This window comes from Leguminivora glycinivorella, chromosome 23 (assembly GCF_023078275.1).
Source record: "Leguminivora glycinivorella isolate SPB_JAAS2020 chromosome 23, LegGlyc_1.1, whole genome shotgun sequence".
Lineage (NCBI taxonomy): Eukaryota > Metazoa > Arthropoda > Insecta > Lepidoptera > Tortricidae > Leguminivora > Leguminivora glycinivorella.
The window spans coordinates 7,387,225-7,459,313 of record NC_062993.1 but is presented as its reverse complement, the minus strand read 5'-3'; the positions used below and the strand labels follow the sequence as shown (position 1 = coordinate 7,459,313).

Sequence of the window (72,089 nt, the reverse complement as noted above, 5' to 3'; positions counted from 1 at the left end):
GTGAGGGCGCGCGGGGCGGGATGACCCCACCAAACAGAGATCCGATTGCGAGTCATACCGACCGGACGTTAATTTGCTTTTTTAATTATCTTTTTCGCTAATTTCCCATATATGTACTCTGTATTGTGCTGTATACGTGAAATAAACAGTATAGTGCATAATTTGGCCATTTTCATTAAAAAGAACCACTTTAAACTATAACAAAGTGGTCTTCGAAGCCGGATTCTATGATTCGTACACCAAAGATGGTCAACACACGTAGTACTACAAGACGTGAAAGGGAAAGAAAAGAAGAAGAATTGAAGCAAGCTACAGTGCAGCAGCCGCAAACACCTGTAAAAGATGAAGATTCGAAGAAATTGGTAGATAAGACTATTATTTTAGAAACGGGTAGTCAGATAAAACCAGAACATTCCGGACAAACAAAGGACGCGAAACCGTTAAGTCATTGTTCGCTTAAAACTAGCTACCACGGTTCGAAAAAGTCATCTTCGTCGTCTATTGTGGCACAAAGGAAGAAGCTGGAACTGGAAGCTGCTGAAGCAAAGGCTCGCATACAAATGGACTTGATAGAAAAAAGCTACAAGTAGATCTCGCCAACCTTGAAGAAGAATACAGTCCATCTGAAGAATCTGTACCGTCAGAACAAGACCAACAGTCAGTTAAAAGTGATGTCGCCAGGTGGGTCGAGCGCAGCCAGCTGGAACTGGAGTCACAGCACGTCCCCAAGACTGGAAATAACCCGGACGCGTTGTGTTCGTCGGCAGCAGTGGTCGCCGGCACCGAGTTGCCAGTTCAGCAGTTAGCCAGCGCACTAAAGGAATTGGCCACCGTATCTGCATCCAACAATACCCAAAACGCCAGGCTGCTGAGCCGCATCAGCACCCCGAAGGAACTGCCCTTGTTCTACGGTGAACCAATGGAGTGGTTGCAATTCAAACAAGCTTTCGAAGAATCGACCAGAGTGTGTAATTTCAGCGATATTGAAAATATGTGGCGTTTAAGAAAGTGCCTACGTGGGCCCGCTAAGGAATCCGTAAACGCGCTGCTTATTAGTGGTACGTCGACTGAAACCGTTATGTCAACACTTGAGTTACAATTCGGAAATCCGGAATTAATAATATCGCGCATGTTGATGGAGATTAAAAAACTACACACTCTGCCACCGGAATACCACAAAGAAATAGTTACGTTTTCCGTGAAGATTAAAAATTACGTCACAGCTGTTCGCGCCCTAGGTCGTGGAGAGTACCTGCAAGAAATTAGCATCGTCGGCGCTATTTTATCGAAGTTACCTACGGTGTTGCTACCCAAGTGGAATGACTACAGTTACGCGCTGATTAAAGAAGGAAATAAATCTAAACTCGATATTCTCTCCGAATTTCTCCACGAAGAAGCTATGAAAGTGTCAACCTGCAGTGCTTCTCTTATGCAAGTGCGATCAGACTTTAAACGTAAAAACTATAGTGAAAATAGTGACTATAAACCGCAGACTATTTTAGTTCAAAGTGCGCACACGAACAGTACCGATAATAAGTGCCGCCTTTGTCGCGTAGGTAAACACGATTTACCGGACTGCAAAAAGTTTAAAAAATCACTACGCAAGGATCGTTGGCAGTACGTAAAACGATTCGGTTTGTGTTATAAGTGTTTATTATCGCACCATGATAGACAATCGTGCACGGCCGCCGCGTGTGACGTGGAGGGGTGTGGGCAGGCCCATCACCGGCTCCTGCATTACGTACCGGGTCAAAGTTCGCGCTCGAACCATTATAACGTTGTGGAAGTGTCGGACACTAGTGCTCAGACTGAAACTGTGACGCATATAGACGTTGACCAGCGCGAATCGTTATTAAAAGTTGTGCCGATATACCTACATGGACCTAACGGTAAAATAAAAACTACTTGTATGCTTGACGATGGCAGTGGTGTGTCGTTCATAAGTACGGAACTCGCGGAGCGCGCGGGACTGCGCGGGCGCAAACAGTGCGTTAATGTGCGCGGCGCATGGCTCAATTCAGAACAACAGTGCGAAACACAGCTGATCGACTGCTCGATATCTAGTAGTGACGGGACAAAGTTCAATTTAACCGCGCGTATTGCACCCCATCTGGACTTACCTGTGCAAAACCCCGGACTTGTTAAGTGCGGTAAATATAAGTACCTAGACCGTATAATGAACTATGTGTGTGCTGAAAATCAGAAACCTGAAATTCTCATCGGACAAGATAACTATCATTTGCATGTACCACGCGAGATCATAGAGGGCAGCGAAAATGAGCCCTACGCGACGCGTACTCCGCTGGGCTGGTGCGTGCACGGCCCGTGCCAACGTGCAGCTGTAATGAAACAACGGAAGATACACACTTCATTACATCTCAGTTATACCTATGAGCAAGATATGGCAATTGAAAACAATGAAATACTACGTGAACTGCAAGAAGATATGCGTCGATCTTTCTCCATCGATTCTATGGGCGTATCTGCTAAACCTCGGCAGAACTCGGAGGACGTACTGGCCCAGGAGCACCTGGAACAAACCTCTGAACTTATCGATGGCCAGTGGCAAGTCGGCTTACCTTGGAAGGATCCTCACTGTGTCACCGTCGACTCGTATCCAAATGCACTGTCACGACTGAAAGGAGTTGAGCTGAAAATGAAAAGGAGTGAAGAGTATGCACGAAGGTATAAAGAACGCATACAACATTTGTTAGAAAATAAATATGCTGAGAAGTTAGAAAATCAAGTCACATCTGCTAGAACATGGTACTTACCTACTCATGGCGTCGATAATCCAAATAAGAAGAGCCTTCGTCTGGTTTTCGATGGGTCAGCTAAAACAAAAGGGTTCAGTTTAAATAGCTACCTATATAAAGGCCCCGACCTACTGGTACCGTTAATAGGAATCATGTGGCGATTCCGCGAAAACAAAGTTGCGATCTCTGGCGATATCAAAGACATGTTTCTCAGAGTTAAAATAAAACCCGAGGATCAGCAAGCCCTACGCTTTCTATACCGAGATAACCCCGAAGAACCTATAGATACCTACCTGATGACGTCACTCATATTTGGAGCGAATTGCGCGCCGTTCATAGCGCAATTCATTAAAAATAAAAATGTGAGACGTTTCGAGTCTACATATCCAGAGGCGGCTAACGCTATATACACGCAACACTACGTCGACGACTACATTGACAGCTTACCTGATGACCAATCTGCAATTAAGCTGGTTCGTGACGTCACATATGTTCATGCGCAAGGCGATTTTCATATACGCAATTGGAATAGCAACAGTCAAGCCGTCATCAACAGCATTCCAAAAGAGACTTTGGGAAGCAGCGCTGTAAGGTTCAAAGTCGGACAACAGTACGCGGGCGAGCGAACACTTGGTCTGCTGTGGAATCCAAGTGAAGACACGCTGGGGTTCGATGTATCGCTGAAAAAGTTATCTGAAAATATTATCAACGGAAAAGAAAGGCCTACGAAAAGAGACATTCTACGAGTTGTAATGTCAATTTTTGACGTGTATGGATATTTGTCGCCTTTCACTATAAATGGAAGATTAATTGTTCAGTTAACGTGGCAATTGGCTGTAACTTGGGATGAACAAATACCTGATGTCATCTTCGAAAAATGGCTAAAATGGATTAATCAATTAGAATTGATGAGAGAGATACGTCTACCTAGACACTACCGTCGTCATGCTGCTACGAGTGAGAGCGAGACAGTTACAACGTCTACGAGCGCAAGCGAGATAGATACCGCGCCTACAAGTGTGAGCGACACAGCCACGGATACCGCGAGTGCAAGCGAGACGCGGCTAGTACCTGTTATCACTGCGGCGGCCGGCGGTGATGCGCCCGCACAACAACAAGGCTCAGTAACTGTAAACAACTATAATGATCTACAACTTCACGTGTTTTGCGACTCATCAGTGCAAGTTATGTGCGCGGTGGCATATTGGCGTTGGCAAGAAAACAACGTAGTCCGCACGGCGTTCATATCTAGTAAATGTCGTGTTGCAGGACTGAAGAAAACGAGTGTTCCACGCTTAGAATTGAATTCGGCAGTTATGGCAGCTCGATTAGCTGACACGATAATTAAGGAACACAGAATAAAACCAAATAGTCGTATATTTTGGTGTGACGCCACAGTGGTCCTGTATTGGGTACGAAACAACGCGCGTACCTACAAACCTTATATCGCGAACCGGCTCGGTGAAATAGATGAGCTAACAAATGCGAGCGAGTGGAGATATGTACCTACGCACCTAAACGTCGCCGATATACCTACCAGGGAGTCATTCGACCGTTGTGTGTTACCTACCGAATGGATTCAAGGACCTGCATTTCTACAAAAAAGTGAGAACGAGTGGCCACAGAATATTTTGGACGCCGACGTAAACAATGACGATTTAGAATGTGTTGTGATGATGACGTCATGCAATAGGGTAAATGTGCCTATACCTGAACCGACAAAGTTTTCATCGTGGTTGCGATTACTCAGGGCCACTTTTATAATGCTAACGTTTATAAATAAATGTAGACACATAAAGGAAGACGACGGCGCCGTAATGCAGAAAGCTGAAAACTTACTTATGAAATATTCTCAAGCACAGACGTTCTCTGAAGACATACTGAAACTGAAAAATGGATCATACTTACCTAAAACAAGTAGATTACTTACCTTATCGCCGTACCTCGACGAACACGGAGTCCTACGCCTCGGAGGCCGCATCGACGCCGCTGCTGAAGTTGGACCTGAAACAAAACGACCTTCGATCTTGGACGGACGAGACTACATAGCACGGCTGCTAGTGAAGCATCATCACGTTCGCGCAGCCCACGGGAACCAGGAAACTGTCGTGAATAACCTGAAACAAAGATATTGGATATTAGGATTACGACCGACGGTTAAAAATGTTGCAAAAAAGTGCATGCTATGTAGAATAAGAAAATGTAAACAAGAAATCCCAAGAATGGGAGACTTACCGCCTGCCCGCGTAGCTCATCATCAGCGCGCCTTTACCTACACTGGCGTTGACCTCTTCGGCCCTCTAGAAGTAACTGTGGGAAGAGGAAGACAGAAAAGGTACGGAGTGTTGTTTACATGTATGACAGTGAGGGCAGTGCACATAGAGGTAGTTAACTCACTTACCTCCGACTCTTTGATTATGGCTCTCAGACGAATGGGGGCACGACGCGGCTGGCCGCAGTATCTATATTCTGACAACGGTACTAACCTTCGAGGAGCGGATGCAGAGCTGCGAAAGTCAATCCAGGAGTTGGACCAGGAGTATCTAAAGCGTGAATCGTTAAACTATGGGACTAAATGGACATTTATCCCACCTGGAAGTCCACATTGGGCTGGAGCTTGGGAGAGGCAAATAAGGACCGTAAAAGACTGCATGAAAGTCGTGCTGAAAGAGAGAGCCCCCCGCGAGGAGACTTTGTGTACATTTTTGGCAGAGGTCGAGAGCATAGTGAACAGCCGGCCGCTCACACACGTCTCCGTCGAACCTGGAAGCATAGAAACGTTAACTCCAAATCACTTTCTTCTTGGTTCCTCTTCCGTCTTACCTCACCTTGGCGCTTATAATGACTCCGAATATTTTTTGAAAAAGCAGTGGAGAATAGCCCAACGACTGGCTGACCTATATTGGCGAAGATGGGTTAAGGAAATCCTCCCAGACCTGCTACCACGTAAAAAATGGACACAAGAAGTGAGGCCCTTACAAGTGGGAGACCTCGTCCTAATTGTAGACCCAGATGGAACTCGCTGCGCCTGGCCAAAAGGCTTGATAGAACAGCTGTTTCCAGGCAAAGATGGCCGAATAAGGGCAGTCAAGGTTAAAACCAAGAGTGGTGTGTTTACCCGATCCGCTGCACGCGTCGCCCGCATACCAGTAGATGGTGAGTGCTGCTAAGCAGCACTGGGCTGGAGGATGTTGCCGACAAGTACCGATCGCCGCTCGGGGTGAGGGCGCGCGGGGCGGGATGACCCCACCAAACAGAGATCCGATTGCGAGTCATACCGACCGGACGTTAATTTGCTTTTTTAATTATCTTTTTCGCTAATTTCCCATATATGTACTCTGTATTGTGCTGTATACGTGAAATAAACAGTATAGTGCATAATTTGGCCATTTTCATTAAAAAGAACCACTTTAAACTATAACATAACTATAATCATAAAGGTAGCTGTTTAGAAAATATTTGAAAATATGTGTTTTATAGACCATGAGTCGCACAAGTACCTACTGGTAAAAAATGCTTCTTAATCAATAAACAACAACTTTTCAGAATTGATGTTAGTATAAGATTTACGCAGAATTTCGTGTGCTTTCTAATAACATAAGTTTTATTGGTGTATGATATTATATAACCAAGTAATTACAAATATGGTTAAGTAGGGGCCACAGCGCCCGGCCACGTATGGATGCTGACCGTCACCAAATTTTCTATATTTTTCAGATCCTATTTTATTTAACAGGAATCTTTTGAAAGCATATTATGCGTACTATCATTGGTTCTCAATAATTTTAGTTGTAACTGTAGTAGCTAACAAAATATTTGAAAATATGCATTGGAACCGATGTGAGTAAAACATGCATAGATTTGCTCAATGAATTATATTTTTTCCGCAATTGATATAATAACAAAATAAACGGCGAAATGTATGACCTTTTCAATTAATAAGTTTTGTCAGTATTGCATAAAGAATTAATGTTAATTTATCCATCATACTTACTGCGCACCGTCATATACACGGATGACCATTTTCGTTGCCGTTTTCATAATTTTTAAGATTGTATCTTGGTGCATGACCAATAAACAATAACTTCACCGCAAATAATGTTATGATAAGATTTACATGACATTTCATATGCTTTCTAAAAATATAAGTTTTATTGATGTATGATATTATACAACCAAGTAATTACGAATTTGGTTTAGCAGGTGTCACTGCACCCCCGTGACGTAAATAGGTGCTAACCGTCGCCTAATTTTATGTATTTCTCAGATCCTATTTTAGCGATCAATTTGTGAGAGGTATCATTTGAAAGCATATTAATATGCGTACTATCGTTACTTTTTAATAATTTTAGTCGTAATTGTAGAAGTTTACAAAATATTTGACAATATGTGTATTTTTACTGTATATGAATAGCATTCGCACTGATACGAGTGAAACATGCTTCTAGCTCAATAAATTATTTTTCCGCAATTTATATAATAACGAAATGAACCGCAAAATGTATGGCCTTTACAAAAAATGAGTTTTGTTAGATTTGCTTCAACAATTAATGTTAATTTGTCCACCATACCCACTGCGCACGGTCAATCGTCATATAAACGGATGTCCACCGCCGTTGCCTTAATTTCTTCATCATTTTACAGATTTTATTTTACTGATCAATTAAGTATATAAGTAAATTCGATACGTGATAGATTATATTTATTATGAATATACGATTAGTGAAATAAAATCTGAAAAATCATGAAAAAAGGCAACAACGGTGGACATCCATTTATATGATGGTGCGCAGTAGGTGAGCTGAACAAATTCAAATTAATTGTTTATGCAATACAAACCAAACTTATTTTTTGTGTAAGTCATACATTTTCCGTTTAGTTTGTTATTATTTCAATTGCGGAAAACTATAATTTATTGAGCTAGAAGCGTGTCTTATCAATGCCAATGCTATTCATGCACAGTAAAATACACATATTACTAATCAAATATTTTGTAAACTTCTACAGTTTCGACTTGAAATATTAAAAATAAAGATAGTACGCATAATATGCTTTCAAATGATACCTCTCACAAATTTATCAGTAAAATAGGATCTGAGTAACGTAGAAAATTTGGCGACGTCAGTCAGCACCCAATATCGTGACAGGGCACAGTGACACCTGCTAAACCAAATTCGTAATTACTTGGTCATATATTATCATACACCAATAAAACTTATATTTTTAGAAAGCGCATGAAATTTCGCGTAAATTTTATAATAACATTAATTGCGGTAAAGTTATGGTTTATTAAGTTAGAAGCATTTTTTATCTGTATATGTGCAACTCGTGCTCGAAAAAAAAACTAATGTTTTCAAATATTTTGTAAACAGCTACCTTTATAACTATAGTTATTCAAAAATAATTATAGTAGGTTTAATTTTCTTTCAAATGATACCGCTTACATATGGATCCGTAAAATAAGAACTTAAAAATATTGAATACTTTACTACGGTCAGCGCTCATTTTTATGCGACCGGCGGAGTGACCACTACGAAACAAAATTCGTAATTTAATGGTTATATTATCACTTACCAATAAAACTTATATTTTTAGAAAGCTCATGAATAGTCGCGTAAATTTTATAATAACATCAATTGCGGTAACGTTATGGTTTATTGACTTAGAAGCATTTTACACCAGTACTTGTGCGATTCATGCTCGATAAAAAACACATATTTTCAAATATTATGTAAACAGCTACCTTTAATACTATAGTTATGTGTAAACAATTATAGTAGGTTTAATTATCTTTCAAACGATACCTCTCACATATGGATCCGTAAAATAAGACCTCAAAAATATTGAATACTTTACTACGGTCAGCGCCCGTTTATGCGACCTGGAGGATAACCCCTGCCAAACAAAATTCTTAATTATATGGTTATATATTATCATATACCAATGAAACTTATATTTTTAGAAAGAGCATGAATAGACGCGAAAATTTTATAATAACATCAATTGCGGTAAAGTTATTGTTTATTGAGTTAGACGCATTTTTTACTAGTACTTGTGCAATTCATGCGCGATAAAAAAACACATATTTTCAAATATTTCCTAAACGGTTACTTTTATGAGCATAGTTATTTGAAAACAATTAAAGTAGGTTTAATAAGCTTTCAAATGACACCTCGCACGAACAGATTGGTGCCATAGGACTCGAGATGTGAATAAATATCTATGATGGTCGGTCGCCATCTTTCCCCCCTTTTTCTCGACCCGTCCCCCCTCCTTAAACTAAAACAGGTCAATTCGTAATCTGGAGAGAACGAGGAACATATCCATACCTGTTTTAGGTATTTAGAAGAGATGTCGACGAAAATCGTGAAGGAGACGACTTGTGGCCAAATTGGCTCTAGACTATTTTTGTATAGATAAGTGTCTACAAATTTGTAATGTTAAAGAGACTTAAATAAAACGTAGTAGAGTAAATAATGTGTTTTTTTTGTAACCCAAACAAAATACTTGTAGATACGAGTGCGGAAAAGAGGAAAATCGATACGAGTAGCGATAAATTAATACACGAACGAAGGGAGTGTTTTAAATCGACACGAGTTGTGAATGTCCTTTTCGCACGTGTATCGTACGACGATTTTCAGTACCTAAATCTAAGCTAAGAGTTTCGACCAGACAAGAAATGAATCATTGCTTGATTTGCTCGCACTACTGCGTTAAAAAAAGCAGCATCTGTACTGAAAAAACTATCATTGCGCAACAGAAATTCTATTAATATCACAGTAAATACTCTATTTCATTTGATTCCTACTTTTATTGTGTAAAGCAACACTACACTTCATTTTTATCAATAAGAATTAAAAATTATATATTTAATACATTAAGTAACTATAAAGTGCTTATCTATTTGTATTATCATTCTGCACTTTTCTTAACTTTCCCACATTTCTATAAAATGTCGAAGAGTGCTTAAATGGTCGTCGTCGTTTATTATTATTTAATTCGCTCATATTTAAATGATTCAAAGCAACCAGTCCACAACTTCACAAGACAGTTTGAGAAACCTTCGTATTTCAGATTGTCATTTGCGGATACAGTGGTTTAGGAGCAGTTCGGTAATCAGACCTACACATGTGTGTACAAATTCTGTCAATGTCACTGTCAGAAACCGTTCTGACAGTGACAATGACAGCCACAAATTCGTCCACATGTTGTTACCGTTATGTGTGCAAACGTCGACTAATAAAGTGTCGTTAAAAGTCATTCTGACAGTGACACTGACAGCCACAAATTCGTACACATTTTGTTACCGTAACGAGTGCACACGACGACTACATTTTGTTATTGTATCAATACGGTCGCATTGTTTGCACGACGTTACCACGCGTTATGTCACATTTGACAGTTAGTTACTGATTTGAAGATTTTGCGACTGAAATGGTTGTATGGGTCTGTAAACAGAGACACAGCAAAAGCTAAATGAGCACAAACAATAGTTATTTGTTATACAAGGGGGCAAAGTTGTATTTTAACGCCGAGTGTGGAATTGAAAAATGAGCAAGTGAAAGGATTCTACAGTTGAACCACGAGCGAAGCGAGTGGTTCGAGAATAGAATCCTGAACTTGCGAGTTTTTTAACACACGAGAAGTAAAATACATTTGCCCCCGAGTGTAACACAAAACTTTTCCCCTCACTATAGCGAGGAAACACACTATCACTCACTGCTTCCAGTAGTTCCACAGGTGGTAAATCATCTTTATTACTAGATTCACCTGCTTTTATCAATTTTAAAGCAGTTAATTTGACTTTATTCAAGGTCAAATTACTTTACCTACTAGTGGATAAAATGCATTTTTACCCGCTGGTATTAAAGGACAAAACACGTGTTTCCGAGCTAGTGAGGGGAAAAACATATTGCATTGCTTTCCTCGCACAAGTCACTGCAGTAAGTTTACTGCGTGAGGGTCGCTCTGAGATTGCATTTTGTGACTTTTCTTCGGACATTAACTAGTCTTATGTCCAGGCAGGCAAGCATGGTCGCGTGATAAACGATATAACGTCACACCGTCCTTTTCGCACTATTTGTAAGTGCGATAGGGACGCACCGACGTGATAAAGTTTATCGAACTAATGTGCTGCGCCCACAGGTTGCCTAAGCAAGGTTACAATCGCTTGCGCTATGAAAACGAAATGCTTTATCACTCTTAACTGGAACTGCTAAGGAATGGAACATGCTCCCTCCCCTCATCTGTATTCCCGGCCGAATACAATCTGGGTGTATTCAAGTCAAGAGTGAATAGGCTATTACTGAACCAGTGAGCTACAACTTCGGAGTTGTCGTCACTTTCTATCAAGTGATTCAGGTGCGACTAAGGTCAATCACTGGCCAGTTATTTTTTTTTCTAGCCATAGTTGTGTCCCACTGCTGGGCAAAGGCCTCCCCGTTCTTCCGCCACCCATCACGATTTGCCGCCTGCTCCGGCCAGTCGCTGCAAAATGCGTCGAGGTCATCCCGCCATCTTTTCTTTAGCCCCAGCTAGTAATAAAAAAAATATGACGTGTATTTTTTGTTTCTCAGTGCTACACTTTGTTATACTCGCTACAACGCCCTAATCTCAATTTTTTGTTTGTTTCAGGTACCTATTATAATTCAAAATGAAAATAAGGTTCGTTATATTAAATAAACTATTTTAAAAAACTAAAAAAAAACCCCGACATAGTGAACCGAGTTTCATGAAACATAACTAAGAACACTCCCGACTAATTCAGCTTTCAAACAAAAAAAAACTGAATCTAAATCGGTTTATCGTTCGGGAGCTACAATACCGACAGACACACACACATGCAGACAAACAGACAGACACGTCACACTTGATGGAAAGATAAGGAGCGGGGTTTAATAGTTAAAATAAATATTTACAAATAAACTAAGTTACTTTTAATTAAATTGTAGTATTTGAGAAAAATAATATTATTTTTAAATCACTAGCTCGAAACACGGGGCGTTTGTTCCTTTCAAACCAGCGGATAAAAGTAACATAATTTTTCTCCACTTGATGCTACAGGATGTAAATTAATTTGACCTTGAATAAGAGTCAAATTAACTGCTTTCGAATTGATAAAAATAGGTGAATCTTTTAGTAAAGATAAACCACCTGTGAAACTACTGGACCTACTGATAAACTCATTTTTATAAGCGTTTTAGTTTCCTCACTATACTGAGGGGAAAAGTTTTGTGCTACACTCGGGTGCAAATGTATCAATATATGTATTAAAAAGTATAGTTATTAATTTTTTTTTTCGTCAAAGTGTAAATTATTTATCAAAAATAATATTTTGCGAATATATGTGTAATTCAGAAGTTTTGGAAGTGTCACCGAACTCATCCTAGGACAGTATGGCCACTCCCGCTCCCCGCTGAAAGCGCCGCCCACCATCTCTCGGTTACCTCACAGTTACCGCATGTCAAAAATGCGAACAGTCGACCTGTAATATCTCACTCATACAAGCATGGTACGCGTTCACCTACACGAGCTTAGACTGTGTGCTAAGCACGCGCCTCTTTCATATATTTGATCGCCAGTGTCCTAGGTGAAAACACCCATAAAGTTCGAGGCCCATAAAGTTTGACAACCTTCACGCTACGTAATAGAACTCAATGCCGCAAGCAGTCCCTTGACAGGTTGTTGAGAGCTCACTCTCAACAACCTGTTAAAGGACACAGACAGAAGGCTCATTCTGTACTTGTACTTTTATATATTCTGTGGTGAAAAATAGTTTAAACGTACAACCTTAATTGCGGGTGAAGGTCGGCCTGACTCGCCGTCTTTACCCGACCTAATAAACAAGCCGCTAGCCCCAACAAGGACGTGTTTCCACGTCCGCTACATCTGACGGATATTTGAGGTTTTGGGTTCCTTGCCAAAGAAAATTAAATTATTTTTAAAACTTACATTAATAAATCCATACTAATATTATAAATGGGAAAGCGTGTGTGTCTGTTTGTTTGTCCGTCTTTCACTGCAAAATGGACCGACGTATTGACGTGATTTTTTAACACGCTTTTATTAGGTCGTCGTGTATGTAACTAACTATGTAATGGAATCTGCGGAGGCTAATTTAACCATCTTCCAGGAGTCGTAGCGTAATGAAAATTGGCAGCTATATGTAGTTCCGATGACAATACAATAATATGGTACTGTTGAGCTGATCTGATGATGGAGTCGGAAGATATGAACTGGAACTACATGATGGAACATCGTATCATAGCCGTTTTTGGGTTTCTTAGAAAAGTCTTGTAATGAACTTTGACAAGAATTAGGTTTCAAGGTCTGATGATGAAGCCGAAAGATATGAACTGGAACTACATGATGGAACATCGTATCATAGCTGTCTTTGGGTTTCTTAGAAAAGTCTTGTAATGAACTTTGACTACGATTAGGTTTCAAGGTCTGATGATGGAGCCGGAAGATATAAACTGGAACTACATGATGGAACATCGTATCATAGCTGTTTTTGGGCTTCTTAGGAAAGTCTTGTAATGAACTTTGACTACAATTAGGTTTCAGGGTCTGATGATGGAGCCGGAAGATATGAACTGAAACTACATGATGGAACATCGTATCATAGCTGTTTTTGGGCTTCTTAGAAAAGTCTTGTAATGAACTTTGACTACGATTAGGTTTCAAGGTCTGATGATGGAGCCGGAAGATATGAACTGGAACTACATGATGGAACATAGTATCATAGCTGTTTTTGGGCTTCTTAGAAAAGTCTTGTAATGAACTTTGACTACGATTAGGTTTCAAGGTCTGATGATGGAGCCGGAAGATATGAACTGGAACTACATGATGGAACATCGTATCATAGCTGTTTTTGGGCTTCTTAGAAAAGCCTTGTAATGAACTATGACTACGATTAGGTTTCAAGGCCTGATGATGGTGCCGGAAGATATGAACAGAAAAAAAGGGGGGGGGCTCGAGGGGGAAGCATGAAAGAAAGATCAACGTTGTATTTAAAATAAGTTGGGTTAAGGTTTTCTTGTGATCCTTAAGAGTAAAGAAAAGGGGGCTCGGGGGCGAAGCCCCCGCATGAAAGAAAGATCAACGTAGTATTTAGAATAAGTTGGGTTAGCGTTTTCTTGTGACTTTTAAGAGCAAACAAAGGGGGCTCGGGGGCGAAGCCCCCCGCATGAAAGAAAGATCAACGTAGTATTTAAGATAAGTTGAGTTAGCGTTTTCTTGTGACCTTTAAGAGCAAACAAAGGGGGGCTCAGGGGGCTAAGCCCCCCGCATTAAAGAAAGATTAACGTAGTTTTTAAAATAAGTTGGGTTAGCGTTTTCTTGTGACCTTTAAGAGCAAACAAAGGGGGGCTCGGGGGGCTTGCCCCCCGCATAAAAGAAAGATCAACGTTGTATTTAAAATAAGTTAGGTTAGCGTTTTCTTGTGACCTTTAAGAGCAAACAAAGGGGGGCTCGGGGGCGAAGCCCCCTCATGAAAGAAAGATCAACATTGTATTTAAAATAAGTTGGTTTAGGGTTTTCTTGTGACCTTTCAGAGCAAACAAAGGGGGCTCGGGGGTCAAGCCCCGCATGAAAGAAAGATCAACGTAGTATTTAGAATAAGTTGGGTTAGCGTTTTCTTGTGACCTTTAAGAGCAAACAAAGGGGGGCTCGGGGGGCGAAGTCCCCCGCATGAAAGAAAGATCAACGTAGTATTTAAGATAAGTTGGGTTAGCGTTTTCTTGTGACCTTTAAGAGCAAACAAAGGGGGGCTCGGGGGGCGAAGCCCCCGCATAAAAGAAAGATAAACGTTGTATTTAAAATAAGTTGGGTTGGGGTTTTCCTGTTACCCTTAAGAGTAACGAAAAGAGGGGCTCGGGGGGCGAAGCCCCCCGCATAAAAGAAAGATTAACGTAGTATTTAAAATAAGTTGGGTTAGCGTTTTCTTGTGACCTTTCAGAGCAAACAAAGGGGGGCTCGGGGGGCGAAGCCCCCCGCATGAAAGAAAGAACAACGTAGTATTTAGAATAAGTTGGGTTAAGGTTTTCTTGTGATCCTTAAGGGTAAAGAAAAGGGGGGCTCGGGGGGTGAAGCCCCCCGCATAAAAGAAAGATAAACGTTGTATTTAAAATAAGTTGGGTTAGGGTTTTCTTGTTACCCTTAAGAGTAACGAAAAGGGGGGCTCGGGGGCGAAGCCCCCCGCATAAAAGAAAGATTAACGTAGTATTTAAAATAAGTTGGGTTAGCGTTTTCTTGTGACCTTTCAGAGCAAACAAAGGGGGCTCGGGGGCGAAGCCCCCGCATGAAAGAAAGAACAACGTAGTATTTAGAATAGGTTGGGTTAAGGTTTTCTTGTGATCCTTAAGAGTAAAGAAAAGGGGGCTCGGGGGCGAAGCCCCCGCATGAAAGAAAGATCAACGTAGTATTTAGAATAAGTTGGGTTAGCGTTTTCTTGTGACCTTTAAGAGCAAACAAAGGGGGGCTCGGGGGGCGAAGTCCCCCGCATGAAAGAAAGATCAACGTAGTATTTAAGATAAGTTGGGTTAGCGTTTTCTTGTGACCTTTAAGAGCAAACAAAGGGGGGCTCGGGGGGCGAAGCCCCCGCATGAAAGAAAGATCAACGTAGTATTTAAGATTAGTTGGGTTAGCGTTTTCTTGTGACCTTTAAGAGCAAACAAAGGGGGCTCGGGGGGCGAAGCCGGGCATAAAAGAAAGATAAACGTTGTATTTAAAATAAGTTGGGTTAGGGTTTTCCTGTTACCCTTAAGAGCAACGAAAAGGGGGCTCGGGGGCGAAGCCCCCGCATAAAAGAAAGATTAACGTAGTATTTAAAATAAGTTGGGTTAGCGTTTTCTTGTGACCTTTCAGAGCAAACAAAGGGGGGCTCGGGGGCGAAGCCCCCGCATGAAAGAAAGAACAACGTAGTATTTAGAATAAGTTGGGTTAGCGTTTTCTTGTGACCTTTAAGAGCAAACTCTCGGGGGCGAAGCCCCCGCATGAAAGAAAGATCAACGTTGTATTTAAAATAAGTTGGTTAAGGGTTTTCTTGTGACCTTTCAGAGCAAACAAAGGGGGGCTCGGGGGGCCAAGCCCCCCGCATGAAAGAAAGAACAACGTAGTATTTAGAATAAGTTGGGTTAGCGTTTTCTTGTGACCTTTAAGAGCAAACAAAGGGGGGCTCGGGGGGCGAAGCCCCCGCATGAAAGAAAGATCAACGTTGTATTTAAAATAAGTTGGTTCAGGGTTTTCTTGTGACCTTTCAGAGCAAACAAAGGGGGGGAGCTCGGGGGCCAAGCCCCCGCATGAAAGAAAGATCAACGTAGTATTTAAGATAAGTTGGGTTAGCGTTTTCTTGTGACCTTTAAGAGCAAACAAAGGGGGCTCGGGGGGCGAAGTCCCCCACATGAAAGAAAGAACAACGTTGTATTTAAAATAAGTTGGTTCAGGTTTTCTTGTGACCTTTCAGAGCAAACAAAGGGGGCTCGGGGGCGAAGCCGGGCATAAAAGAAAGATAAACGTAGTATTTAAAATAAGTTGGGTTAGCGTTTTCTTGTGACCTTTAAGAGCAAACAAAGGGGGGCGGGGGCGAAGCCCCCACATGAAAGAAAGAACAACGTAGTATTTAGAATAAGTTGGGTTAAGGTTTTCTTGTGATCCTTAAGGGTAAAGAAAAGGGGGGCTCGGGGGGCGAAGCCCCCCGCATTAAAGAAAGATTAACGTAGTTTTTAAAATAAGTTGGGTTAGCGTTTTCTTGTGACCTTTAAGAGCAAACAAAGGGGGACTCGGGGGCGAAGCCCCCCGCTTAAAAGAAAGATCAACGTTATATTTAAAATAATTTGGGTTAGCGTTTTCTTGTGACCTTTAAGAGCAAACAAAGGGGGGCTCGGGGGGCGAAGCCCCCCGCATGAAAGAAAGATCAACGTTGTATTTAAAATAAGTTGGTTTAGGGTTTTCTTGTTACCTTTAAGAGTAAAAAAGGGGGGCTCGGGGGCGAAGCCCCCCGCATAAAAGAAAGATTAACGTAGTATTTAAAATAAGTTGGGTTAGCGTTTTCTTGTGACCTTTCAGAGCAAACAAAGGGGGGCTCGGGGGGCGAAGCCCCCCGCATGAAAGAAAGAACAACGTAGTATTTAGAATAAGTTGGGTTAAGGTTTTCTTGTGATCCTTAAGAGTAAAGAAAAGGGGGGCTCGGGGGGTGAAGCCCCCGCATGAAAGAAAGATCAACGTTGTATTTAAAATAAGTTGGGTAATGGTTTTCCTGTGACCCTTAAGAGCAAATAAAGGGGGGCTCGGCAAAAAAGAAATACTTAAATTTTGTTTGAATTAGTTGAAATGTGACAATATTTTCTAATCGAGTCAAACAAAATCCCACTAGCTGAGAGCTTCAAAACAATGTATGGCGAAAGTATGTCTCTCTAATGTCTTCAAAAAGTCCGCGATGGCACATGTCTATATTGTCTATCTTTTACGGATAACTTACTAGGTATAAACATTTTTATGATAATACCGTAATAAGAAGGTAGCCGCTAGTTATTATTAAGTAGCAATTAGCAATAAGTACACGTTAAGCCACAAATGGCATGTAAAATCCGCCAACTTGAAATAAATTTATGTATAAATGTTAAAAGTATTTCATTATTAATGACTAAAAAGTATAAAATAAATTAATAGTTTAAAAAACACTATAAAACACGCTTTTATAAATGCACGTAAAAGCCAAAAATAAATTATGGATCGTTCAAGTTGTCTCTATTTGTGAGCTGAAGTTTAAAAACTATGTGCTTTTAATTATAATATTTGATTGTAAAAGCGTGGGGCGCTGGAACAGGAAAGACTTTCTTGTAAACAAATACTAATCCGAACTTCCTGGCGAATGAAGTTGCATAAGAACATAACGTTTACATATGCCGCCTAAGGGTTACCAAAGAGAACCAAAGATATCTCGTCCACGTACAAGAACTCTGCATCCTGTCACTGTAGACACTTTCCCCATTTGTACTTTGATTACCGGAAAAAAGCGGCGTTCTAAGTGTCGGTGACTGTCGACTCTCCTCGCTACTAGCGCATATTTTGTCTGAGTTCGACAAACTGGTACCTACTTTGAACACTGACTTTTAATTGATTTGACTGTTTAATGTAGAACCTACTAGTGATGCTGCAACTCCAGTTAGCGCGTCAATCTGTGTAACCTCCGTCCCGTAACATAGCATAATTTGATTTATCAGCAAGTTATACAAAAAGTCTTTCCTGTTCCAGCGCCCCACGCTTTTACAATCAAATATTATAATTAAAAGCACATAGTTTTTAAACTTCAGCTCACAAATAGAGACAACTTGAACGATCCATAATTTATTTTTGGCTTTTACGTGCATTTATAAAAGCGTGTTTTATAGTGTTTTTTAAACTATTAATTTATTAAGTGGAGATAGTTGAAGGGATGGAGAGTGACATAGGCTACTTTTTGTCTCTTTCTAACGCGAGCGAAGCCGCGGACAATACTTCATCCTTGGGAATAAAATAGTACATTATTCTTCAGTACACGTAGTCGCAATGAGACTTTTAAACAGCAAATGTGATGAAAAAGATCTTATTCGATTCTTTTCAATAACAACAGAACTGGTAATCTTGACATTGACTTAAAGTTCGAATACCGTATAAAATTGCATGTTTTCTTTCCAGCAGCTAACAGTCAGCATTCAGATAAAAGTATTTTTAGAGTTGCTAAAATTGCTTCAAAACAAATAGAGGATAGAACAAAGGATTATTTTTGTTTCCATTACAAGTTATAACTCGAGTCAGTGAATATCACGCTGTCTGTTTGATAGCGTAGTTGGAGAGGATATGAATTGAATAGTTTTTGGAAGGAAAGTTTAATTTTACGTAGGTATCCGAAGTTAACACATTCACCAACATAAACGGGTCTGTGATGCGTATTATTTTACTTGTATCAATAGTTCAGTGTCGTAAAATAAGGCCGAATTCAAAGGTTTGTTTATGTATTTAATCTCTAGTATGTACTATCAGCTGCAAAAGTGCATGGCGAATTTATCAATGAATTCATTCATAATATCTCCATGCACTTTTGCAGCTGAAAGTACATACTTCAAAATAATAATATTAGTCTAAAATGAAAGTACCAATCGAGGTGTACGGGAGCTTACTGCTCCATTCTAATTCTAATTAATCAAATATTGTCTCTCGCAGAATGTCAGCAACCAGCGACCGTTAAAATCTAAATATATAAAAGAAGAAGCTGACTGACTGACTGACTGACATATCAACGCACAGCCGAAACCGCTGGTCCTAGAGATTTCAAATTTGGCACGTAGGTTCCTTATATAGTGTAAAGGAGCACTAAGAAAGGATTTTCCAAAATTCACCTCCTAAGGGGGTCAAATGGGGGTTCAAAGTTTGTATGGGGAAACAAGATTAGTTTGACTATTTTATACGAAACTTCACAGGAAGATTCCTTAAGACATATGACTGAATACGTGTTTCAGGTTTTTTGAAAATTTAACCCCTAAAAGGGTAAAAAGGGGGTGATAAAGTAAAAAAATCAATATGGGTATCGTTTTTATGGTTTATCGGGTCGCTGATCACGATAAATACAACGTTTTTAAAATCTAACGAGGCGGAAGTGAAATACCTTCTCCCCTGCTGTGGTGCAATGGGGTTTAAATATCAAAAAAATATATAAAAGAAGATATTGACTGACTGACTGACATATCAATGCACAGCCGAAACCGCTGGTTCTAGAGATGTCAAATTTGGCACGTAGGTTCCTCATATAGTGTAGAGGAGCATTAAGAATGGATTTTTCAAAATTCGCCTCCTAAGGGGGTCAAATGGGGGTTCAAAGTTTGTATGGGGTAACAATGTTAGTTTCACTGTTTTATTCGAAACTTCACAGGAGGGATCCTAAAAACATATGACTAAAGACGTGTTTCAGGTTTTTTGAAAATTTAACCTCTAAAAGGGTGAAAAGGGGGTGATAAAGTCAAAAAACTAATATGGGTATCGTTTTTACGGTTTATTGGGTCGCTGATCACGATAAATACAACGTTTTTAAAATCTAACGAGGCGGAAATGAAATACCTTCTTCCCTGTTATCAAAAAAAATATATAAAAGAAGAAACTGACTGACTGACTGACATATCAACGCACAGCCAAAACCGCTGGTCTTAGAGATTTCAAATTTGGCACATATCTAAATATATAAAAGAAGAAGCTGACTGACTGACTGACTGACTGACTGACTGACTGACTGACTGACTGACTGACTGACTGACTGACATATCAACGCACAGCCGAAACCGCTGGTCCTAGAGATTTCAAATTTGGTACGTAGGTTCCCTATATAGTGTAAAGGAGCACTAAGAAAGGATTTTCCAAAATTCACCTCCTAAGGGGGTCAAATAGGGGTTCAAAGTTTGTATGGGGAAACAAGATTAGTTTGACTAATTTATTCGAAACTTCACAGGAAGATTCCTTAAGACATATGACTGAATACGTGTTTCAGGTTTTTTGAAAATTTAACCCCTAAAAGGGTGAAAAGGGGGTGATAAAGTCAAAAAATCAATATGGGTATCGTTTTTATGGTTTATCAGGTCGCTGATCACGATAAATACAACGTTTTTAAAATCTAACGAGGCGGAAGTTGAAATACCTTCTCCCCTGTAGTGTTGCAATGGGGTTTAAATATCAAAAAAATATATAAAAGAGGATATTGACTGACTGACCGACATATCAACGCACAGCCGAAACCGCTGGTCCTAGAGACGTCAAATTTGTCAAGTAGGTTCCTTATATAGTGTAGAGGAGCACTAAGAAAGAATTTTCCAAAATTCACTTCCTAAGGGGGTCAAATGGGGGTTCAAAGTTTGTATGGGGAAACAAGATTAGTTTGACTATTTTATTCGAAACTTCACAGGAAGATTCCTTAAGACATATGGCTGACTACGTGTTTCAGGTTTTTTGAAAATTTAACCCCTAAAAGGGTGAAAAGGGGGTGATAAAGTCAAAAAATCAATATGGGTATCGTTTTTATGGTTTATCGGGTCGCTGATCACGATAAACACAACGTTTTTAAAATCTAACGAGGCGGAAGTGAAATACCTTCTCCCCTGTTGTGGTGCAATGGGGTTTAAATATATAAAAGAAGATATTGACTGACTGATTGACATATCAACACACAGCCGAAACTGTTGGTCCTAGAGATTTCAAATTTGGCACATAGGTTCCTTATATGGCGTAGAGGAGCACTAAGAAAGGATTTTTCAAAATTCTCCTCTTAAAAGGGTGAAATGGGGGTTCAAAGTTTGTATGGGGAAACAAGATTAGTTTGACTATTTTATTCGAAACTTCACAGGAGGATTTCTAAAGAAATTTGACCCCTAAAGGGGTGCAAAGGGGTAAAGTCAAAAGCACAATATGGGTATCGTTTTTATGGTTTATCGGGTCGCTGATCACGATAAATACAACGATTTTAAAATTTAATGAGGTGGAAAAGAAATATTCTCCCCTGTTGTTGTGCAATGAGGTTAAAATATCCAAAATAGCCATAAGTATAGCTTTAGTTTTTATCTTTACTTCTGGTTCAAGAGATTTCAAATTAACACGGAAGTTCCTTAGAGGAGCACTAAGAAAGGATTTTTTATAGTTCACCTCCTAGCATGATAATTTGACAGGGGCAAGGACAGGGACAGGAACGGGATAGGGTTAGGGATAGGGTTAGGGATAGGGATAGGGATAGAGACAGGGACAGGGACAGTGACAGGGACAGGGACAGGGACAGGGACAGGGACAGGGACAGGGACAGGGACAGGGACAGGGACAGGGACAGGGACAGGGACAGGGACAGGGACAGGGACAGGGACAGGGACAGGGACAGGGACAGGGACAGGGACAGGGACAGGGACAGGGACAGGGACAGGGACAGGGACAGGGACAGGGACAGGGACAGGGACAGGGACAGGGACAGGGACAGGGACAGGGACAGGGACAGGGACAGGGACAGGGACAGGGACAGGGACAGGGACAGGGACAGGGACAGGGACAGGGACAGGGACAGGGACAGGGACAGGGACAGGGACAGGGACAGGGACAGGGACAGGGACAGGGACAGGGACAGGGACAGGGACAGGGACAGGGACAGGGACAGGGACAGGGACAGGGACAGGGACAGGGACAGGGACAGGGACAGGGACAGGGACAGGGACAGGGACAGGGACAGGGACAGGGACAGGGACAGGGACAGGGACAGGGACAGGGACAGGGGACAGGGACAGGGACAGGGACAGGGACAGGGACAGGGACAGGGACAGGGACAGGGACAGGGACAGGGACAGGGACAGGGACAGGGACAGGGACAGAACAGGGACAGGGACAGGGACAGGGACAGGGACAGGGACAGGGACAGGGACAGGGACAGGGACAGGGACAGGGACAGGGACAGGGACAGGGACAGGGACAGGGACAGGGACAGGGACAGGGACAGGGACAGGGACAGGGACAGGGACAGGGACAGGGACAGGGACAGGGACAGGGACAGGGACAGGGACAGGGACAGGGACAGGGACAGGGACAGGGACAGGGACAGGGACAGGGACAGGGACAGGGACAGGGACAGGGGACGGGGACGGGGACGGGGACGGGGACGGGGACGGGGACGGGGATGGGACGGAGACGGGGACGGGGACGGGGACAAGGATAGAGATAGGGACAGGGATAAGAATAGGGATTGGGGTCGGAATAATCGGTCGGCAATCGATATCTAGGCAGTGTAAAATGCAGGTGGCTCAGTGGGAAGGGATTAGTAAGTAGGCATCGGCGAGTATCCTGCATCTGTAGACTGTAATAACTATTACATTCAATGTGCTGTAAGAAGATCGTTGTTTGCTTGCCTTTTATATGTTTACGTTTGCAATAAGTATAAGCAAAATGGAAAAAATTGTAAGCGATAATGCAAGAAAGTACTTTTTACCCTACCGACCATAGCGTCGAGATACTGGCTATGTGGGTTGTATGAAGTTTCCCCAGTATAAATATTCATATAGGTAAAATACATACATATTCGTACCTACTACCTACGCTGTGGTCGCTGTGTAACAATTCTACAATCATTGCAAGAATTTCTTTTAAAACAATAGTAATATGTGTAAGGTACAGTCGGCCAAAAAAGTGGTTTACCACTTTTCGATCAATAGAGTCGAAAAGTGGTAAACCACTTTCTTGGCTGACCGTACAGCAAATAGATCAGTTACAATGGCAGTCGAGAATTGCCCCGCTTTACCTTAATCGAAATAATCGCGGACAGATGTACCTACTTACAAAGAAACCTACGGATCCAAATGAAAATCTTATTTTTTGTAAACGTTTCAATAAGAATACTTTTATTACGCGGGCGAAGCCGCGGGTAAAAGCTAGTACATGAATAAAACCACCCAATAACAATTTATTTTTAGGTAGTTTTAGTTTATTTCTTTAAGTTTTATTTTGTAAGTAGGTTATTTTCATAAACGATTGTTGTTTTTTTTTAAGTATTAACTAAATAAACATTTTATACACCCAATAACAATGATCAGTATATTAGCTAAACAATCCCGCTACAACAACAATGGCTAAAACAAGGAGAGAGCTAGTGAGGACGCTAGATCCACCGGCGTACGGATCAGGATCATACTCGTAGTCAATCGTCCGGCTGCGTATAATTTCTCTGTACACGAACGCTGACTTCCTGGGCGTTCGGGTCCGGTTCGGGTCTTGGAAGTCCACCTCGTACAAGCCGAAACGGTGGCTGTCAAAGAAACAATTTATTATAAAATTGTACTTATAGTAGGAGGTAGGGCATAGCGAATGATATTCCGCTTTGTGTGGTAGGGCACAGCACAGCGGATATCGTCTCGCTCGAATCTAGAGCAGAGCCCAACTGGGGTAGTACCTCCGCCTTACAGAAGACCGCAGCCAAATAGCACTAGACCCTACTCATAGTGTTGTGTTCCTGTCGGTGAGTAAGGCTGCCAGAGCTCAACGAGGGTGCGGTGTGCTGATGACGGGAGGACTTACGGAACTAACTTGTTCCGTTTATTGTCCTTTGAGTCGTCGGCAACCCGAACCCTCCTTGGAACTTGTACACTCCTTTTTGCTGTGTACTTAACACAGCAAAAGGGAATGTACAAGTTTCTAATGGGGTGGCAACGCGCATGTGACACTGTTTGAGTTGCAGGCGTCCATAGGTTACGGTGACCGCTTTACATCAGGCGGGCCGTATACTTGTTTGCCACCGACGTAGTATAAAAAAAAATATATATATATATATATATATATATATATAATACAATGGAGGCGTCAACTTCGTTTGATAATGTAGGTGCTTTTTAGATACAATTTAACAGAGGTTCTGTATACATATTATTGGCACTTCAAACGTATATTTTTAACGCTTATTGCACTATACATTACGTTAATGGCCCCATTATATGTAAGTAAATAAATTGTATACATATCTCAATTGTTTTTGTTTATCACCGCAGTTTGTCACCGTCATTTGCACGCCCAACCTTCGCTAGCACCCTTACATATAAACTCTGTGAAGTGGTCATTTTTTTCTGCAGCTGATCTATTAATTAACATAAATTTTAATATGATCTTTTCGATTATTAATACCAAAATGATAAGATATAAAATATTTTTTCGGTATTACTTACGAGTAACCGAAGTTCCATTCGAAATTGTCCATTAAGCTCCAAGCAAAGTATCCATGGACGTTACAGCCTGAAAAGTAAATGTTGGTAATTTCTCATCTGTGAGATATAAATAGCTGGATCCCTTTTCTGTCATAATGTGACAGTTAAAAACCGTATTAAAATTATTTAAAAGTTTTCAAAAGACGCTAAGTAATTACTTTTGCAAAACATGGGTCTGCTGAGCCGCATTGTTTCTTGAACTAATTTTCACGTTTTGATTTTTGCAACAATCGTAGCAAAATAATTATTTCTGCCTAACCTAACCCTATGCATGCAAATTAGGCATTTTACAAAAAAAAAAAAAACGATTAGGCAAGATTACGTTACGTCTAAAATTATACGCCTACATAGTTAACGTGACTGCTGGCGGTACCTTAGTTTGGGTTAGGTTAGTTTTTTATTGTTGTATTGTTTTGTAAGTGTTTTTATACTGTCAAAAGTTTAACCTAACATTTGAAATGAATAAATAGAGTATAATGTCCATCACTGGGTCCTATTCCATTACTGATACCGTCATTATATGTATTACGACGAGGCGTCCTCAGTAGATGCTGCACGGGAAGCATGGTCGCGCGATAGACGATAAAATATCAGGCCGTCCCTATCGCAACTTACAAATAGTGCGATAGGGACGGCCTGCTATTTTATCACTTATCGCGCGACCATAATTTCCTGCCTGGAGATGTTTACGGTCCGAGATCCCGCAAGTGACTCAGTTATCAGGGATTTGATTCCATCAATTATAAATAGAAGTAGGTATTTACCATCAGCCAACGCCTCAAGCACGGCTCTAAGGTAACTCCTGTAGTAGGATACCCTAGTGGGGTCGTTCAGGCCTGTTGTAGTTGATACTCCGTTCTCAGCTATGTACACCTCCGGGTTGTCATACGAGTCCTTTATGTGGACGAGGAGGTGGTGCAACCCTGGTCCGTGCTCCTGTAATAAATCAATATTATAGGACATTCTTAAATAATTATTAGATTAGTCCATTATCCATTATACAAAAGAGGAAGCGTAAGGCCTCGATCATGGATAGCTGCCTTAAATAAGGACATGGACGATGAAAATGTCACATATGAGACAACCCGGGACAAAACGCCCTGGTGAAGAAGGTTCTTAGAAGAACCGACCCTAAAATATGGGAATAACGTTAGGAAAAGATTAAGAAAGAGAGTGGGCGGGGGAGGGAGAGAGCGATATATTCCATTACACATTTAATCTTTTTTTCTTATTTTTATTTCGGGAACCAGTTCCTAGGGATGTTTGAGCAATTTTATTGCCCACTCAAAAAATCTTTCAACTATTAAAATCTTTTTCGACCATCTCTATCACGGAGCTATATAATTGGAAGCAGAAATTATCCACCACTCTTTTCATAAATATGTAGGTGTAGTTTGATTTCTCATTCGAATTTATCTTTAAGTTACAATAATTATGTTAATAAGAAAACATAATGATAACATGAGTAATAAAAGTCTTGTAATTTTTATTATATCTGATAAGACTTGTTTTCGATAGTTATCATTATTATCTTTAGCGATAAAAGCAATCTTTAACTTCTGATTAGCAGAAACGTCTGCAATCGATGCCACTAGGCTTAGAATAAATTTAAAAGTGGAAAATGTCTGCCTTGGGTGAGACTTGAACTCACGGCCTCTGGATCGATACTCCAGCGCTCTGCCAACTGAGCCACCAAGACTTCAACCAAGCCAGCGAAATTTTCCACTACTAAAAAAAATTAATAAAATTAATAAAAGCAATCATTCGCTACGCCTACTTTTGCTGTTTTGAAAGTTTGAGGATCAAATTAATTTAAATACTCTTACTTACCCTGATCCAAGGAGCGTGGGTACTTGGCCAAGACTCATCCATATAAGAATCAGCAAATGTATCATCGTCCGTCGACGGTACATCGAACATTCCTATAACAGAACTATTCCTATACACATATTTGGTGAAATAATGGTTGAGTCCTAGGAAATCAGCGGTGCCTTTTATATAGTTGATCTGATCTTCGTCAAAGCTACGCAGTCTTGAGGAGTTGTATCCTTGGGCAGTGCTAGCGGCTGCCACTCGGTGTATCAAACGCTGAGGATAGTTTCCAGATTTTGAGAAGATCGGATGCATGTATTGACCGAACTGTAATACAAAGAAAACCTTAAATCAATAGTTAACTGTACGGAAAAGACAACAAATGGGGAAACTGTATTTGTATACTTATTTTAATAAGGAGAGATAACAAGACAAGACGAGAAGTAAAAAAAAACCCAAAGGAAAGTCGAAATAAAAAGAAAAAGAGAAGTTGTTGAGCAAAGGGAAGTAGTACAAAATGTAGATTTTGCAATATACACAGTTGTACTAAGTGTAGCCGAAGAATGTCCCAAAACGTCATTAGCATGAAAAAAGCTTATACAACTTAAACGATATAAAATCCGCCATCACAAAAGAGACTATCCTGTACTTACCTGGAAGGCTAAGTAATCTTTAGCCGCCTCAATGTCTTCGATCGAGTCTGAAGCGGGATACACATATTCGCTATTCAAATCAATTCCAACTTTACCACCTTGCGTGCTTCTAAACTCATCATTGTATATATGGTAAGCCCTGGCATTCGCCAGCAGCATATTTCTCCCGCACTCATAGAATCCAACGCCTGGAGACCTTATTTTAGGAGCATAGACAGCGTAACCGTAGCTGAAGTAGCAATGGACCCACGGCTCATTTATTGTCATCCAGAACTTAATGCGATCACCGAAGTTTTCAAACACGATCCGAGCATAGTCTGCAAACCAGTCGACTATCTCCTCATTTAGCCAACCACCGTGTTCCTGGAGAATTTGGGGCAGGTCCCAGTGGTAGATGGTTGCAAAGGGAACGATATCGTTCGCTAAAAGTTCGTCAATGAATTTATTGTAATGGTCGATGCCGCGTTGGTTGATGTAGTGTGCTCGGCCGAATGGAAGGATTCTCGTCCAGGATATGGAAAACCTAAAAGATTAATTTATCGGTAGAGTAATCTTCTGTTTGTAGGTGTAATTAGATTGTAAATATTTAGGTAAATAAGTAATTGTTATGGAGACCTTTGAATAACCTACGATTGAAATCACACCCACGGTACCTAATACACATTAAACTTAAAAAGAGAATCTATACAAAGCAAATAAACAACAATTTGTACAAATAAATTAACTATAAAATGAAAACGAATCACACTGCCTCCGACAAAATTCGTAGCCTCTGTTGTTCATTTTGTTTTTATATAACAAATTGATATCTCATCAGTAGGCTAGACTGAATAAAATATTGTAAAAAATAGATAAATATTAAGGATTCGTATCGAATTCTTATTTTTCGGAGCGTGTCCTTTTAAATTACCAATTTAATTAAGTCCGTACCATCTGTTACCAACAAATTTGTTTTTTAATGAAATGACATTGAGACGTAAACAAGCTCGCAAGTGTAAATTACTTACAACTATTGAGCGTTAGCGATGTGAGTAATGATATCATGACAATAAGAATTACATGCAATAAGTTGAAAGGGATTTCGGAAATGTAACGGTACTTTGTATCCATGTGGAACAATGATTCGTTAATAAGTGTTAAGAATTAAACCTTAAAATACTTACAGTGATGAGATTCTACATTAATTCTCATTAAAACACATTTAAACGATTCAGGTTAATATCTGAATGTAAAAGTACCAGTGCTCGACACTCTGATGCCCAATGGACGTCCATCTGACTTTACTGACAATTACTCAAGATTGAATCGTCATCCACTGGTACACTGTCCATTACTGGTACAAGCCTTACCTATAGTGCGACACGCCTAACTCCTTCAACATTTCGATGTCTCTCTTGTAGTTATAATAAGAGTTAGCGGCGACATCTCCGTTGTCCTTGTTCGTGATGTGTTCTGGATCCGTATGCACTAGGTGGTCCCATATCGACGGACCTCTGCCTGAAATGCCAATAGCTATTGATGCATTTTTGAGGAAGTTTATTTTTATTATTAGTTAAAAGATTTTTGATAAAACGCTTTCGATCGGGCAAAAGCGTACTGGGTGGCTAGCCGAATGGCACAATCGCTCACGGTGTCGTTTTCTAAATTGAAAACGATCGCTTTCGTTTGGCGTCGGAGTGCCATTCGGCTACGGGGCCTGATCGCTTTGGTGTCGTTTTTAAAGAAAACGAAGTGTCGGAAGTTACGGCCTGCCTGGTCAAGCGTCAGTCATCCTTAACATACCACTCACACTCTATTTAATACAAAAAATACTAGATATTTTATAGATAACACATAAATAATAATAGTTTCACAGTTGACCAAATATAATGTTCCACCTTCAGAACCTATGAAAGTAATAAAATAAATCATTATACTGATTACTCACCATCAGCATCCCATGCTCCTTCTATCTGGTAAGCGGCCGTGGCAGCACCAAAGATGAAGTCGGGAGGAAACTGTTTAGATGGCAGCGTTTTGATTATTGTGTTGGCGGCACTGATTGTTAGGGCCCAACTGAAAGATATAATTCTTTACTTAATACTTAAGTAAACTTGAAAGGTATGATCTATTTTTTTTTAATTTTAGAAACCATTCCCGATTTGTTTTACTTTTTATAGACTTACTGGTGGCCACAGACTAAAGCGAAGGATGATGGAGCTTGTTCAGAGGAAGGCTGTTCATCCTTTGATTTGAAGGTTGCGGGGTTATAATTTGGAAAATATTATAGACTAGACGCCGCCGGGAAAAAAATCCATTCCTTGGCAGTGCCTATTAGAATATAAGAACCTAAGAGCTTTATGAGAATTAGTGGATTATCTACTAATATAGCTAGGTAAAGTATTCGTATAGTGACATTTCTGATTTTTACGGTTACCATAGACGGCAATGCATACCAATCAGTCCGTAATCCGTATCTACTCGTATTTGAGGAGCTACGCATAAAACGACGGTTGTCAACAATATGCCAGTCAGAAGTCGCTGCCAGATTGTTAGTAATCCCAAAATCACAATCCAGAAAAAGGTAAAAAGTGCGATCATTCACTCAGTGATTTTCTCAAACACACACACGTGCACATAACACGTCAATATAGTACATGGCTCCATGGTACACATACCATATAAAGAACACTAAACGACCCATTGTAGAATACATCGCGCTACCACCAACTCACTGAGACTAGGGTAAAAAATACTTGTTATCGTTATATTAGATATTATTCAATAATGAGAATGAGCAAGAAAATTACTTTTTTTCAATTGGCCAAGTGTGATTTTGTCTAAGGACGGTGGATTCCATCCGCATACTTACATTATCATGTAAAATACCTTCGAGCTACGATATCTCTATAACATTATATCTCTACTCCGGGCCTCTTACTCCGGGCGTACTACTTGTACAGGTACAAATTATATTCGTTTTGAACTCTTATAATGCCTGATTTAGACGGCGTGCGAACTCGCATGCGACTTTAGTTACATTGCGGGCTGTTGAGGTTACATACAATTTTGTATAGCCATCAAATACCGCAATGTAATAAAAATCGTATGCGAGTTCTCGTACCGTCTAAATGGGCCCTAAAAATAAAATAAAGTTGCTTCTAAGTCTTACGGGGCTAGGTCTAATGTGAAACATACAAATTGTGTATTTTTGTTCGAAGTAAAAGATTTTTCTTAGGTTTTTTAATTGCGTAAATTTTTGAAATAGAAATTGTGTAATCGATCATACTTATAACAGTTAATTATAGTGTAAAAAAGTCTTTCAACATAAAAACTGCTGTTAATCGTAAGATATTTCTGTTAGTCAACTATAAAACTTTACTCACATTTTAAGTAGTAGTACAATAGGTAGTTTTTGCATAAAATCCTGTAAAGAGAATGAATTTATAACCCCTTGTTTGTTATGATTCGTTTGCACGTTCTCCTTAAAAAATATTTAAAAAATTAAATAAATAGGCTGGGGAACCCTAAAACAGGTGTTAGTGACTAACTCAACATGATAAACTTTATGCCAAGATTTTTATTTTTATCAACAAATGTATTCCAGCAATTTGATAAGTTTAATCACCTAATACCTACTCACGGCTGAAGTCAAGTTTATCTACTTATTCACTTTTTTATAATGGAATAAAACGTACTATTAGCACTTTAATATTTATTGATGCATATCTATCAATATCTAACAAGCATTTAATTAAAGACACTATATCGATTTAGAAGAAATTATAACAATATTTTATCATGCACCTATTATAGACAGCAGCGCCCCAGTAATGGACAACGATGATGTTAAATTTATATTAATCAGAGTTTACTTTCTAGAAATTTATAAATTAAATGTATCGATAATTCATTTTATTAGTCGACCGAGCAAAGATGAATGTGTCCGTTTTACCTTGGATAAAAATTTCTGATCCAATTTTTCGTTAGTGATGATATTTAATAATTACGTATTTTGTTAAATATTTAGTGGTCAATTTAGTCATGGGGATTTGCAAGATTCTAGATTCTATAGTCATTTCTTTGAAATAGGCAAACGCAAAAAGCTACATACATATAGTACCCATGCATAGTGTCATACTATAACTCCAGACGGAAATATTAAAATTTGTCAGTTTTTTTATATTTAAATATTGGTACATACGTGTTTGGTCTATTCCAGTTATATTATGTTTTTGATATAATATGATAACAATTTTTATTTATTGTTCTATTGCATATTATCAGACGATTAAATAGATATGTATTTAACCTAATACAAATGATAATATATTATTAACACGTAATTAGAAAACAATAGTAAGTATTTTCAATACTACTTCCATAAAACTGTTGAAATGTATTTGAATACCTTTGTTACCTAATATCTTTGTTTTGAAGACACTGACAGCTCTCAATGAGCTTGAATATATGACTAAGCAGTTTTTTTTTATCTTAGACCAAGAAAATTGTAATAGTGCTCTCTCTCGATTGATTATCGATCGATAGACAGTGTGCGCAATTTAAGAATGTACCGTCTAACTCTTAATACCTACTTGTTATTTGAGTTGTAGACGTATTCAATCTCTCTTTAAAACCTACATCGTCTCTAAAATAAAATTCAAACACAAAGTAGATGATTCTGCCCTCAAAATTCGCCTCTAAAAGAATTTCGGCTTAATATTTTATTTAAAAAACCGGCAGGATTTAAATTGGAGCTTTTTAATTAGCTAAAGTTGATGTTTTCAAAAAAAACTTTTGTGTGCATATTTTAACTTACATTGATGAGGGTTGTGTGACCGAAGCCGACTTTTATACATAATATAATTATGTAGATTAATTAAGCAAACCAAACGTCAGCCATTGGCGAGCACACCTGAGACAGCAACGGACTTGAAAGTAGTCGCCGTGGCCGTATCGGCCGTGGAGTCATTATAAGCAAACCAAAAATTTGAGATGGACGTACTCGTACCTAGGGAATTAATTACTATCAACAAATACCTTTTCAGTACAGATGGTGTTTTATGACTGCACTAGTGCACAAAGTGGTCTATTGTTGTCAAGTCGAAACTTCAGAGGGCCATCTGCATCTGTCCTGAAAAACGTCGTACAATACACGTGCATTTTGTACTAATAGTGTCACATAAATAAATTCCCTTACCGGCGTCAATCAAAGGGATTTTGACGCTCATAAATTGGCATCATTCGCAGACTCGTGTAGCATGTTCTTAAGAAGTAACATACCTATCTATACATATATATCTATGTTGGTATGACTACAACAACAAATAAAAGAAAGGCTGAATAAAGATAAACAAACAATTCCCAAGTTTAAAAATATTTTAAGAACAATACACATTTTCCAATTTCAGAACCTTTCTCAAGAGTAGCGACACCCCGCCTTTACATGTCGAGAGCGCGACGCATACCCCCCGCTTAAAATATTTTTAAATATGTATGAGTCTCACGGGAGTTTTATAGTTAAAATTCCCAAGTTCATAAAAATGTCTAAGTCGCAATCTGTTGCTTCCACTCCATTGAAGATTAATGATTTCTTTGTTATAAAATAACTTTGCATCAAAATAATCATTTATCAAAGATAAAAAAATCTTCATTATAATGAAATGAAGAAATACAGTTAATTAGAGATTAACTTTTATTTAAATTGATGAACAGTTTAATAAAATATAAAACGTTTACTTTATTCAAGTAATCACTTTAGTATAATTTAGATTAACGGTTTCTCATCCGTTAGTAGCCAATCAAATTAATTAGTAATTGTAATGAATTACTTCAATCAGTACAGCTGGCGTGTAACAGAATCTAATTGTCGCAATCGTTTATGCTTCGTAAATCGTAGTAAAGTTCTCCCTATAACTTTCCAGTGGCGAGATAGAGCCAGACTGCGTTTCGATCGACACAGAGCGTCAACTATTGACACTTCGGCTATGCCGGCAATACTCGACACTTTCGTGCCAAATGGATGACACCCTTCTGTCAAATTAATTAATGACTAAGGTCCCGGTGCTGGACAGTTTCCCAATAAATGCCACTCTACTGGGACTGGGACACTGTCCAGCACTGGTACCTTAGCAATAGTAATAGTGCCTTGCACATAGGCTACCAATGTATTAGCGATAACGGTGAATTTTCGATATTAAAATATTGATAATCTTTTACATTTGTGTCATAAATAAATGTGGCAAAAATCATAAGTTGTACCTTACTTATTTTTACCACTAACTACATATCCAATATTAATAAACTGTGTTTACTCTATTTATTAAGATTAATTATATTTTGAAAGGAAACACGTATTTTATTTACAACATGACTTTTAATGACTGACAGATTTTATTTCATAAAGATTCGCCAAAGTACATTTGACAGATAGCTTTAAAGAGGTTTAACATACCGCCCACCAAAATATTTATTTTAATACATAGGTTAGATGTGGGGTTAGATAGTAACAAATGAACGCATTAACATAATAGCAACTTATGGCACAAACCTAATTGTAAAGAAAATTAAACATAATACATATTACTTGCACAATAAATAATAAAATAAAACGTAACATTTAATATAACTGTCCAGTATTAATCTGGAAACATGCATAAAGAAACACATACCTAACTGATAAACCATTCAACAACTCGTTGAGTAATAATAATGCATACCTACCTCATAGTGATATTGCAAAGTTAACCGCCCACCATGGACTCATAGGTCTCCATATCATTTACTTGGCAATAAAATTAATTTGGATAAAGGTCTCTTAATAACATTATCACCCTTACATTGTAACGTAACAACTCTGACTAAATTGTCCGCCCCGGGATGTAGTTCTTTAATTTTACCTAAAAGCCACTTGGCTGGAGGCATATCATCTTCTTTGACAATAACAATATCTCCTATACAGGGAGACTTCACAGTATCGTACCACTTATAGCGTTGTTGTAAAGTGTTTAGATACTCCACTTTCCATCTACGCCAGAAATCTTGCATTCTATTTTGTATGAATTGCCATCTAGTCAGCAAATTCACATTTCCTTCTTCATAGTTTATCCCAGGAACGTTGATTAAGGGTTCGCCAATTAGAAAATGGCCAGGTGTTAGTGGATTTAAGGTTGCTAATGTTTCGTCCATTTTACACAGAGGTCGAGAATTTAAGCAAGCTTCAATTTGAACCAATAATGTCGATAATTCTTCATATGTCATTTTTGTAGTGCTACTCACTCTGTTCAGATGTTTTTTCATTGATCGCACACCGGCCTCCCACAAACCGCCAAAATTTGGTGCTCTTGGTGGAATAAAATGCCAGGTAGTTCCATCGTTAGCTAGTAGTTCTGCTATTTCACTAGCCATATTTATTTTACCTTTTGAAAACATGTCTTTTAATTCTTTTGCCGCTCCTATGAAATTTGTACCATTATCGCTCCAAAGGTGTGCACAATGACCTCTCCTGGCTACAAATCTTCTAAATGCTGCAATAAATCCTTGTGCAGTAAGATCCGTAACTGCTTCTAAATGAATAGCTCGTGTAGACATGCAAACAAATAGGCAGATATATCCCTTTGTAGACTTATAACCTCTCCCCTTTGAAGTCCTTATCTGTAAAGGTCCAGCATAGTCGACACCACTATTCAAGAAGGCACGATGACACGTAACTCTTGAAGCAGGTAGCTGACCCATTAATTGTTGTTGTGTTCTTGCTTTGTCTATGATGCAAATTTTGCAATTTCTTGTAACCTGTCTTACTGCTGATTTCAAGTTTATTATCCAGTACTTGCTACGAAGGTATGTCATCATCTGTTGTATGTCACCATGTAATGTTTTTATATGAGCTTCATTTACTAATAATCTTGTTATATGTTGTTTGCAAGGAATGATGATAGGGTGCTTCTCATCTTCTGATATTTGTGCATTATTCAGTCGTCCCCCAACTCGTAGTAAACTATTTTCATCTAGATAAGGTCCGAGACTGATCAAAGAGCTTTTATTCTTTATTTTGCCATTTTCTTTTAGGTCTTCTATTTCTTGATCATAGACCAGACATTGATAATATTGAATACATCTGTGTTCAATATTATTGAGTTCTACAGCTGTCAAGAACCTTTCTCTGTTTGAACTGTCAGCATGGTTAATAAATCTATAACACCATGCCAAAACTCTCTTCAATTTTGACATGGATGAAAATCTTTCCCAAATTGGGTTGTCATCTAATCTAACATGGAACGTCTTCCTTAACTCGAGATCAGTATTTGGTATTTTCGTTCTTTCAAAATCGATATTCTGATGTTTAAGCCATTCTGGTCCCATCCACCATATATCACTGTTTGTCATCTCACTTGCGCTTACACCTCTTGAAGCGAGATCCGCTGGGTTATCTGCTGATGGAACATGCCTCCATTTGTCGTTATCGATGAGTTGTATAATATCTGATACTCTATTACCGACAAATACTTGCCATCGACTTGGTTGTGATTGTAGCCAAGACAACACTACCATTGAATCTGTCCAAGCATATATTTTATTCATCGAAACCTGTAGCAAATCTGACATCTCTTTTAAAAGTTTTGCTGTCAATACTGCAGCACATAATTCCAATTTTGGTATAGTCAGTTGTTTCAAAGGTGCTACCTTTGTTTTTGCTGCAAGCATACTAATATGTATCATATCATATTCGTCTGTCACTCGAAGGTAGACTACGCCTGCATATGCGATTGATGACGCATCCGCAAAACCATGAAGTTGAACATCTTTACAACGAGCAGTTATTTTGATCCAGCGTGGTATTTGGATTGATTTAAGTTCGTTTAAATCTTCTCGGTAATTTCGCCATTCTTCGACTACTTCAGATGGTAAGTCATCATCCCAGCTCAGACTATAAAGCCATAATCGTTGTATCATTACTTTGGCTGTAATTATTACAGGAGCCAACCATCCGAACGGATCAAATAGACTTGCAACTTCTGATATTATCTGTCTTTTTGTTGTTGGGATTTTAGAATTTGGTAAATTAACTGTTATTTTGAAAACATCTTCTTTTCTATCCCATGTAAGTCCTAATATTTTTATAACTTTATCTAATTTAATTTCAATTTTGTTTTCATGTTCTTCACATGATCTCCCGTTTTGGAGAAACTCGAGAAGTTCATCAGAATTACTTGACCATTTCTGCATTTCAAACCCGCCTGCTTTCAGTAAACTATTAATCTCTTGGCAGAGTTTCTTAATTTCCATCTTATCTTCATGTCCAGTCATCAAATCATCCATGTAAAAACTGTTTTTCACTACCGGCGCCGCAAGTGGGTAATTGTGTGCTTCATCATCAGCCAATTGATTTAGTGTTCGAACAGCTAGATAGGGTACAGCAGCCGTTCCGAATGTCACAGTAAGTAATTTGTAACTCTCTATTTTTTCGGAATTTGTATCTCTCCAAATGATCCGCTGTAAATCTGTTTGTTTATCCGTAATCCATACTTGTCGGTACATCTTAACAATGTCTCCAATCACACAGATTTTATGAGCTCTCCAGCGAATTACTAGACTTCGCAAGCCTGGCTGCAGTGTAGGGCCAATCAACATAGCGTTGTTTAAGGAGACACCATGAGAACCCTTTGCTGAGGCGTCAAAAACAACCCGTACTTTCGTAGTGTCTCTAGTTTCTTTGACAACAGCATGATGTGGCAAATACAGTGCTGCAGCATCTTCTTCAATTTCAGTTTTCTTCATATGTCCTAATTCCAGGTACTCATGTATAACCTTTGCGTATTCTTTCTTCAAATGCTCATTTTTCTCAAACTTTCTTTCCAGCTGTTTGAATCTCAATATAGCTTGCTGTTTGGTTTCTCCACATGATTTCACTGTATCCTCCACACTTCCTTTCAGTGGTAGGTGTACTATATATCTTCCAGTGTCATCTCTAGTTGTAGTTGTTTTGTAAATTTCTTCGCATAATTCTTCTTCTTTTGACCATCCTTTCATGTTTGTATAACCTTGTGTTTCAACTTCCCAAAATTTCTTCAAAAGATTGTTGTCTTCTTCTACTTGACGGATAACATGAAAGCTTGCATGTTTGCTAGGTCTGGAAGAAGTTGTATTAGTGTCACCTGTCACAATCCAACCTAGGCGTGTATATTGTGCTACTAAATAGCCCGGTCCCTTCATAAACCCAGATTCGAGGATTCTGCCATAGACCTCTGCTCCGAGAAGAATATCAACTCTACCCGGAATATTAAAGGTGGGGTCAGCTAAATTTAACTTTGCATCATCGAGTTGAGGCCACGGTTTACAATCTACTTCCCTAGCTGGTAGGCTACGAGTCACAGATTTAAGTACATATGCATTTACCTTAACGATGAAATCTGGCTCATACCTCGACGAGATTTGTAGTTCCACCCTGTTTTTTATACACACGCTACCATCTTCAATTCCTGAGACTACTCCACTAATTGACGTTTTCTTCAAGTTTAACATCTCGACCACTCTAGCTGTGACGAAGGATATTTCGGAGCCTGGGTCAATGAACGCTCGACACATTTGCGGCTGACCATATTTTGATGCTACATTTACTAAGGCAGTAGCCAGCATAATGTTTTTCTCAGTTGCGTCCTCGTTTGGTCTAACGTGTGCAACTACTTTTGAGTCATCTAAAGTCATGTCAATCCCTTTGTTTTCGTGCATTTCTTCTGTAGGTTTCGAATCTCGATGTAGTAATGAGTGATGTCGTCTCTTACACACCTGGCATGATGATTTCTGTCTACATCGCCACACTGCATGATTGGGTATGAGGCAGTTAAAGCAGAGGTTGTTTTCCCGAACAAAGTTGTATCTGTCATCTAACGGCTGTTTCGCAAATTGTTTACAGTTGAATATGTAGTGGTCTTCTTTACAAAATGCACATTGTATTTCTGAACAAGCATCGCTGGCTGTAACGTGAAATGTCCTCGGGGTAGATGATTTCCAACTCTTGTTATCTGGTTCTACCATTTCTAAAGTTCTGAATCGGGTTTCTAGAAATGATTTCAATCTTTCGAAAGTTGGAAACACGGATGAATCTTCTCCATTTATCAACTCTTCCCAATGTTTATGGCTCTCAGGGTCCAGTTTAGAAACGATGATGTAAATTACAATGGCATCCCATTGAGATATCGGCAATCCGAGATTTTTCAGAGAGTTGAGACATTCCACGGACGTATCAAGTAGTTGTTTCAAAGCGGTGGCTGATTCCTTGACAATTGTTTTTTGGCCAAAAAATCTCTTAAAATGGCAATTGGCGATATATCTTTTGTTGTCATACCTTTTCTTCAAAATAGTCCATGCTTGTTTGTAATTTTCAGCGGTAATTGAAAATTGTCTTAATAGGTATTCTGCATCACCCTTTAGGTTAACCTTTAGGTAGTGCATGCGTTGCACATCATCTAAAGTGTTATTTTTATGTATCAAGGTGTTAAATAAATCGTGGAAAGATTGCCATTCCGTGTACTCACCGCTAAAGGTCGGGATAGTTATTCGTGGTAATTTAATATCATTGCTTGACGACGCCTGTACATTGCCTGAGCTAGTTTCAGTAATTCTGTTCTCTCTTGTTTCTTCATTCAACCTTTGCAAAACTGTCTTTAACTCGCCTTTGTATATGAAGTAACGTTCTTCAAACGTTTCGTATATGTCTTCGGTAAAATAGGATACTTTGGTTTTGTCTTCCTTTGAAACGGCCGTAACTAACTTTTGATGTATGGTTTTAAACTCCTTATAATTATTTTCCAACGTTTCCAGTCGCCCTTGTACATAACCAAAAGTAATTCGTTCCTTAGGCGACTTTTTAAAATTTGCGTGTGCTTTTTCTATTATTTCCAAGCTGTCTTGTTGAAGAGAAATAAGACTGATAAGTTTTTCGGCCGTCGACATGATCGATGTGAATTTTGAAAATTGTCTCTAAATTACGTAAGTATGATTACCGTGCACTGTTTCACCACTTTATTATTCACTAATTTTAACTATCCGGTTCTTTTTGGACCATGTTTACTCTATTTATTAAGATTAATTATATTTTGAAAGGAAACACGTATTTTATTTACAACATGACTTTTAATGACTGACAGATTTTATTTCATAAAGATTCGCCAAAGTACATTTGACAGATAGCTTTAAAGAGGTTTAACAAACTGTAAGCCAATGCCTATTGCCTAAAAAGACTGTCAGATAGCTAATAATCATTAATTTACGCCCCAACGCTGATCGGACTACAAAAACTGGCTACGGGTATTCTATTACCAATCATCAGGGATTCCATCGCTTACTGGTCCAGTTTAAATATAGGAGATGACGTGAGTGAAACCGGGGGCGCTTCATTTTCTATGACAGATAATGCTTTACAGTGTAAGTATAACGGCCCAGCCACGACATTGGTCTTAAGCGCGACAGCGGTAAGCGGCAGCCATACGTGCGAATGAAAAGTCTCATCGCTGTGTCTCGCTCCAATGTATGGCCGCCGCTCACCGCTGTCGCGCTTAGACCAATGTCGTGGGTGAGCCGTAAAGCTTGAGTGGACGCTCGGAGCGGAGCGTGAGCGGGGCGGGAGAGCGTGCGTCCACAATATGCAGCGTCGTCTCAGGCCCCGTAGCCGAATGGCATTTCTCCGACGCCAAACGAAAACGAAACGTAGTCCGGCTCTGTCGCGCCAATACGCAAGAGCGATAGGGATAGATATCTACGAGCGTTTCGTTTCGTGAGCGTTTGTGCCATTCGGCTACGCACCCAGGTGCCATAGCCGAATGGCGACGCGAAACGAAAACGAAACCCCGCGAAAGGTAGTCTGGCCCCGTAGCCGAATGGCATTTCTGCGACGCAAAACGAAAACGAAACGATGCGAAAGGTAGTCTGGCTTTGTCGCGCCAATACGCAAGAGCGATAGAGATAGATATCTACGAGCGTTTCGTTTCGTGAGCGTTTGTGCCATTCGGCTACGTACCCAGGACAGTGATACAATTTTTTGACATGCACGCCTCACTCCCCGCCCCGCTGTAAGCCCAATAAATAAGAGCGTGCACTCAGGGGCCCGTTTCTCGAAAGGTACAACAAGCCTTGTATTACAAGTGCGCGAACTGTCAAATCGTATGGGTTGTCATGGAAACACACTTGTAATACAAGGCTTGTACCTTTCGAGAAAGGGCCCCAGGCCTAACACTAAAAATCATACACAGAATTACTTTATACTGGTTTTCTTTAACCACTCGCCTCTTTCTCGCTGGATAAGCGATAAAACCATGACTAATGAGATATTAACGAGCCCTTCAATTTGCTTGTCTCTGGATTACCCACAATGTGTGCTGTCAAATGTAGACGGCTCTATGGAAATGTTCCGCGAATTTGGTAACACATTCTTTGTTTATTTTAATCTGATGTTCTATTAATAATTTAAAACCTGGGGGCCGATTTTTGAGTCTCACTGTCACTAAAATACCGGTTGGAAACGGTGACTTGCCTATTATTTTCAGTGACAATTTTTTGAATTCCAACGCGTGAGACTCAAAAATCGGCCCGCTGACCAGAAATAAATGACATTTTTTATTATAAATGGGCTTACTCTTGGCCACAGACTAGCCAAAGGCAAAGACGTGGCCTACGATGGAGTGAGCTCGCCCAGAAGATGCCTGTTAACTCTTGATTGAAGGTTGCCGGGTTATATGAGCACGGAAATATAGCCGCCGGCAAGGAATTCCACTCCTTGGCAGTGCGCATAAGAAAAGAAGAAGCAAAGCGCTTCGTGCGAATTCGCTGAATTTCATATCTACCAAGTAGGAATGGACTATTGTGAATAGGGCGCTGTTATTCTTATGTATCCTGGAGTGACAGTTCAGAATGAAGAAAATAATTCTAATGAAATTCGGCAACATGGCGCGTAGTGATATTCATATATTTCTGGTCAGGGTTTACTGACAAATGTTTTTGAAATATGCGATTCAGCTAAATATCCTATCAGAGATAAGATATTTTAGGTAAGTACTTTGATTATAACCGTAACTGTTTTTTACATTTAATTTGTTTGCTTACCCCAAAATCAATCAAAAATAGCACATCCGGTATCCCACCGGATAGTACGTCACTATCCGGTATCCGGCCGAATATTAAAATAAGGGCCAGATAGGCCGGAATCCGAATAGTAACCGAATATTCGAAGCATCTCTAATAAGCTAGTTTCCTACTAGTCAAATCAGCTTCTTTTTAAGAACTGTCAAAACGATTTTGTAATATGAAATACTGAGGAGTGACTCACGGTCAATTCAATTACTTTATATCTTTCTCTTTGACTTATTGAATAGAAATTATGTTTAAAAATAACTACTGTCCATATTTTCCTTCTAATTATTTGGTAGGTACTTTATTACGTGCACTGCATAAAATATTTAACGTTATCTGGGTAAAGGCATCTTACTGTCGATGGCGCTTACGGCGTTATGAGCGATGTTCGTGTACATTATACTACGCCGCGGGACGTAAGCGCCATCGACAATAAGGTCCCTTTACCCAGATAACGTCACATATTTTATTTTAAGTATAGAAAACTAAAACTATGGAAACGGATTAAATCGCGTATAATGAATTTAAAATTCATCCCGACAATTTTTTTGTCAATTTGTGTAGATTAATTGGTTAATTATTTTTTTTAACATAGTAATGGTAAATTTTTTGAATATTGTATAACTAGATTTATTAACCTAAGTGTCTGGTTCGTTAATATTTCTTGTATGTGGGTAGCTTTTGCACATTGTAATTTTTCCTCAGTCACCCGTTGACCACGAACGCTGTAAAGGGTTCGAAACGTCGGGATGAATTTTAAATTCATTATACGCGATTTAATCCGTTTCCATCGTTTTATTTCATGAGTAACTATCGCGGTAACCGAAGACAATATTATAGAAAACTAGCCTATTCTCTAATACACACTATAGACACGTAGTTCAAGCACGTACTTGCGTACATAACATACTAAATTTGAGCGAAATCGTAAGAGTTATTTCCGAGATCGCCCGTATATTTGCCTACAAACTGCTATGCAGTTTGGCAAGCCGGGTACTCACTAGCGAGCTGTAACTGTAACCGTTGCATGACCTGTTACCAAAAAACATAGTGTGTACGTGGTTCGCAAACCTCCTGCGAGCGGTACGCGTTGCTGCTCGCAGCGAGCCGATGTTTACAACGTACTCATTTCCGAATCTGTAACGTTACAGGTAACCGTAACCGTTACTGTAACCAAAACCATAGTGTGTACATGGTTCGCGAACCTCCTGCGAGCGGTGCGCGTTGCTGCTCGCAGCAAACCAATGTTTACAACGTACTCATTTCAGAACCTGTAACATTGCATGTAACCGTAACCGTTACTGTAACCAAAAACATAGTGTGTACGTGGTTCACGAGCCTGCAACGAACGCAATACGAGCGGCTCATAGTGAGCCGATAATTGTCGGTTTTTGCCGCGAATCAAAGGGCGCTCTCAGTGCGCTCGTGGACGTCGAGAAGAGAGGTTGTAACAATCCGCTGCGAACGTCAAACTTTTCATCATGAGTGAATGGTCAGAGGAGAAATTTAATAGCTTCTATTGATAGACTCCTACAGGGAGAAATGGAGAATAGTGTCCTGTAGACTCCTAAATTTATTAAATTGTATTCGAAATCGGTTGCACTCATTCGAGTGATTTTTTATAATGGTTAGAATTTTTTTTATTTTTCATTATTTACAGTAGATCACTTCTTTTCCGGTACATTCTCTGAATCCACCTTCTTCGTGGCCGATAGGTACCTATCATAAAGTAATGCATCTATAAATATACATATACATATCTGCTGCACAAGCGAAAGACACCTTCGTCCGACATTGTGGAGTTACAATCCAAAAATGCAGATACATCCGGCTCGTCATTAATTTTACAGTGATGTGGCCTTCTCGTACACACTAGAACCTGGTTACTGTATCTTTTTGGTTACAGTTACTGCTCACAAATGAGTACGCTCCAGGAAATGGATCCGGCGACGTCACGAGCCTGAACTGTAACACGCGTACACACTAGACCTCATTACTGTATCTGTTCGGTTACAGTTACGGCTCGCTAAATGAGTACGCTCGGGGTACTGGATCCGGTGACGTCGCGAGCCCGAACTGTAACATGCGTACACACTAGAACCTCGTTACAGTATCTGTTCGGTAACAGTTACAGCTCGCTAGTGAGTACCCGGCTGAAGATTTTAAACATGATTTGTGTAATGTGTGTTCTGTAATAAATGAATAAAAAATACCTATTTATAATAAAAAAATATATATATAGGGTGGCTCTTTCAAATCGGTCACTATTGGAAAGTCTGAAACTATAAGACACACGAAGATCTGTTCTTAGGAACCATGACATCAGTTTTAATAAAAAGAAAAATTACATTTTTTCTTTTTAGCTACATTGAGTCTAAATACATAAAAATTTTTGAACAAAACCCCCGACACCCGACTAACTCAGCTTTCAGACAATAAAACGAAATCTAAATCGGTTCATCAGTTCGGGAGCTACGATGCCACAGACAGACACACACACAGACAGACAGACGTCTCAGACAGACACGTCAAGCTTATAACACCCCGTCGTTTTTGCGTCGGGGGTTAAAAATAAGCCTGAACATTATATTTTATCGTAAAAATATTTAAGTACCTACTCTTCAGGGTAGCAACATAAAAATGGTTTATCGAGATAGACGTTGATAAGAGAGATTATATTATGAATTTTAATGTACAAGGAAAATTCATGGATTAAATCTTCGGTCGTTAACACCGGTTGTAGGTACTAATTATATTTTATCTCGGTGATAGGTGTTGTGTATGCACACATATAATAGTACATACGATACAAGTGGGATAATAGAAACGCACGTGTATCGAACGACGTTTTTCAGGGCATATGTTTGTGAACATATGTTGTGCTATTTGAAGTTTCAACCTAATTAGAAATGTACTACGTTCATATTATTAAATTAAAACGGGACTTAATCGCGTAAAACTTACGTTTTATATTTAACCCGACGTTTCGGACATGACATTACGTCCGTGGTCACGGGTAGACTGGCTGGGAGTTGTATCAACATCTTCTAGCTGTACGAGTTTTTCGAACTACCCGCACTTGATTGTCATCAGTCACTTTTACGCTAGGGTTGCCACTCTGCCTACATACAACACTCACGACATCCGATGGTATGGGACGGGAAGTTTTCTCACGTTTACACTTGCTATAATCACTGGATTCCACGAAGATAGTTCGAAAAACTCGTACAGCTAGAAGATGTTGATACAACTCCCAGCCAGTCTACCCGTGACCACGGACGTAATGTCATGTCCGAAACGTCGGGTTAAATATAAAACGTAAGTTTTACGCGATTAAGTCCCGTTTTAATTTAATAATATGAGTGAAGATCGTGTTAGTTTAAATCAATATATGTACTACGTTGCAAAAAAAAAAACACCATATACTTAATAAAATAGTAATAAATATTGGGGACACCTTACACAGATCAACTTAGCCCCAAAATAAGCAAAGCTTGTACTATGGGTGCTAAGCGACGATATACATACTTAAATAGATAAATACATACTTATATATATACATAGAAAACATCCATGACTCAGGAACAAATATCTGTGCTCATCACACAAATACATGCCCTTACCGGGATTCGAACCCAGGACCGCGGCTTAGCAGACAGGGTCACTACCGACTGAGCCAGACCGATTGTCAAATAGTAAGATATGTCTCATATGTAATTCTTCGGCTCCGCCTCGGCCAACAAACACGTATGTGATCTGAGACTTTCCTATTTACTGGCCTATGTGTATATACTTAAGTACTATTTTTCTATTCGACGAAGCCGGGACGCAGTAACTTCGTTTGGCAGCGGCCGGAAATTTTACTTTTGGCGAAAAAAATGTGAACCACGTTTATATAAACCGGTTTAGGGTGGTAGTAGGGTGGTTTGACGACCGGTCTGGCCTAGCGGGTAGTGACCCTGCCTGCTAAGCCGTGGTCCCGGGTTCGAATTCCGGTAAGGGCATTTATTTGTGTGATGAGCACAGATATTTGTTCCTGAGTCATGGATGTTTTCTATGTATATAAGTATTTGTATATTATATATATAGTTGTCAGAGTACCCACAACACAAGCCTTCTTCAGCTTACCGTGGGACTCAGTCAATCTGTGTGAGAATGTCCTATAATATTAAACATTTTTTTTTTCTATGTATATAAGTATTTGTATATTATATATTTATATATAGTTGTCAGAGTACCCACAACACAAGCCTTCTTGAGCTTACCGTGGGACTCAGTCAATCTGTGTAAGAATGTCCTATAATATATATATATATATATATATATATATATATATATATATATATATATATATATATATATATATATATATATATTTTTATTTAATCCCCTTTCGTCACATGGGTACCTATGTAATCAATAACTTTTGTGTCATTATATTGAGCTGTCGTGTCGTTGTATTACAATTACTTAACCAAACATCCTGTATAATATATATGTGTGCCCATAATGGCAACAATGAAATCGATATGACACCATTCGTCCTACAGACATAGAAAAATATATAGACCGAGGGAAATATTACCTTATGTTTATGTCAATCTGTATACTCTCAAGAAGCATACTATTTACTGAAAGAGACAAATATAGATATACCTACTCTACTCAGTCTTCAATCAATACCGGGGTACTGCTTTATATCTCCAACTTTACGAATTTTTGGTGAGAAACTGGCTATCAATCACATATTGTCGTAATGGAAAGTGGTGCCACGATAACGTCACAGACTCGTCATCTAAGGGTTTGTTCAATCCATGACTCGTCCCATAAGATATGTCATTTATTATCCAACTGCCATCATTCATTTCCTTTGGATACGTGAGCTTTTATGTCACTTCGCACTTATTGTTAATGGTAAACGATATATTTATGGTATCAGATCACATGTCTTTTTGCCTGTCAGGGATGGTTTTTGCAAAGTGAGGAAAGTCATTAGCACAGGTCTCGGATGACACGTTTCAAATGACACTTACATTAAAAGATCATTGATGGAAAAGGAAAACCATTACGTATAATGAAATATTTCATTAGTGTGAAACAGTGAAATTACAATAGAATAAGTACAGTCAGCTGCAGAGAAAAGTAGACCCCCTTGCATACAAATTTGCAGCTGACTTTAGGTACATTAAGATACAAGTGCGTAAAAAAGGAAGTTCGAAACGTGTGGTGATCAATTAAAACACGACCGAAGGGAGTGTTTTAAATCGAAACGAGTTTCGAATTTCCTTTTCGCACGAGTATCGTACGACGTTTTTCAGTACAGATGGCCATCCGAAGTGTCGACCTGACATATAATGAACCACTTCTCTCACTAGTGCGTAAAAAAAACATCATCTGTACTGAAATATTACATTACGATACAAGTGCGGAAAAAAGGAAGTTCGAAACACGTGGCGATAAATTAAAACACGACCGAAGGGAGCTTGTATTTGACAATGTTTAGATATCATTATACAAAATATCTTTTCATCACACCCGCACTTTAAATGTGCTATTGCACGCAGGCGGAGCATGAGTTATAGAAAACCGGCCAAGTGCGAGTCGGGCTCGCGCACAAAGGGTTCCGTAGCAGCAAATATAATAAACCAATAACTTAACCAAAATTACAGTTAAATCAACCTATCTCAAAAACTATAAGAGATACTTTGATCAAACCAAAAATCGTTGAAAGAGTTAATTAGCATGCATCACCTCTATTTTTTTTAGAATTTTATACCCCGTAGTTATAAAAATAAAGGGGGGGGGACATACTTTTTACGACTTTGAGAGCTGATATCTCAAAAACCGTTCACTTTAAGAAAAATGTTTTTTAGAAAACTTTATATCATTTTAAAAGACCTTTCCATTGATACCCCACACGGGTATGTACATCGAAAAAAAAATTTTCATCCCTCAGTTACATGTATGGGGGGCCCCACCCCCAATTCTTTTTTTTACTATTTAGTGTCATAATTTTGTAGCGGTTCATACAACACATATTCCCATCAAATTTCATCACTGTAGTACTTATAGTTTCCGAGTAAATCGGCTGTGACAGACGGACAGACGGACAGACGGACAGACGGACAGACGGACATGACGAAACTATAAGGGTTCCGTTTTTGCCATTTTGGCTACGGAACCCTAAAAATCGTTCTCCCAAGGGAATAATGAAATTTCTTGTACAGTACTTAACTTTTTTACATCTATTTACATATTTTTTACATTGCGAGTGTGATGAAAAACATTGTGTGTAACTCGGGGAGTATAAATATTACTAACTCGAGTCTTTAAATCGCTCCGGCAAGCCGTCGCGAATTAACTTACTCTCGTTAGTAATATTCAACTTCCTCCCCTTGTTGCACAATGTACTAAATTGATTTGTGTAAGGTGTTCCCAATATTTATTTATTTATTTATTATTTATATTTCCCTAACGCGCGCAACCCAACAAGTGTCTGACCTTCATCTGTCGTGTGTCGTGTCTGACACGAGTATAATTGATTAGACCGTTATCAGAACGCTGCAGGGCCACGGAACCAATTCTGATATATTATTCTGATATAGTTTAGATACATACATTAACGCACGCCTGTATTCCCAAAAGGGGTAGAATGAGCAAATGTTTCCCTCAAGTTTCATTGCCACTAAAGAAAGTAAACGAAATTGTGATATTGTAATGACCGGTTGCCAGCCCATTGCCAACACAATAGGCTACTTGCCTTCTAGTCAAATCAGCTTCTTTTTAAGAACTGTCAAAACGAATTTGAACTACTTGCTAATATGGAATTTATATGAAATCGAATTGAGTGACGTCACGGTCAACTCAGTTACTTTATATATTTCTACCTGACTTATGAAATAGAAATTGGATTTAAAAATAACTTCTGTCCATGTTTTTCTTATAATTATGTAATGTTTTATTTCGTGCATGGTATAAAATATTTTATTTTAACTACAGTCAAGTTCCCTACTGCACCCATATTCCACAGTCGACTGCTACGACACCCGGGAGGAAAGGGGGTGGTAAAATTTTTAACCCGTCACCTAGGGTTGCAAACAGAAAAAAACCAAATGTTTTTTTTTTCAGAATTATGAAAAAAAACCGAGCACCATTGTTTTTTTTTAAATATGTTTTTTTTTTCAGATGAACAAATAATTCGACAATAACGGTTTTTCGTGACTTGTAACGTGTTTCAGTAACAATAACGTACATTTTAATTTCGATTAACATTCAGTAAACAAACGTTTATTGGGGAATCCCCGATGCTGCGTGCAGCGTGGAGAGGCGGTCGTGTTGCCAACAGTAAATAGTGATAACTATACCAACTACAGATTTCGTAAATGTTAATTTAATCAAATAACTTTAAGTTCTGGTCTTATAAAAATTCGTTTGATAGTTAACATTAAGTCTAAAAAACCATATAAAAGTATTAACTGCTTTGCAAATTTTGAGATTTCGTACTTTAGAAAAAAAACATACTCCAGAAAAAGAAACTGTTTTTTTTTCACGGTTTTTTTTTTTTCAAGCCAAAAAAAAACCGTTTTTTTGCAACCCTACCGTCACCACACAGGAACGCTCTTATATCTTTTGTCTTATAAACGGAAGTAGTTATTAGAGCCCAACAAGTGTGTGACACATTCTGCAGTAAGAATGAGATATGATTTAGATCTCCTAATATGCTGAGTGATGGCAGGATCGTTACTCTTTGAAAACGATCCTCGGAAATGGATCGAAACATGTCGAGCGTCATTTATTTGCATTACGCGTTTCCGTGAGTAACCCGCCTAAAATATTTGAAATATGTTTGAGTCGCAGGGAACTGTTATAGTTGCCTGTTATAAATGTAATAATAGGGAACATCAGATAATTATAAGAAAAACAGGGACAGAAGTTATTTTTAAAACCAATTTCTATTTAATAAGTCAGGTAGAAATATATAAAGTAACTGAGTTGACCGTGACGTCACTCAATTCAATTTCATATAAATTCCACATTAGCAAGTCGTTCAAATTCGTTTTGACAGTTCTTAAAAAGAAGCTGATTTGACTAGGAGGCAAGTAGCCTATTGTTTTTTTACAGTGTACCCATAACTTTCTGAGTCTTTTAAATAAATTATTAAAACTTTCTTATTATACTCCTAAACAGAATCGGCTTCCCGAGGAAAACTGAGATGAAAAAGTTGAATGTCAAGGGTGGCTAGAGCTGAGGAGGAATTTTCATACAATACTTATTATGCGGACTCTCACTATTTGTATGTATGTAACATTTAACAAAGAATGTTAAATAACAAATATAGTGAAAATTTCATTCAAGATATTTTTTTCCGATTTACAGGAAACTTGTTTATCAAAAAAGGTGTTTGATTGTTACGAGTAGCTAAGTGATTATTGTAATATTATAAATAAAAAAATCATAAGTACATCACTATTTTTAAATTAAATTAAATATGGTGAATTTAATGAATATGTTATGTTAGTTACGCCATCTATATTGTATATTTATTAGTAGTTCAAGTGCTCATTCGTCAATTTAAAGGAAAATAAGAAAATTAATTTTAAATACACGTAGACGGTCTTCTTGTGATGTTGTCATTATCTGTATATTATAATATAATTATTATGCTTTAATTCATCAGATAATAGAAACCGATATCATGATCCTATTATCTTATGTATTAAATTCTTCGTTAACTTTACCCACACCTTTCTTGGGAGAGAAAAGTCAAAGAACTCATTATAATAAGCTTTTGGTATTAATAAACGCTACTAACGGTGATTCGAACATTAAGAAACGTCAAATATAAGCTCTAGGTACGACATGGATAGGATCCGTCAGGATAAAAGTTGCGCTATTCAAACAACACAGATTAGACGACAGATGTCGATTCGACACATACAAATAAATGTACCCTTAGGTACTGTATATGACCATGATATAATTTTATTTATTCTAGTAGTTATAAACATAAAATGATTCCTAATTGACTTCGGAACCCTAAAAAGGCGCAAAATTCAAAGTTTATATGGGAATTAAAGAAATAAATAAATATTACGACAATAGACGAAACTAGTTCCGTAAGTCCTCCCGTCATAAGCACACCGCACCCTCGTTGAGCTCTGGCAGCCTTACTTACCGGCAGGAACACATCACTACGTAGGGTCTAGTGCTATTTGGCTGCGGTCTTCTGTAAGGCGGAGGTACTACCACAACTCCGACACTGGCGATTAAATATATGAAAGTGGCGCGTTCATAGCACACAGTCTAAGCTCGTATAGGTGAACGCGTACTATGCTTGTATCGCCGTGTCTTGCGTGGGCGACGGTCGCGCGACGTCGCGTCTCATACTTCCATATCGATAAGGTTTGATTTCGTATGCGTCGAATCGCCGTCGCGCGACCATCGCGCGACCGTCGCCCACGCAAGCCACGGCGTATGAGTGAAACATGACAGGTCAACTGTTCGCGTTTTTGACAGCCGGTAACTGTGAGGTTACCGAGAGGGGGTGGGCGACACTTTCAGCGGGGAGCGGGAGTGGCCATACTGTACGATAGTACTCTTTATTATACTGTGGTACTACCCCAGTTGGGCTCTGCTCTAGATTCGAGCGAGACACCTTAATGTACAGGCAATAAAGTTCTGTATACATAAAAAAAAACAATCGTTTATGAACAAAACCTACTTACAAAATAAATAAAATTTATATATATTTTTGTAAACCGTACTTGTAAAAGGCTGTTTGATTTCTAAAAAAAAAAAACTTAAAGAAATAAACTAAAACTACCTAAAAATAAAACTGTATAGATATTTTTGGCACGTTGTCTGTACTCACAGCTGTGTTGTTGACTGTACCACTTTATCAAGGCTGCAGATAAGGGAAACTTTTCCAATATTAATCTTAGGAAAGAATTGGGTATGAGTTCGACACGTTCCGAGTTGGGTGGTCGGACGTGATTCTCCGTTTTGCATGTTTATATTGTTGTGGTATGTAGGAAATGCAATATTTACTTTTTTTTCTCAAACATGGTATACAATATTGATGTTATGTGCCTTATAATTGGCCGCGAAGAATGACGTTTCAGGTGCGGCTAGGACAAGAGGTCGATAATGGAATTTCATACAAACATTTCAGGCCTAGGCCGGCAAAGTCCTCTTTTAATTTCCAGTCACTGATATTTGTGAGCTAACATCTAGGTACTTGGCCAGTTAAAAAAAAAACCGGCCAAGAGCGTGTCGGGCCACGCTCAGTGTAGGGTTCCGTAGTTTTTCGTATTTTTCTCAAAAACTACTGAACCTATCAAGTTCAAAACAATTTTCCTAGAAAGTATACTTTAATAATAAAGTTCGACTTTTGTGATTATTTTCATATTTTTTAAAGATATGGTTCAAAAGTTAGAGGGGGGGGGACGCACTTTTTTTTCCTTTAGGAGCGATTATTTCCGAAAATATTAATATTATCAAAAAAGAGTCTTAGTAAACCCTTATTCATTTTTAAATACCTATCCAACAATATATCACACGTTGGGGTTGGAATGAAAAAAATATCAGCCCCCACTTTACATGTAGGGGGGGTACCCTAATAAAACATTTTTTTCCATTTTTTATTTTTGCACTTTGTTGGCGTGATTGATATACGTATTGGTACCAAATTTCAGCTTTTAGTGCTTACGGTTACTGAGATTATCCGCGGACGGACGGACGGACGGACGGACGGACGGACGGACGGACGGACGGACGGACGGACGGACGGACGGACGGACGGACAGACAGACAGACATGGCGAAACTATAAGGGTTCCTAGTTGACTACGGAACCCTAAAAACTATAAAGAGCTTTACAGACGTGTCGACTGCAATTGGTACAAGGCCACGGCAACATTTGATTTTTGGTGCGTTTTGTTACGGTGCCAACTTATTATAGCCCGATTATATATATTCTTTTATAAATCAATTTATGTAAGTGTGTTGTGTATGGAAGTGAGTGCTGGGCCACCAAGACGAATGATGAGAGAAGACTGCATGTGAATGAAATGAGAATGTTGCGATGGATGTGTGGTGTGACAAGTGCATAAAATCGAATGAGGTGAAATACTATTGAGTCGAATTCAGATTGTGTAGAATTGCGAATAGGAAGAAACTATACTGTAGACAAATAATGACTGTACACAATAGCGCATGAGGCGAAATACCTATTGTGTGGAAATCGAATTGCGTAGAATTGAGAATAGGAAGAAACTATAATGTATACAAATAATGACTGTGCATAATAACGAATGAGGTGAAATACCTATTGCGTCGAATTCGGATTGCGTAGAATTGCGAATAGGAAGAAACTATTCTGTACACAAATAATGGCTGTGCACAGTAGCGAATGAGGCGAAATACCTGTTGTGTGGAACTTAGATTGTGCAGAATTGCGAACAGGAAGAAACGCTATTGTACACAAATAATGACTGTACATAATAGCGCATGAGGTCAAAAACTACTGTGTGCAATTCAGAATGTGCAGAATTGCGAACAGGAAGAATCGCCACTGTTCACAAGTAATAACTGTGCACAATAGCGAATGAGGTGAAATACTTATTGCGTAGAATTCAGATTGTCCAGAATTGCGAATAGGAAGAAGTGACATTGGCAAGAACGTCGCATAATCCATCGGAACGGATTATCGGAACGACCTCTTCTGCTTCCGGGTTCGGAATACTGTTAAAGTTTAAAAATAGAACTTCAAAACCGAATCCAAGTTGAATATTTGGCGTGTGCCCGGGATACACGAGGCAAGTTTTTCAAGCAAGTTTTTGTCTCTTACTAACCCCCCCACTTGCCTAAAATGGAAGTGGAAGTTTGTATGGAGCATTCCGCAATTTTTGAATATGAATGAATGAAAAATGAAAATGAAAAATGATTTATTGGTTACACTTTAACACATGACTAGAAACAAACAGAAGACTTCTTTTAAGTAAGATTTTTACTTGTGTTAGAAGCCTCCGCTCTTCAATACACTTTGCGGGTTACAAACCAATTTATACTTAAGTTTAATATACATATTGGTCTGGCTCAGTCGGTAGTGACCCTGCCTGCTGAGCCGCGGTCCCAGGTTCGAATCCCGGTAAGGGCATTTATTTGTGTGATGAGCACAGATATTTGTTCCTGAGTCATGGATGTTTTCTATGTATATAAGTATGTATTTATCTATTTAAGTATGTATATCGTCGCTTAGCACCTATAGTACAAGCTTTGCTTAGTTTGGGGCTAAGTTGATCTGTGTAAGATGTCCCCCAATATTTATTTATTTATTTATTTATTTATTTATTTATTTATTTATATTACACAATTAAATACAGAATTTAATATACAGAATATAACGTGAGCGAAGCCGTGGGTAAAGCTAGTATTAAATAATAATGATGGACTATCTTCATAAATATTTCAGAAACCCGTAATTATCTTTTGACGATCGTAATATGTCAAGAATTCCCAATATACCGCGGATTTCGGAATTCTGAATGATAATAATTGAAATCTGGCATAGCTGTCATATTTGGGTCATGGTATTGCCATCGTAAATACCGCAAACCAGATCTGATTTTATTACCGTAGGGTTCCGTGACCCAATTCTATTGTATGGTTAGGGTTATTTATATTTATGAAATTATAGCTAACTAAGGGGTTGCATCAAACCGTCTGTTACGAATTTAGTGTTTGCTTTTTTTGTATGGGAATCAGATGAGCATTTCTTTTTTTTTTGCCACTTTTATGAAGTGTGATATTTTTTTTTAAATATGCTATTTCTACTCAGAATTACTAGCCTTTTCAATCCTAGTTAGAAAAAGTAAGTAGTTAAAAAAATTGTCCCATACTATTTTTTTCTTATTTTGTTACCATTTTCCGTACATGTTGTATGGGGTAACAAAAGAGGAAAGTAACAAAAATGTATGGAAATTCTGGGATACTCCCAGTGAGATTGAATGTACTCGTGATTCTGAGTATTGACCTAAAATTCCCTAAAACAATAAAAAAAAAATATTGGCAATAAAAAAATAAATGCTCAGATGCGTGACTTTGACGTGTCTGTTAAACAGTTAATGCAACATACAAAACGGTTTACATTTATTTATTTATTTATGAACATAAAAGTATACAGCTTATACATGTACAGTGTCCCACAAAAGCAGCAGAGTGCAGTCTCTAGTCTCTTATATTATACATACATACAATACACACATACAATCACGCCTGTACCTATCCCATAATGGGGTAGGCAGAACACATGGAACTACTAAAGCTTCAGTGCCACTCTTGGCAAATAAGGGGTTGAAAGAAAACGAAACTGTGACATTGCAGTGACAGGTTGCCAGCCTCTCGCCTACGTCACAATTTAACCCATATCCCATAGTCGCCTTCTACGATACCCACGGGAAAAAAGGGGGTGGTGAAATTCTTAACCCGTCACCATAGAATATAGATACATACATACATACATACAATCACGCCTGTATCCCATAAAGGGGTAGGCACTAGGCAGAGCACATGAAACTACTAAAGCTTCAGGGCCACTCCTGGCAAATAAGGGGTTAAAAGAAAACGAAAAATTAAAACTACCACTACTACTACTAGAATATAGATACCGTATATTATAGAGGTAAAATTATTAATTTCTACTCTTTTTTGGCAGGCTGTAGATCCCTCACGATTACGCATTATGTAGAGCTTTTAACTACAACAATAGAAGTTGCTAGATTTACAAACTGGGTGTCACAAGTAATTGGCCATTTTTTTTTCAAAGTTATCACCCCATTTTTTTGGATTTGGAATTTTTTAAAAGTTTATACTCAGAATCGCCAGCTCTTTCAATCCTAATAGAAGAAAAAGTGTTCCAAGGTTTTTTCCCCATTCCGTTACCATTTTTTCATACATTTTGTATGGCGGTTACGGAATGGAAGGTTTGAAAAATGTATGGAAATCTTGGGTTTTTTTTTCTCCTATCAGGATCGAAAGACCTCGAGATTCTGAGTATGAGTCGCGTAAAAAATACCCATGTTACAAAAAAAGTGGGGTGGACAACTTTGAATAAAATGGCCCAAATTATTAATACATAATATATGTAGCTTACACAAATATGTAGCTTATACAAGTTACATAATATATGTAGCTTATACAAGTTTGTAATTTTTGTAAATAAATAAATATGTTTACAAAGTAAAAACATATGTGCACCTTAAAATAATAGTCACAACCATCATCAAAGATAAACAATGCACTAACATTTATGAACAAAAAAAATGGACAAAAAGTTAAAAGGAAGCTAATTTGAAGTCCAAAGTATTCTGACTGAAGATTCATTATTTTCATAGCATGCGGTACCCTAAACGCAATGAATTCAATAAAAGATGCCCCCATGCCTTCCATTTAGCTTAAGAAAAAATCAATACTTCTAATGCGTTGCTAATAACATTAAGTATCTTTAAGGAAAAATGGAGTTCAGAAACAATACAGTCAATCGAAGTGAATAGAGATGAACACCGATTAACGATAACTTAGGCCAATATTTTTTCTTTCAAAGAATTTATTCACAGAAAAGTAAAAAAAGGTCTAAAAATTTTAAATGATGCCACTGAAATAGGTTGAGGATTTCTTTTACTCTAAGTGATTGGGCAAAAATATATTTTTAGAAAAATGAGGCAAACTCCAAATTACAATCATTTGGGATTAAATACCTAACCGATTACCAGCTCGCTAGGAATAATGCCTAAAGTTGTACATTACGATACAAGTTCAGAAAAGAGGAAATGTGAAATAAAATGACAACGCTACTTATATTATATATTTTTGTTCACGTATGTGTTAACGTAAATATATATATATATAAAACTAAATCTGGGAGAGGACACTGACTTCTGTAACACAGGTTTTACCTTGCTCAGAAGTCAGGGACCTACACATCTGGCTGTACGGTACATTTGCTCAATAAAATATTTTTATTTTATATATAGTCCTCCACATCGATTTCGATGACGGCGACCTCAGCAGTCAAGAGTTTTCCCTCTTGTGAGCTCTTATGTGGCTAGCCAGGCCAAACTTGCTCTTAAAAATTCGATCACACTCACGGCAGTACAGTTGACCAGCCGTGTTGTATGTATAGTTGTATACACGTAGGAGGGCTTAGGTCTTTCCTTGACGTAATTGGCGTTTTCTGTCTAATGTAAATAACCAGTGTGCCAAACTAAGACTGTATGTGTACTATGTATTTACTCGTACATATTTATGAATTAGTTTTTATTTGTTTGGATTTTAAGTATAAATAGTACCTTCAACAAATAATAGTACATTGTGCAACAAGGGGAGGAAGTTGAATATTACTAACGAGAGTAAGTTAAATCGCGACGGCTTGCCGGAGCGATTTAAAGACTCGAGTTAGTAATATTCATACTCCCCGAGTTACACACAATGTTTTTCATCACATTTGAGAGAAAAATACAGAGGAAACAGTTATAAGGCAAAACCTTCAACCGGCAGCGTTGCGACCAGTAGTGTATCTTGATTTACATCAGATTATTCATTTTAAATCCATTGTTTTTGATAGCAAACACTTTTTGAACGAAAACAAACTCGAAAATACTGCGTATAAATTAAATGTAATGTTCAAAAAGGCAGATAAATCATATGATTGAACTAAAATTTCACTTATTTTTCATTCAGTTAAATATTTTTATCTGTTGTACTCTCCGTTGCTAGGCAACGGTGGGTGCCTCTTGTACGCACGCAGTCAAGCGCGAGTAGAGAGCATGTTGTCAGATTATAAATTATAACAATTTATCTCAGTTAAGTTTCCGAAATAAATGCAAAACACACTGAGATAATTGTAAAACATAAATAAAATTCATCTTTTATATAGCTTAATAGACAAATTTTGGTTATGCAATAAAAATCCTTGGCAGATTGAAACATCCTTTGCCTGAAGCATTGTACGGATTGTATTCATTTTTAAAACTATATCCATTATTCCCTTGGGAATAAAATAGTACATTATGCTTCAGTACACGTAGACGTAATGATACCTTTAAACAGCAAATGTGATGAAAAAGAATTATCTGAAACGTTTAGGACATTTCTTTGTCTTCTTATTTGTTCAGAAACGCTCTTAAAAATATCCCTCCATTTTATTCGAACATTCCACGTTCTGCATACGGTCGTAACTAGGGATGCCCCAAATAGTTACTTTCGCCGAATACCAAGTATACCAAGTATTCGGCGACAGGCGCATATTTTTTAATAGTTCAGTGCGATACGCAACTATGGGAACAAATCAAATTATTTTAACAAATATTTTGATTTGTATTTTTAGGGTTCCGTACCTCAAAGAGGAAAAACGGAACCCTTATAGGATCACTCGCGTGTCTGTCTGTCCCTCTGTCACAGCCGATTTCTCCGAAACTACTAGACCGATTTACTTGAAATTTGGCACACGTATGTAAACAAGTGGCCCAAAGACGGACATGTAATATAATTAAATGAAATTAAACGAAATTTAATCATAGGGGCCACTTTTGGGGGGTAAAATTGAAAATTAAAAATCAAAGTTATTAGAACTATATTGTGCTACATATCAAATGAAAGAGCATTTTATAAGCATCTCAAATATATTTTTTTTATAGTTTTTATTTTGGTAATTTAGAAGTAATTTAAGAAAATAAGCAAAAAATTACCATTCCCCCCCCTTATCTCCGAAACTACTTATCGGAAAATTTTCAAAAAAATACACGAGATAGCCCTCTACCTGTAGATTACAGGAAAACCTATTAGAAATCTACAGTCAAGCGTAAGTCGGACTTAAGAGAAAAAAACTCAAATTGAGATTTTTCACTCACTACCGCTGCAAGTACTTACTAAATGTTTTGAAATTTTGTGAGCGCCATGGACAGGTAGAAAGAAATTCATTTCTGTTTAGAAATTGTTAAAAATTTTAAGCATTTGCCAAAATGACTTAAGTTCCTACTAAAAAAGAGGCGCTTACGACTGTTTAGAACTGCACTGACCATAATATTGCCCTAATAGGTCCAAAAAATGGTGTATATATACGAAAACAAAAAAATTGTGCCACCGACAACCAAAATCTGAAGTCTATTTGCTCTATCTCTTATAGTTTCCAAAATATACGCAAAATCTTTAAAGTACAAATCTAGTGTAGTCAGGCGCTCATGACCTTTTTGTATGGAAATGTCGAAATCCGACTCGCACTTTACCGATTTTCATAGAAAGTTGTGTTTTATTATAGTTTTGAAGGAGGTTTCTTGTTTTTAACCACCAACGCAAAAATATTATAATAATAATAGGTTTGACGCTTGACATGTCTGTCTGGCATCATAGCTCCCGAACGAATCAATCGATTTTGATTTAGTTTTTAATGTTTAAGGTGAATTCGTCGAGAGTTTTTTTTAGGTGGCAAACATGCATACGGTCCGCCTGATGGAAAGCTGTGACTGTTACATATGGACGCCTGCCACTCAAGGAGTGGCACATGTGCGTTGCCGACTCGACTCATTAGAAACTTGTACAAACCTGTACTTAGAAGGGGCCTGGGTGCCGACGACTGAAGGAAGGAGGGGGAAGGAAGGAAGGAGTACCGCACCCTCGTTGAGCTCTGGCTGCCTTACTCACCGGCAGGAACACAACAATGAGTAAAGTCTAGTGCTACTTGATTGCGGTCTTTTGTAAAGCGGAGGTATTAGACTCTGCTCTACCTTAGAGTATGTTCAATTTAGTATTAGAGTTATCAGTCAAGAAATTTAAATGCAGCGCCATCTATTATTAGTTTCGACAACTTTTCATGTGACTTTCCATGCCTAAAGGTTCGCACAAGTCTCAAGTCGCGTAAATTACTTAGTAAATTTTGCCGAGAGACGGCGCTAAATACAATAATACTCATTAGAGTACCTATACTTCTAGTCAAAGACATATATAACTCCGTATAGACAGATAAAGTCTAAGAATAAAACGTACTTACCTCAGTACCACACAGAAGAAGGGCTCAGCTAGATGGCGCTAATATTAATATTAACACGCTTTTATTAGGTCGTCGTGTATGTAACTAACTATGTAATGGAATCTACGGAGGCTAATTTAACCATCTTCCAAGAATCGTAGCGTAATGATAATTGGCAGCTGTATGTAGTTCTGATGACAGTACAATAATATGGTACTGTTGAACTGATCTGATGATGGAGCCGGAAGATATGAACTGGAACTACATGATGGAACATCGTATCATAGCTGTTTTTGGGTTTCTTAGAAAAGTCTTGTAATGAACTTTGACTACGATTAGGTTTCAAGGTCTGATGATGGAGCCGGAAGATATGAACTGGAACTACATGATGGAACATCGTATCATAGCTGTTTTTGGGTTTCTTAGAAAAGTCTTGTAATGAACTTTGACTACGATTAGGTTTCAAGGTCTGATGATGGAGCCGGAAGATATGAACTGGAACTACATGATGGAACATCGTATCATAGCAGTTTTTGGGTTTCTTAGAAAAGTCTTGAAATGAACTTTGACTACGATAAGGTTTCAAGGTCTGATGATGAAGCCGGAAGATATGAACTGGAACTACATGATGTAACATCGTATCATAGCTGTTTTTGCGTTTCTTAGAAAAGTCTTGTAATGAACTTTGACTACGATTAGGTTTCAAGGTCTGATGATGGAGCCGGAAGATATGAACTGGAACTACATGATAGAACATCGTATCATAGTAGTTTTTGGGTTTCTTAGAAAAGTCTTGTAATGAACTTTGACTACGATTAGGTTTCAAGGTCTGATGATGGAGCCGGAAGATATGAACTGGAACTACTAAAAAGATCAAAGTAGTATTTAAAATAAGTTGGGATAGGGTTTTCTTGAGACCCTTAAGAGCAAATAAAGGGGGGCTCAGGGGCGATCGAAGCCCCCCACAAAAAAGACAGATCAACGTAGTATTTAAAATAAGTTGGGTTAGGGTTTTCTTGTGACCCTCCAGAGGAAATAAAGGGGGGGCTCCCCCAAAAAAGAAATATCAACGTAGTATTTAAAATAAGTTGGGTTAGGGTTTTCTTGTGACCATTCAGAGTAAATAAAGGGGGGGGCTCGGGGGCGAAGCCCCGCAAAAAAGAAAGATCAACGTAATATTTAAAATAAGTTGGGATAGGGTTTTCTTGTGACCCTTAAGAGCAAGTAAAGAGGGGCTCGGGGGGCGAAGCCCCCCACAAAAAAAAGATCAACATAGTATTTAAAATAAGTTGGGATAGGGTTTTCTTGAGACCTTTAAGAGGAAATAAAGGGGGCTCGGGGGCGAAGCCCTCCGCATAAAATAAACATCAACGTAGTATTTAAAGTAAGTTGGGATAGGGTTTTCTTGTGACCCTGAAGAGCATGAATAAGGGGGCTCGGGGGCGAAGCCCCCGCATAAAAGAAAGATCAACGTAGTATTTAAAATAAGTTGGGATAGGGTTTTCTTGAGACCCTTAAGAGCATATAAAGGAGGGCTCGGGGGCGAAGCCCCCGCATAAAAGAAAGATCAACATAGTAGAGAATGCCTTAAAGCATAAGTCCGCCTTTTGTACTGCAAGATTTTCTTTTATCACTGCTTCCAGTAGTTCCACAGGTGGTAAATGATCTTTATTACTAGATTCACCTACTTTTATCAATTTTAAAGCACTAGTGGATAAAATGCGTTTTTACCCGCTGGTATTAAAGGACAAAACACGTGTTTCCGAGCTAGTGAGGGGAAAAATTCAATGTTGGCTGCTCGCGTGCGGTCCGTTTGTTAATGTAGGTAAGAATTTAGAATGGCGTCATTTTGTGAACATCAAAGGAGTGAGCCTTCTGTACTTGTACTATTATACATATATTCTGTGACAAAACTAACAACATGTGTTCCAAGTACAACATTCGAAATGCCGGAAAGTTAGTAGGTATCGACCGTAAATTGGCGAAATCCAATTTACGGTCAAATTAACACATGTGATGGACCCTGCCGTCTATAATAAATTGCCGCAATATGTGGTTGAAGCGCCTAAGTGTGTCGAACTTTAAGTACCTATCGCTTAAAAAATTGGCTGGTCGAGCACCCGTTCTACACTTATGACAATTTTTTTATTACCTAATTAGAAAAATATTTTTGTGCATTTTTTATGTGAATATTGCCTAACTTTTTGTAATTTCAATCTTCTGTCTATTTATTCTCTAAGTATTATTGTTGTATGAATATTATTTTTTTAAATCAAATCTTGACGTGTAAAATGGCGTTGAATGAATAAATGAATATGAGTATGAGTAGTATGATTATTTTAACCATTGAAAGTTTGTACGGAACCCTCGGTGGGCGAGTCCGACTCGCACTTGGCCGGTTTTTTTTATGTAGTCACACAGTGAGTTTAGTGTAGTGTGTGTTTGTGTTTGTGTATTATTTCGATTTTTAGTTCAATGCGATGCTCATGGCTTTTACACCGCAATACAACAGCTGACAATTTTTTTGTTTGTAATAGCTTCTATAGCACTAGTCCCACTAAAAAGGAGTAAGCGATAAGCTATCGGTGACAGAAACGAACAAAAGATAGTCGCTCCCATGTAAATAAAAGAGAGAGCGAGCGATTTATAGTTCATCGGTCGGCGACGAATCGTCTATCGTCGCGTCTCTTATAACCCAAATCTAAAGCCATTCCTCAACCCACCAACAAAGCGGCAGCTGACTGCTACTGCTGTTATTTATGGCCGTTAACCAGCAAAGCCGAATAGTCCTTACTTACTTACTTCCGATGGCGCTACAACCCTTTGTGGGTCTTGGCCTCCTCCACTATCTTCCTCCAGTTGTCGCGATCTCTGGCAACCCTCCTCCAGTTGGTATATTTCCTTATTCTCCTCAGGTCCTCTTCCACACAGTCAAGCCACCTTTTCCGAGATTTAGCCTTGGGCCTTTTTTGTTGCGGTGGCCGAATAGTACGAATACCGAATAGTTCGTAATTCGGGGCAACTCTAGTCGTAACATCACAATATACGTTATCTACTGTCACAAACTCGTATCTTACTTTACTGCACATTTCAAAATGAACCTTATTGTTGTAATATAAGTTCTACGTTTTAAATTCCTAATGTCTTGTTTGGATATATGTATAGTAGAATAGAAACAATTTGACATGGCAGAGAGGGCACTATTTGAGTTTTAAAGCGAACATGTCTTTGGTTATAAAAACTATTATATTTTCTTTTATGTTCATTGTATAAAATAACACTTATAACACAAAACATTTAAGCTCACTTAGACAGACCGTATACGTTCGATTCATTTTTACGATATTTAGGTACATTCACATTTTTACAAATTCTAATGAGACATTTTACAAATGTATAGGTGACCTTTTAAGTAAATTGTACCTATCTACAACTAAATAATGTTAGTAAGTACCTAAGTACCTATTTCTCACTACACCTGCTCATAAAAGCACTGTTTATTAGGTTCAACTTCAACACTTTCCGTCGCAAAGTAAAACAGCTACTACTTGACAAGACACTTTATAGCATAAGAGAATACCTAAATAATACCTATTAATGTGCCTAGCCATGTTCGTGACTTCCAATTAAGTATTAGTAAATTATATATGTATATTAAATGTCTATATTAGTAAGTTATAATTCTTAGTAAATGTGAACCTAACTAAAAATGGTTATATACCTACTTGTAAGATTGTTAGCTTTTAATGCGTACCTAGTGTACCTGCCTTGACGATCTCTTTATGTGTGCATGTTTTTGTTAGTTTTTAATTAAAAATATGTATGGATTTTGAGAAATAAATAAATCTGAATCTGAATCTTTAAAGAATCTTTATTACTCATAAGAATTTTACAATTCACTTAAATGAGTACTATATACAAATAATTTATCTTGACGATTACAAATGTTTAATTTGTTATAACATTAAAGTGCAAATTTATAATCTAAACTTAAAACTAAATAGACATTTGCGGGTACATAGAGATTTTATTCGTCATGAAATAACAAAAAAACAAAAACCGGCCAAGAGCGTGTCGGGCCACGCTCAGTGTAGGGTTCCGTAGTTTCGCGTATTTTTTTTTTCAAAAACTGTTCTACTTATCAAGTTCAAAATAATTTTCCTAAGAAGTCTTTACAAAGTTCTACTTTTGTGATTTATTTCATATTTTTTAAACTTATGGTTCAAAAGTTAGAGACACATCTTTTTAACTTTTGGTGCAATTATTTCCAAAAATATTAACAATAGCAAAAAATTTGGTACTAATATTGATATAAATATTGGTACCTAATTTCAGCTTTCTCGTGCCGGTCACTGAGATTAGTTGACTACGGAACCCTAAAAAGTTGAGTGGGGTACCTAGGTACTGAGTGGGCTTTGTTTTTTTTGATAACGAAAAAAGTTGCAAAATTAGTGAATGCAAATTTTGAGCGAGTTCCCGTATAATTTTGATTTGATCAGGACGATGCGATGATATATACAGCACGTGACTACATATGACTCTACATATGACTCTATATATGACTCAACATATGACTACATGTGACCGACACCCATGTCATGTCACATGCATGCACCATAATAAGTCGAATGCCACCAAACACACAGCACAAAATAGAGTATTAATAATAATATAACAAAATAAGTGATCGTGTATCGTGTCATAAACTTCTATCCGTTAATACAAAAAATAAGCAAGTAAGTAAGTAAATATTCTTTATTGCACCATTTTACATGTTATAAATATACAGAATGTTGAGTGAGAGTATAACTAGGTAACAACAGGCGGTCTTATCGCTAAAAAGCGATCTCTTCCAGACAACCTTAGGGTACCTTAACGTACCTCAATAAATAAATACCATTGACAGCATTGAAAGCTCATAAAATGAACCGATAGTTCCAAATGTCTGCTTCTTTAGGTTTTTAGTATTTCGTTAGAACTGTCTTCATACTACAACTGAACTATCACCCCATACATCAGAATAATTTCACCACCCCCTTTCTTCCCGTGGGTGTCGTAGAAGTCGACAGTGGGATACGGGCTAAATTCTGGCGTAGGCGAGAGGCTGGTAACCTGTCACTGCAATGTCACAATTTTCGTTTTCTATCAACCCCTTTTTGCCAAGAGTGGCACTGAAACTTGAGTAGTTCAAGTGCTTTGCCTACCCCTTTATGGGATACAGGCGTGATTGTATGTATGTATGTATGTACATCAGAATAACAGTGCCTTCCTGACAATAAAGATAAATAAATAAATAAAATAAATGTTATAGGACATTCTTACACAGATTGACTGAGGCCCACGGTAAGCTCAAGAAGGCTTGAGTTGTGGGTACTCAGACAACGATATATATAATATATAAATACTTATATACATAGAAAACATCCATGACTCAGGAACAAATATCTGTGTTCATCACACAAATAAATGCCCATACCGGGATTCGAACCCGGGACCGCGGGACAATAGTCATATATTTGGTCAGGCTTTACACGAACTATATCTACCAAACCAATATCACACATGTCCACGCATGCGTCGATACTGTAACACAAAATTCTAATTGACCGCATGGTCTGCAAGTTAATGAGCTTGTCGTTGGGGTCTAGGGGGCTAAGGTAATGGCGCCTATTAACGTGGTACTTAGGCAGATTTCAAAAGATACCAAAAAATTAAGGGTATCAAAGCTCATTAACGACCACAAATATTTTTTTTATGGAAGAGTATTTATTGAACTATTAGTTTTGAAGAGTTTTAGGATCATTTTAGTTTATTATATGTCATAAAATGATTATTGAAGCCAACATACCTAAATTTTCTATTACCGTGGTAATGAACAGGTTGCAGTTCTATTAACGCGAATTGAGATTTCATTACCGAGGGTATGAATGACAGTGTTTTTCTGCCATCGGTAAATAGAAACCCATCTCAAAATTCGGAGCTTAATACCGACGGTTGAATATACAAATTATGACAAATACATATACCTATACTATCCTCCTTTATGAATACCCACAGAAGACTCAGTTTCACCTAAGAAATCTGTACTTACGGTACACTAAATGTCATATTTTGATACAAGACTAATATGTCGCTCGGTAATAGATACTTCTATGGAACCCATTACCGACCCAAACAAATATTGCATGGATCGGTAATAGATTCTTATATATTCTATTACCGAGGGTTATCTGATCGTACCATCGGTAATAGGCATAAATTGGAGTATTATAAAATCTAATTCCGACCCATAAAAACAAAGTCATACAGATGTATTTTCATTACAAATCAAAATAAAATATTGCAACCTTATATTAAAACCAAGTTTACATAACTGGTAAGTAAGCATCAGACTTTATGTCAACGTTTAAAAAAATTGACAAATTAACGGTTTTCATAGAAACTACGAAATCAGTCATGAAGTTTTTGCTAAAAATTAAGGTTTTGTTGAATAATTTTCATACCGCGTAAATAGTTCTTTGATAGCGTGAATAGATCAAGATTGAAACAACTGTAAGACGTTATATAACTGATCACATATACTTAAAATAAAGCAAAAAGAACTAATATAACTACTTTAACTATTACCGTGGTATACCACAGTAATAGAATCTACTCACGAAATGGCGCCTTTCACCGCTGTCTTTTAATTTCCACTTTAAACACATTTCCAGGCTAAACAATACGTAAAAAGTACTCAGAAGTCATGTAGAAAACTATAAACAATAATTTGAAATGCATAACTTTCACCTGTTTGCCATAATTATTACGTAAACTACTAAATGAGATTGGAGTTCACTTATGTTTAGCGTCACACATCAGTATGACGCAACCTCTTCTCGCGGCCCCGTGGCAAAAACTGTCAAATAGCGAGCGTCTTCTTTCATTCACACTCTCTATCGCCTATATGTGCGTTAGTCAACTAAACAGGCTTCCTTTGTGTGAGTATTTTTTACCATAAAATGAAAATGCGGCGGTAATGGACGTCGATTTCGATACCCGCGTTGATAGAACCATGAAGTACTAGAACCGTTCAGTTTAGGTCGAGAGAACGAGACACAGCTATACCAGTTACATAGCTGCGTCCCTCTTTCTCTACCTGAACGGAGCGGCTTTGATACTTCATGGTAATCATGGTAACCCCCAGTTTATTTTTAGAAGACCTCGATTTGTGACACAATGGATACTTTCGTTTTATAATTGGGTATGTCCTGTCGGTCATAGATATTAGCTGCCGTATTCGAAGCAATGTTAATATAATATGTGAGTAAGATGTCACTGCGATTTGACACCGATTTGTGTCAAAATTGAAAATTTTTTCAAACATAAAAGATTTTTATGTAGCAAGAGACCGGTATGACGACCGGTTTGGCCTAGTCGTCGGTAGGGACCCTGCCTGCTGAGCCGCGGTCCTGGGTTCGAATCCCGGTAAGGACATTTATTTGTGTGATGAGCACAGATATTTGTTCCTGAGTCATGGATGTTTTCTATGTATATAAGTATTTGTATATTATATACATCGTTGTCTGAGTACGGATGTATATCTAGATTCCTAAAGTTTTTTCTTCTATTTTTGTTTCGCCTAAAACTCTTTGATATAATGATCAGTTCGCCTAACGATGATATGCCCTAATTGTGGTTGCCCTATTAAGTTTTGGATGAAATTTTTATGTCCTAAAATTTAGTGGTCTAATGTTAATTGGCATACTCATTAGTTATACTAATACAGTTTTTCATAATAATTCATTGTCATAATCCTTTTTCTTCCTAATGCATTGTATGGCCTACTAACTATTACTCCTATAGCGATTTCAGCTAATATTATGTGTCCTAATATTTTTGTTGCTACTATAATTTAACCCACTTTTCTTGCAACAAGTTGTTTCTTTAATGGTCACAATTCTAACCTAACCTAACCCACTGTTCTGACAACAAGTCGTTTCTTTAATGGTCACAGTTCTAACTTAACCCAATTTTGTGCCAGCCAGTCGATTTTGTGGTTGTCGCAGTTCTAACCTAACCTAACCCACTTTTGTTGCAACAAGTTGTTTCTTTAATGATCACAGTTCTAACCTAACCTAACCAAATTTTCTGCCAACAAGTCGTTTTTGTGGGTGTCGCAGTTCTAACCTAACCTAACCCACTTTTGTTGCAACAAGTTGTTTCTTTAATGGTCACAGTTCTAACCTTACCTAACCCAATTTTCTGCCAACAAGTCGTTTTTGTGCCTGTCGCAGTTCTAACCCAACCTAACCCACTTTTGTTGCAACAAGTTGTTTCTTTAATGGTCGCAGTTCTAACCTAATCTAAACCAATTTTCTGCCAACAAGTCGATTTTGGGTTGTCGCAGTTCTAACCTAACCTTCCAAGTAGTATACTGGTTAGGCAACAATTCAGCACACAAATACACTATAATGTGTGGCATAACTATACACTATAGGTAATGTGAATGTGTGTAATTCAGATTAGTTAGTTATGCCACACATTATAGAGCCTGACAACAATTAATATGTGGCCAATCATTATTACGCGCATTATATATTAGGCTAAATAAAATAAGGCCACAACACAAGCCTTTTATGCCTAGAGATGTTACCGTGGGTTATTCCAGTCAATCTGTGTTAGAATGTCCTATAATATTTATTTAAGAGAACAACCTCACACCTAAAGATGCCGAAGACTGGGCAGGAAAGCGGACCCTGGCGCTAGGCCGGGAAAATGGTTGGTTGAAGAAGAAGAAGAAAAAAGATTATTTTGTCCTTGAAATCCGATTTATCGTATTTAAATGTAATATTTGATATAAATATATACATGTATATTAAGGACTGCTGTAGCCGTGAGGTGATGAGTTAAAATATTTCACCTCCCCTTTCCTCCCGTGGGTGTCGTAGAAGTCGATATGGGGTACTATTGTCGTGTGGGCGAGGGGCTTTCAACCTTTTACTGTAATGTCATTTCATAGCTTATTCCACCGTCCCCATTCAACCATCGGACTTGTAGACGCACAGCCGGTTTCCGTCCTTACTTTGCAGATATTCCGCGAATTTCTTTCTTTTCTTAAACGCACTGCCAAGGAGTGGAATTCCTTGCCGGCGACTATATTTCCGAGCTCATATAACCTTCAAATCAAGAGTGAACTGACATCATCTGGGCGAGCTCACTCCATCGTAGGCCACGACTTTGCCTTTGGCTAGTCTGTGGCCAAGAGTAAGCCCATTTGTAAAACCAAAAAAAAAAAATTGGCGGTTAGAATGGCACCAGGCCCCGTAGCCGAATGGCATTTCTCCGACGCCAAACGAAAGCGATACGCCGCTGGCTCTGTCGCGCCAATACGCAAGCGCGATAGAGATAGATAAGATATCTCAAAGACATTCAAAGTAGCACCTATTACCGAAAAACTCAAAGAGAGTAGAATGAGGTGGTATGGTCATGTTATGCGAAGGGACGAAAACTACACAGTGAGGAAGGCTATGAACATCCCAAGCAACACTACAGGACCAGGCAGAAGACCGGCAACCTGGTGGTCCAATGTCGAGAGAGATATGCGGACACAAAACCTGACCACAAAGACAACCCAGGATAGATTGTCCTGGCGCCGACGTACGAGGAGGCCCGACCCCAGCTGAACTGGGAAATGGGCTGGACAAAGAAGAAGAGATAGATAAGATATCTACTAGCGCTTCGTTTCGTGAGCGTTTCGTGAGCGATTGTGCCATTCGGCTAGCCACCCTGGCACTAAAACTTGAGCAATTCCATCAGCTCCCACCATGCGGTTCCACCCTGTACCGAACTAATATACCTATAAGGGCCACTTAAACTTGCACTAACGAAAATAGAGGGTTAACCCACCATTTTAAATGGAATTTGACAGATGACAGCCCACTTACCCTGATATATTGATTTAGACTAACACGATTTGCACTCATAATTTCAACCAAAATGAGGGACAGGGAATTTCTTCTTCGTGGAATCCAGTGATTAGCAAATGTAAGCGTGAAAAAACACCGAGGGACACACCAGCTAATGTCGTGAGTGTTGTGTGTAGGCAAAGTGACAACCCTAGCGCAAAAGTGAATAATCAAGAACAAGTGCGGGTAGTTCGAGAAACTCGCGCGGCTAGAAGATGTTGATGCAATTTCTCGCCAGTCTACCCGTGACCACGAACATAATGTGATGTTCAAAACGTCGGGCCAAATATAAATGTAAGTGTTTACGCGATTAAGTCCCGTTTTGTTCTAAAACCACTTACCCTGAGTTAAGTGGTTGGTGCAAGTGGGCCTAAGCGATAGAAATAGACATAGACATAGATATAAAGGTAGAGAGATAACGATACGCTATGGAACATAAACCATCGGCATCTTGTCTACACGCTCTGTCATTTTCAGTATACATACAAATAGGTACATGCCATCTTGAAATATATCGCAAAGAAGATCGCATTACCAATGTTCCCGTAACAGGAGTATGTACGCGACCTGAGACCTAAGTTAAAAGATTATTTATAGGTTACTAGCTTTTGCCCGCTGCTTCGCTCGCGTTTAATTCTAAAATTTCGGAATGCTCCATACAAACTTCCACCCCCCATAAGTTAGTGCGTAGAGGATTTCAAAGGAAAAAAATCAAAGATGACGGCGTAAATATATGAGATATCGGTCCTACATCAGATAATGTAAAAACGCACTTAGAAAGCACTGAAACTTAGTAGTTCATGTGCTCTGCCTACCCCTTTATGGGATACAGGCGTGATTATATGTATGTATGTATATATGCACTTAGAAAGAGGCAAAAAGTAGTCTCCATCCCTTCAACTATGTCCACTTAAGAAATCACGTTTGGATTCACGAAGTGGGGAATTAGAAAGAGACAAAATGCAGCCTATGTCACTCTCCGTCCCTTCAACTATCACTAATAAAAAAATCACATTGTCGCTCCGTTTGCCGTTAAAGACGGACAAACAAACAGACACACGCACTTTCCCAATTATAATATTAGTATGGATTTCTGATACTAGGTAGTTTTCTTTTAGTCATGCAGGATACCTAAGAGTAAGCCTTGGAGGCCTCGTTAGATACGAGACGCCGGGAATTTAAATATGATATTTTATTTCTGGAGACTTTTTTCTTGGAGGTTCGTTTTTCTCGGTATTCGTGTTAAGATACCTACATACAGGGTGCCCGGTAATTAATGGACAACCTTTTAATGTCGATTTTCTGGACCAGTATAAGGTGCCCTCTTGGTGGTTAAAAGGTTGTCCATTAATTACCGGGCACCCGGTATGTAGTTGTATCACGAATTTAACACTGAGGTCACTTTATTATGACGATCGGTCTATAGTGACCCTGCCTGCTGAGCTAATGGTCCTGAATTCGGTTCCCGGTAAGTAATTAGGCTACCCGTGTCCTTAAACATCGGCCGTTAATATGCCTAAATTACCACAGTTACCTTATAAAGGTATATACTTATTATAATAAATACAACACATTAAATACGTGTGCCTAAAATTAGACACAATACAACATTGTGTCCACTATTATGGACTGTTGTTAAGCAAATAAGCACCAATGAAGCACTACTCACCAAACTTCGATTGACGTAGGTTCAGGCACCGGGAATAACATCGAAAAACAAGGCTACATAATACATACATACAACATACATACTATCACGCCTGTATCCCATAAAGGGGTAGGCAGAACACATGAAACTACTAAAGCTTCAGTGCCACTCTTGGCAAATAAGGGGTTGAAAGAAAACGAAACTGTGACAACTGTGACATTGCAGTGACAGGTTGCCAGCCTCTCGCCTGCGCCACAATTTAACCCATATCCCACAGTCGCCTTCTACGACACCCACGGGAAGAAAGGGGGTGGTGAAATTAGGCTACATAATAATTATGTGTAATTGGGCCATTTTTTTCAAAGTTGTCCACCCCACTTTTTTGTAACATAGGTATTTTTTACGCGATTCATACTCAGATTCAGCATCGCGAGGTCTTTCGATCGAGCCTGTGTGGTGACGGGTTAAGAATTTCACCACCCCCTTTCTTCCCGTGGGTGTCGTAGAAGGCGACTATGGGATATGGGTTAAATTGTGGCGTAGACGAGAGGCTGGCAACCTGTCACTGCAATGTCACAGTTTCGTTTTCTTTCAATCCCTTATTTGCCAAGAGTGGCACTGAAGCTTTAGTAGTTTCATGTGTTCTGCCTACCCCTTTATGGGATATAGGCGTGATTGTATGTATGTATGTTCTCAAACCTTCCATTCCGTTACGCCATACAAAATGTATGAAAAAATGGTAACGGAATGGGAAAAAAACCTTAGGACACTTTTTTTCTCCTATTAGGATGGAAAGAGCTCGCGATTCTGAGTGGAGGCGCATAAAAATTTCCAAATCCAAAAAAAAGTGGGGTGGACAACTTTGAAAAAAATGGCCCAATTATGTATTTGTTTGATATGCAAGGGGACAAAGTTTTTGTTTAACCGCACGTGCCAATATTGATACCTACCCGAGCAAGCGAAATTCCATTTCATATACATATAGAACGGCGACCGTAGTGAGTAGTTCAAATGTGGAATCCTGAGCGTTGCTAGTTAGGCGTAGGATTCAAGGCACGAAGGTTAAAAAATTTACCATCGAGTGAAACATCAAATTTGGACTCCAAGTACTCCAACAAACCGTCGTTATTGAACTTATTGACGGTGAAGTTCACCGTCAATAAACAGCGGACTTGCATGAGTGACCACTGCAAACAAATGTCTAAATAAGGGCACACCTCGGACACTGGCGATTAAAGAGGCCCGTTCCTATCACACAGTCTTAGCTCGGGTAGGTGAACGCGTACTATGCTTGTATGAGTGACATATGACAGGTTGACGGGTGCGCCAAAGTTCATATAAAATTGGTATATAGATTATTGGTAGTCCGAAAATGTTTCTCATACAATTTTACATTATAATGATCA

General features: G+C 38.6%; 1 protein-coding gene and 1 non-coding gene across 3 annotated transcripts; both read right to left on the bottom strand.

The window, feature by feature from the left end:
• Positions 1-23,325: 23,325 nt before the first annotated feature.
• Positions 23,326-29,747, bottom strand: LOC125238459 (myrosinase 1-like). 2 transcript variants are annotated; one of them, XM_048145816.1, is made up of 8 exons: positions 29,622-29,747; positions 28,892-29,019; positions 28,314-28,461; positions 26,965-27,487; positions 26,330-26,638; positions 25,264-25,435; positions 24,461-24,527; positions 23,326-23,550 (listed from the first exon to the last, which is right to left on the bottom strand). In XM_048145816.1, the coding sequence occupies exons 1-8, from the start codon at positions 29,657-29,659 to the stop codon at positions 23,343-23,345; spliced, it is 1,593 nt and encodes a 530-aa protein (XP_048001773.1). In that variant the 5' UTR covers positions 29,660-29,747; the 3' UTR covers positions 23,326-23,342. The 2 variants fall into 2 exon arrangements, with proteins under 2 accessions (XP_048001773.1, XP_048001772.1); XM_048145815.1 differs by lacking the exon at positions 29,622-29,747 and adding an exon at positions 29,400-29,571.
• Positions 26,126-26,198, bottom strand: Trnad-auc. Its single transcript has one exon. It is a non-coding gene; the product is annotated as a tRNA-Asp (tRNA).
• Positions 29,748-72,089: the final 42,342 nt, after the last annotated feature.

What these genes read in the sequence shown, in the direction of transcription:
- LOC125238459 (XM_048145815.1), bottom strand. Translation starts at nt 29,446, where the DNA reads ATGCGTAGCTCCTCAAATACGAGTAGATACGGATTACGGACTGATTG. An exon ending in AAGATTACTTAGCCTTCCAG is followed by an intron (nt 26,639 to 26,964) that starts GTAAGTACAGGA and finishes TTTGTATTACAG; the next exon opens with TTCGGTCAATACATGCATCC. An exon ending in GCTTGAGGCGTTGGCTGATG is followed by an intron (nt 24,528 to 25,263) that starts GTAAATACCTAC and finishes TTTACTTTTCAG; the next exon opens with GCTGTAACGTCCATGGATAC.